Source organism: Nicotiana sylvestris, chromosome 6 (genome assembly GCF_000393655.2).
Source record: "Nicotiana sylvestris chromosome 6, ASM39365v2, whole genome shotgun sequence".
Taxonomy (NCBI): Eukaryota; Viridiplantae; Streptophyta; class Magnoliopsida; order Solanales; family Solanaceae; genus Nicotiana; species Nicotiana sylvestris.
The window spans coordinates 206,605,703-206,677,791 of record NC_091062.1 but is presented as its reverse complement, the minus strand read 5'-3'; the positions used below and the strand labels follow the sequence as shown (position 1 = coordinate 206,677,791).

At 40.8% G+C, this 72,089-nt stretch overlaps 3 protein-coding genes and 1 non-coding gene across 5 annotated transcripts; all 4 read left to right on the top strand.

The window, feature by feature from the left end:
* Positions 1-105: 105 nt before the first annotated feature.
* LOC138871974 (uncharacterized) lies at positions 106-2,781 on the top strand. The gene is made up of 3 exons (XM_070149903.1): positions 106-171; positions 1,303-1,419; positions 2,260-2,781. Exons 1-3 carry the CDS (start codon positions 106-108, stop codon positions 2,779-2,781), a joined length of 705 nt encoding a protein of 234 aa, XP_070006004.1.
* A 38,055-nt stretch (positions 2,782-40,836) lies between these two features.
* LOC138871973 (uncharacterized) lies at positions 40,837-44,398 on the top strand. Its single transcript, XM_070149902.1, has 6 exons — positions 40,837-40,978; positions 41,107-41,643; positions 42,267-42,619; positions 42,689-43,370; positions 43,672-44,204; positions 44,330-44,398. The coding sequence occupies exons 1-6, from the start codon at positions 40,837-40,839 to the stop codon at positions 44,396-44,398; spliced, it is 2,316 nt and encodes a 771-aa protein (XP_070006003.1).
* A 1,875-nt stretch (positions 44,399-46,273) lies between these two features.
* LOC138870140 (5'-3' exoribonuclease 3-like) lies at positions 46,274-54,369 on the top strand. Of its 2 annotated transcripts, XM_070147835.1 has the most exons (16): positions 46,274-46,431; positions 46,550-46,627; positions 46,754-46,840; positions 47,472-47,822; positions 48,031-48,126; positions 49,109-49,204; positions 50,294-50,364; positions 50,726-50,854; positions 50,967-51,043; positions 51,397-51,437; positions 51,514-51,588; positions 51,671-51,828; positions 52,401-52,517; positions 52,623-52,698; positions 53,156-53,235; positions 53,324-54,369. In XM_070147835.1, the coding sequence occupies exons 2-16, from the start codon at positions 46,568-46,570 to the stop codon at positions 54,048-54,050; spliced, it is 2,241 nt and encodes a 746-aa protein (XP_070003936.1). In that variant the 5' UTR covers positions 46,274-46,431; positions 46,550-46,567; the 3' UTR covers positions 54,051-54,369. The 2 variants fall into 2 exon arrangements, with proteins under 2 accessions (XP_070003936.1, XP_070003935.1); XM_070147834.1 differs by lacking the exon at positions 46,274-46,431 and having other exon boundaries at positions 46,489-46,627.
* Positions 54,370-55,244: 875 nt separating this feature from the next.
* On the top strand, positions 55,245-55,326 carry TRNAS-UGA (transfer RNA serine (anticodon UGA)). The gene has a single exon. It is a non-coding gene; the product is annotated as a tRNA-Ser (tRNA).
* The last annotated feature ends 16,763 nt before the right edge of the window (positions 55,327-72,089 follow it).

Here is a 72,089-nt window from a genome sequence, read left to right as displayed (position 1 = left end):
AGTAAATTCGGAGGGTCCAATTTTCTATTGTTACGACGTCTCGAAGGCTCAAAATCACGGTCGAATTTCATCCCTCGAGGGCCATCGACGCTCGACCTCGAAGCGATGCAGACCGACAGTTACAAGGGGGAAAGTGGGGAGTTCCCAAGGCATGAAGCTAGAGCTGACAAAGTTTGTCAGGCTAGTCTAAGCCTGCATCATGGCGTTAACTAGCTGTCCCATCTCCATATCTTTGTAATAAATGTACTCGTATTATGTTGGGATTTCCCCTCATATATAAAGGGGATCCTTGTCATTTTATAAACATCTGGTGCGCAATACTAAAGACACAAGAACATTCTCTCTACTCTCTAAATATTCTCTTGATCTTATTACTTCATTTATTGCTTGTATTTATTGTGTTCTACTTAAAGTTCATCATTTATTGCTTATTATTGTCCATAAAGAGCCGTCATTGATTTATTTATCACTGTTAGTCTCCATCGACCACCCTCGATAGCTCCCAGCCGAGCTCTAGACTCGACCTCGAGTCCTTCGAATATGCAAGCTCGAGGCCCCAATTGACAGCGATTCGGTTTGGTTAATATCTCGTTTTTAAGATCTTATCTCGTTTCTAAGTCTTTCACATAACATCTATTGCCCTAATAACTAGCATAAAAGTAGATCACGTATTTTTAGAACCACTAAATCAAATTTAGTTGTTATTACCATTTTCACGTAAACAGTATTCATTATATTCACTATTTTGTATTTAATGTATGTTATTATTGTATTTCATTGTTTTTATTTACTGTATTTTACTGCTATATTCAATGTATTCACTATTTATATTCTGCTTATTTCAATGTTTGTATTCATTGTATTTCACTATTTGTAATCATTGTTTTCTTATTTTGTTTGACTTTCGTAACATACCTTGATAAATTATTTTCTCTCTTCGATAGTCCTAAGTCTAACGGTAATCTCTACCGACAAATTTCTCTAGCGCCGACACTAGCGTGGACAGGTAAACCAGATCGTGGAGTTGAATATATCCCTTTTCCGGTGAGAAGTTTTGTTGAAGCCACGTCAGTGTTTCGGATCTGGATCTGTCTATGCATGCTCATAAGAAGTTCTGCGTTTATTGATCTATTTGTTTTTTCACACTTTAATTATCAATTTGATTTGATTTAAAGTAGTTGTAACTGCTGCACTGGTATTTTAGGATGAGCTTGTGTTTCAAAAAATTTTTAATGTCTAATTGCTACAACATTAATCAGTCTCAAATGTGTTTCTTTGCAAATTCCTTGATTTCGTTGGTAGGTTTACAGTACTTTTCGAGGTTTTCAAGACATTCCGTTCATTGTATTTTCTGCTGTTCAAATTGATTGCTTTTTAACTCGTTTGTTTGATAATGGTAGTTTGATTATTCCTGTTTCTGTTAGTTTAGCATTGTGTTTGGACATTCCATCTATTTTACAATTTTTGAGTTTGTGATATTTCATCCTTTTTGCGCTCCTTTGCTACGGGTGGGGCCTCCCCAGTGGTAGCGGTGACAACCCCTACCCTTTGTTTGGCTTCGTGGTATTTTGTGTTTATTTCAGGTTAGGGCCTGTGGCTATTAGCGGCGAATGGGACATGCATGTGCAAACATTAAATAACAACTAGGGCAAGTGTCAGCAAAGGGCGGCGGGAGTTGGACGCGAACGTTTTAGGTGGATGCAACATCATCGTATGTATCAAGACAATTTTTAGGTTCTACTCACAGGAGTTGGTACCTCCCATTTCCTGCTTTCCTCTGTTCTGTTAGTTAAATTGTTGCCATCTTACTTCGTATTAGTTTATTCACCGTATTAGTGTGCCTGTAATTGTAACTTGTTTTCTTCCTAGTTTGGTCTGTTGCCTTGTGTATATTAGTGATTCCCCTTAGTCTGTCGTAGGTATAGTGGCTGCAGTCTGGGATGGTCGAGTGAGGTCATGTCCTCGGGGAGAGAGGAGGGTGAGGAGGGAGGTAGGGCAGGGGTTAGGGGATGGGTCGGGAGGTAAGGGAGGTAAAGGGAATAAGGGTGTCTATAGGTTGAGAATTGGGTCATGGAACATAGGTACATTAACGGGTAAGTCTATAGAGTTGGCAAAGATCCTCCAAAAGAGGAGGGTCAATATAACGTGTGTCCAGGAGACGAGGTGGGCAGGATCGAGGGTGATAGACGCGGATGGGTATAAACTTTAGTACTCAGAAGTCCAAAAAGGTAAGACTGGAGTGGGTATTTTGGTCGATAGGAACTTAGAGAGTATGTGGTTGAGGTTAGACGGGTGAATGATAGATTGATGATTATTAAGTTGGTGGTTGGTGAGATTGTGCGCCAGGTTCCGCCTGCTGAGAAGCTATTCATAGGAGGGGATTTCAACAGTCATATTGGGTCGATCATAGGTGGGTATGGCGAGGTGCATGGAGGCTTCGATTTTGGAGAGAGGAACGGAGGAGGTACCTCGCTGTTGGACTTTGCTAAGGCTTTTAGGTTGGTGATTGCGAACTCTAGCTTTCTGAAAAGGGAGGAGCATTTGGTTAATTTTCAAAATGTGGTGGTGAAGACTCAAATTGACTTCCTCCTTGGGAGGTGTGATATACGGTTGTGCAAGGATTGCAAGGTGATTCCGGGTGAGATACTCGCGATGCAGCATAGACTCTTGGTGATGGATGTTGGTGTTAGGTTAAAGAGGAGGAAAAGGTCTGCTCGAGGTAGACCGAAAATTAGGTGGGGAGCCTTAACTAAGTATAAAGCCCAAGAGTTGGAGTGGTGATTCAGCTATGGGAGCTTGGAGGAGTAGTGGGGATGCAAACACTATGTGGTCAGCGACAACAGAATGTATAAGGGAGGTTGCGAGAGAGGTGTTAGGGATCTCGGGTGTATCTGGCGGGCACAAAGGAGACTGGTGGTGGAATAAAGTGGTCCAAGGTAAAGTGGAAGCGAAGAAGGTGATGTACCTGAAGCTAGTGGGGAGCATAGGCGAGGAGGAGAGGCGAGCATGCATGGAGAGGTATAATGTAGCTAGAAAGGAAGCTAAATTGGTAGGGGAGAAGAAGTTATTATGGCTGGCCAAGTTGAGAGAGAGGAAGGCTCGGGATTTGGACCATGTGAGATGCATCAAGGACAAAGATGGTAGAGTACTGATGGAAGATGCCAGATTAAGAAGAGATGATAGACTTACTTTCATAAACTTCTAAATATTGAAGGGGATTGGGATATTGTTCTAGGCGAATTGGAGCATTCCGAGTGTCACCGTGACTTTGGGTATTGCATGCGTATCAAGGTTGAGGAGGTCGTGGGAGCTACACGTAAGATGAGTAGGGGCAGAGCACCGGGCCAGACAAGGTTCCAGTGTAATTTTGGAAGTGTATGGGGAGAGCAGGTTTGGAGGGGTTGACTGGGTTGTTTAATATTATTTTTAAGGCAAAGAGGATGCCGGATGAGTGGAGGTGGAGTGCGGTAGTTCCATTGTATAAGAACAAAGGCGATATACAAAATTGTAACAATAATATGGGTGTCAAATTACTGAGTCATACCATTAATGTGGGAGAGGGTGGTTGAAGCAAGGGTGAAGATGACAGTGTCTGTATTCGACAACCAGTTCGGGTTCATGCCGAGTCGTTCTACTACAGAAGCTATACACCTTGTTAGGAGGTTGGTGGAACTTTACCAAGAGAGGAAGAAGGATCTGCACATGGTATTTATTGACCTAGAGAAAGCATATGACAAGGTTCCTAGAGATGTTCTCTGGAGATGCTTGGAGGAAAAAGGTGTGTCGGGTCCCTACATTATGGCGATTAAGGACATGTATGATGGGGCTAAGACTCGGGTTAGGACAGTAGGAGGCGACTCTAAGCATTTTCCGATTCAAATAGGGTTACACCAAGGTTCTGCGCTCAGTCCATACTTATTCGCCCTGGTAATGGATGCGTTAACAAACCATATTTATGGGGTGGTGCCATGGTGCATGCTATTTGCCGATGACATAGTTCTTATTGATGAATTGCGAGCCGGTATTAACGAGAGGCTATAAGTTTGGAGACAGGCTCTTGAGTCTAAGGGTTTCAAGTTGAGCAGGACAAAAACGGAATACCTGGAGCGTAAGTTCAGCGCTGAGTAGGGGAAGTAGGCATGGATGTGAGTCTTGAATCACAGGTCATCCCAAGTAGAGATAGCTTTAAGTACCTTGGGTCGATTATTCAGTGGGGAGGGGAGATCGACGAGGATGTCACACACCGTATTAGGGTTGGATGGATGAAGTGGAGGTTAGCATTTAGAGTCCTGTGTGACAAGAGAGGCCACTAATACTCAAAGGTAAGTTCTATAAAGCGGTGGTTAAACCGGCCATGATGTTTGGGGCTGAGTGTTGGCCTGTTAAGAACTCACATATCCAAAATATAAAAGTAGCAAAAATGAGGATATTGAGGTGGATGTGCAGACACACTAGGATGGATAAGACTAGGAATGATGATATTCGATAAAAGGTGCATGTGGATCCAATTGATGACAAGATGTAGGAAGCGAGGATCAAATGGTTCAGGCATGTTCAAAGGAGAAGACCAGATGCTTCGGTAAGGAGGTGTGAGCGGCTGGTTATGGAGGGCACAAGAAGAGGTAGAGGGCAGCCTAAGAAGTATTGGGGACAGGTGATTAGGTAGGATATGGAGAGGCTTCAGATTTTCGAGGACATGACACTTGATAGGAAGATGTGGAGGTCGAGTATTACGGTTGTAGGTTAGGAGGTAGTTGAGTCTTGCCTTACTTTGTACCTTTATGAGACTAGTCTGGCAGGGTTTTGTCTAAGATAGCTGGTGACAATGTTGTGTCTTACTATTTTATTTTTCAGTGCAGGACCTATTTACTAACAATCGCTTTTGCTTTGCATCTTTCTTCTGAATTTCATGTTGTTCCTATTTTTCTTATGACTTTTGTGATGAAAATAATGTTGTCTCCTTTTGTCTTTTTTTTTCTTGAGCCGAGGGTCTTCCGGAAATAGCCTCTCTACTCCTTCGGGATAAGGTTAAGGTCTGCTTATACACTACCCTCCCCAAACCCCACTAGTGGGATTTTACTAGGTTGTTGTTGTTGTTGTATTCACTGTTTTGTATTTTAGTTTTTAATGTGTTTATATTTAATGTATTGACAGTATGTAATTACTAATCCACAGCATATTGATATCATAATTTACTACTTGAGAAAGAAAGGCAAATATGACCAAAGTAACACATTCAAATACACCGTTGTCGACTGTATATTTAAGATAAGAATTGCTGAAATTTTTGACAAGTATAATGATACAAGTAATGACGCAAGTGTAGCAAATGAAGGCGATATTGTATGCGAATACATAAGGGGCTATCGGTTGCTAGCTAATGTACCATGGCATACAGTCGACAATATTTTGATACCAGTCAACCTGAAAGAGAAATTTAGAAACTTTATTGGATTTTGGCAGTTGTATCATTTAAGGACAGATGTATCAATGTACATGACTCCTACTGATCAACATGTCATGATGCTTATGTCAGTTATGAGATAGATAAGCTTGCTAATCTTATACCTTTGTGTAGTACCTACCCATCAATGGTTTTTACAGAGACAGGGCATAGATTGGTCCGGAGAACCAACATACAATGACAAGGCACAAATTAAAACTTTTGATGTTGTGTTTGTTTCAAATGTGCCTCAACAATGATTTGGATGCATGTATGCATTCAATCCTTTCTTTATTCTTGTATTATATATATATGCATTGTATTTAACAATTATCAATCTACTTTTTTGCAAGGATTGAGGGTTGTATATCGCAACATATGTAGAGTATTTGAGCATTTGTAGATTGGTTCCACAAACATCAACATAGTCAATGAATTGTACATGACCCCAAACATAATATCTTCGAAAATGGTGCTTCATAACATCTTTGTTGTTTACTTTGATGCTAATCTTTGATGCATTTTGTATAGGGTCTGATAAACAAAATAGAGAGAGAAAAATTTACTTTTCTACTCATATCAGCTAGTATTTTTACTATATTAAGAAAAAATAAAAAATAAGATTCAAGTATACACTTAAAAATATAACTTTTTGACCATTCCCAGCAATACAAAAAGCACATATATATGGAGATGCATAGGTAGAAATAAGCTAATAAAAAAGCGTACATGCATGCAATTTGCTTGGTATCTGAATCGTTTCTACGCACTAAAGATGTAAAGAATCTGATATAGGTGATAAAGATAAAAAATAGAGACAGAGTAAATTCACATAGAAATTTCATCTACGACCCAACAGAGAAATACATCTGAAAATATTCTTCAATGCTAAACAAAGCCCTACATCATAAATACTAAAAATCACCATAAAGAGGAGTTGTACCACTTTCAATTCATAAGATCATTATCCTAGATATCGTTTAGTGAGCCAAATTTGGTAGATTTGAGGTTAGGGATTTTTTAGAAGAGTAATTAATTTTTTTTTTGGGGGGGGGGGAGGGGGAGGGCGGAGTTGGGGAGAGAAAGAACTGGGGGAAGACAGAGTTTTTTATATTTTGAAGGTCACGAAAGGCTCACGTGGGCTAGTTGTTAAAATAAGCTGATTGTGCTTGGTTAAAAGTAGATAGAAACCAAAATTGATAAGTTTTTGAATATTTAAGTACTAGAAATGGTAAGTGCATATTTAAGGGACTACATAAACCTACATTTAAATATAAGGGACGATTTTTGTGATTTTCTCAAACAGTTATTATCATGCTGCTTTAACCAAAATATAAAATAAAATAGATAGTATAATTTTAGAAATGTTGTCCTCTAAGATCCCTACAAGGGCGACTCAACAAAATTAGTGGTTTAAAGTCAAATTTATTAGGATGCCTTGAATTTTAATTTATACAAAAAGTTAATGTCGTCTTTTTTTTACTTTTTATTTATAAGATAATAGTCTTAAAATATATTAAACTTTTAATTTTACATAGTAATATTATTATTATATCAGCAAAGATTAATTTGTATTAATAAGGTATTACCCATGTATTTGCAATATATTACTGTGGATATTATTGTAAATAAATTATTTATTAATATAAATATTTGAGTAGTTTAATTGAAAATTCCAAAATATTTTTATTATTAAAAAGTAGACAAATTTTATTTCTTTTTTAATAAAGATTCCATATTTTTGTTTTTTTAAATATAAATCTCAATCTTATCTCAGCCAAAAAAAATCATACAATTCATTATTAATATTTTCTTGGGGTTCAATTTTGGGGCCTAAAGCAAATGCATTATTAGCCTCTCATTTGATCTACCCCTAGATCCCTATGGATGTACTCTAATATGATTTCAGAGGCTACCTTTTCAATTATTTTTACTTCTCTTAAATTGTGACGACCCGGCCAGTCGTCTCATGAGTTATCGCTCCATTTCCCCCATTTCAGCTTCCTTACGCTTTGTTATCCGTGTTTTATGTGATCGAGTTGATTAGTTCGAGTTCGGAGAGGATTTGGTAAGAAATGAGACACTTAGTCTCTTTTAAGAAGGCTTAAGTTAAAAAAGTCAACCGGGTGTTGACTTATGTGTTAGAAGGCTCGAAAGTGAATTCCGATGGTTCGGTTAGCTTCGGGAGGTGATTTGTGACTTAGGAGCGCGATCGGAATGGGTTTTGGAGTTGTAGAGAAGATTTAGGCTTGAATTGGCGAAATTGATATTTTGGCAATTCCAGTTGATAGGCGAGATTTTGATATAGGGTCAGAATGGAATTCCGAGAGTTGCAGTAGCTTCATTGTGTCATTTGGGATGTGTGTGCAAAATTTCAGGTCATTCGGACGAGATTTGATAGACCTTTTGATCGGAAGCATAATTTAAGAGTTCTTGGAGTTCTTAGGCTTGAATCCTATGTTAAATTGGTGATTTGATGTTGTTGTGAGCGTTCTCAAGTTTTGAGCAAGTTTGAACGATGTCATGAGATGTGTTGGTACAATTGGTTTGAAGTTCCGGGAGTTCCAGGTAGGTTCCGGGATATTTTAGTGCAAAAATCATAGCTGTAGCAGGTCTACAGGGGTTGCAGGCCCCATAACTCACCCATACGGTCCGCACAAAAATGAGTGCGCCCGCGGTGATTGTTGTGCGGCCCGCAAAAAGTGGGGTGCGGCCGCGGTAGGCGTCGCGCGTACCGCACAAAGTGGGCCGCGGCCACTTTGAAGGACCCTCCCGCTAGTCCTACTTCGGAAGCTCATATCTTTTGATCTACAAGGAATATTAAGGTGATTCAAAAACAAAAGTTGTAGCCCTTCGTGTCTAGTTTCAAGAAAGGTACAAATATTGCAATTTGGACATCTGTAGAAAAAGTTATGGCTAAAATACCAAAGCCTGTCACTGCAGAGGGAGGCCTGTGCGGCCGCACGTTGCCTTTGTGCGGACCGCACTGGCTTGCGCGGACCGCGTGAGATTTGGTGCGGCCCGCACTAGCTGAAATCTGGGGGGGTACCTATAAATACGAGGTTTTGGGTTTTATTTAATATTTTGACCTAGAGGGCTCGGATTTTGGCGATTTTTCGAAGGTTTTTCAAGAAATTCATCGGGGTAAGTGATTTTAACTCAGATTTGGCTAGAACACATGAATCTATCACTGAATTAATCATTTAATTCGTGATTTGAGATGGAATTTGGGAAGAAAATTGTGAAACCTTTCAAAAGAGTAAAATAATGATTTGAAGGACCAAATGGTATCGAAATTGGATAATTTTGGTATGGTTAGACTTGTGAGGGTACGAGGATTCTGAAAATGTAAATTTTACCCGATTTTGAGATGTGGGCCCGGGGCTCGGGTTTTGCTAATTTCGAGATTTTTGATATTTTTCGAATGTTTTCGCTTGGGCTTTGTTCCCTTAGCATATTGTGACGTATTCGTTCTGATTTTGGATAGATTCGATGCGCGTGGAGGCCAATTCGAGGGACAAAGGCGTCGCGAGCTAGAGAATTAGCCAGTTTGAGGTGAGTAATTGTTATAAATGATGTTCTGAGGGTTTGAAACCCCAGATTTGCACAACGTGGTGCTATGTAAGATGAGACACACGCTGTATGATGAGCGTCGGGTCTGTTACTAGTGGGGATTTGGCCTCAGTCCATCCCGTTTGATGATTCTACTGTACTTTTGACTGAGACTTAATTAATATCATTACATTATGGACTAGTTGCCATGTTTGGGGCCTTGTGCCGATCTGTAGAACCCTTAGGGGGCATTTGTATTGGTTGACCTCACTTTTCTTGTCGAAATCATACCCTCAGTCATGTTCTTAACTGATAAACATAATATGAACCGGCTTTAGAAATTGTTAAATCCTAATGAGAGTAACGTGTGGGTTGGGTACCTCGTTTTATCTTAGTGTGCCCGAGGGGCCAAGTCTATATTGACTGAGAGGGGTCGAGAACCCCATTGTGAGGATATTTGATATTATATGGGTCGGACTGCATGCCGCAGTAGTATATTATGTTGATCGGACTGCACGCCGCAATAGTATATTATATGGATCGGACTGCACGCCGCACTAGTATATTATATGGATCGGACTGCATGCCGCAGTAGTTAATTATATGGATCGGGCTGCACGCCACAGTAGTATAGCGCTTGAGCTGAAGGAGCCCCTCCAGAGTCTGCACACCCCCAGTGAGCGCAGTCGACTATTCTTGGATCGGACTGCACGCCGCAGCAGTTTATATATATATATATATATGGATCGGGCTGCGCGCCGCAGCAGTATACTATATGGATCGGGTTGCACGCCGCAGCAGTACAAATATGAATTCGGTTATCGTGAGGAGTAAATGAAATGAATACTAGCTTAAAGGACTTTTAACTAACTTTCTTCATTCAGTTGTTGTTTTTTTTTTAAATGAATATAGAACTGCGTAGTGTTTTTTACGAGTTTTCTTTCCGTCAGTCATTATTTATTGCTATTACTCACTGAGTTGGAGTACTCACTTTACTCCCTGCACCATGTGTGTAGATACAGGTATCCCGGAGGCATAGTTCGAGCTTTCTGCTGCTTTTCAGCTTATTCTGGAGTCATCGAGGTAGCTGCATGGCGTCCGCAGGACCCGATTTCTCCCTTTATCCTCTTTATTTTCCGCATTCTAGACAACTCTATGTATAGGTTGCTACTCAGACTTGTATTAGAGGCTCTCGGCTCGTGACACCAGATCAGTGGGATTTATATGGATTTTCCGTACTGTTTATTTATTACTACATAGTATTAATCATGTTAATTTGGCATTAAATCCTATTAATTGGTAATGGATTCTACATAAGGGATTGTGAGTGATGAATTAGTCGGGCTTGCCTAGCATCGTGTTGGGCGCCATCACGACCGGGGTTTGGGGTCGTGTAAGTTGGTATCAGAGCCTAGGTTACTAGGCCTTGCGAGTCTTGAGCCGGTTTAGTAGAGTCTCGCGGATCGGTACGGAGATGTCTGTACTTATCCTCGGGAGGCTGCAGAACCTGTTAGGAAAATTCCACGTCCTTGAAATTCTTGTCGTGCGAACTTGTTGATCCTAATGCTAAATTTCTCTTTATTCCTTTCTCTCATAGATGGTGAGGACTCGAGCTACCGGACGTGTCGGACGACCACTAGTACCACCTACTGAGGCTACTAGAGGCCGTGGATGCGGTCGTGGTCGTAGTAGAGGCAGAGCAGCAGGGGCAGCACCTGTGGATCCTTTAGTTGCCCCAGCTCAGGAGCAGACTCCAGCAGCACCAGTGCAGGCATCAGCTGTGCCCATTGTGATACCGGGTCTCCAGGAGACATTGGCCCAGATATTGACCGTTTGTACGGGCCTGGCTCAGGCAGTTTCAGCCACTACAACAGCAGCTACTTCGCAGGCCAGGGGAGGCAATCAGACCCCCGCTGCTCGCACCCCTTAGTAGGTAGTGCAGGGATTACAGACTCTAGAGGCACCTCTAGCTCAGCCAGTGGTACCCGTTCAGGAGTACATGGTTCTAGTTATGCCAGACGATGAGCAGCGTCGTCTCGAGAGGTTCAGTAGACTTCGGCCTCCTTCTTTCAGTGGTGCTCAGGGTGAGGATGCCCAGGGTTTTCTTGACAAGTGTCAACATATACTTCGGACAGCAGGGATTCTTGAGTCCAGCGGTGTGGCTTTTACTACATTTCAGTTTACTGGAGCGGCCTTCACTTGGTGGGAGGCGTATGAGCGGCGTAGGCCAGCAGGTGCAGCACCCTTGACTTGGCAGGAGTTCTCCACTCTCTTCTTGGAGAAGTGGATACCACAGTCTCAGAGGGAGGAGTTGCGTAGACAGTTTGAGTGGCTTCGCCAGGGAGATATGACTGTGTCTCAGTATGAGGCAAGGTTTTCTGAGTTGGCTTGTTATGCCTCATGGATAGTTCCGACTGATCGGGAAAGGATTAAGAGGTTCGTGGATGGTCTTAGTTATCACTTTCATATTCTGATGACTCGAGAGAGAGTTCTGGGTATTTCCTTCGAGGATGCAGTTGATATTGCTCGTGATATTGAGATGGCTCGCCGTCAGGAGAGAGAAGAGAGGGAGGCCAAGAGGCCTCGAGGTTCTGGTAGTTTCAGTGGCGCCCCTTCGAAGGGCCAGTTCTAGCAGGGTCGAGGTCGTTCTTTTAGGCCCGCTCAGTGCTCGACCTGAGTACCGAGGTGGATCCTCTAGTCGTGGTTATCAGGGTTCTCAGCAGAGTTAGCCATCTCTCAGCACTCTTCCAGCACAGAGTTTGTCTCGTGCCCCATCTGTTCAGGGTTCTTCCAGGCCGAGTGCACCAGCTAGCCACTCTGGCACGAGGGGTTCCCTTCAGTCCCAGTTCCTAGCACTCGGGAGTTGTTACGAGTGTGGAGAGTTCGGGCATATGCGGAGGGAGTGTCCTCGCCATGTTGCTAGCTCATCTCAGCAGAGGGGTCAGCCCTCATCTTCTGACCCAGTTTCTTCAGCACCCCGCCCCGCCAGCTAGGGGTGAGGGTCAGGCAGCTAGGGGTCGCCCCAGAGGGGGAGGTCGATCAGGGGGCGTTCAGGCCCGTTTCTATGCACTTCCTGGCAGGCTAGATGCTATTGCTTCGGATTCTATTATCACAGGTATTATTTTAGTCTGCCACAGGGATGCCTCAGTTTTATTTGATCCCGGTTCCACCTATTCCTATGTGTCTTCATATTTTGCTCATCATTTGGGTACGACCTGAGGATGTCTTGCCTTACCTGTTCATGTATCTACCCCGGTGGGTGATACTGTTGTTGTAGACCATGTATACCGGTCGTGTTTGGTGACTATTGGGGGTCTGGAGACCCGAGTTGATTTATTGCTATTGAACATGGTGGACTTTGATGTTATTCTGGCCATGCATTGGCTATCTCCATGTCATGCTATTCTTGACTGTCATGCTAAGACAGTCACTTTGGCTATACCGGGTGTTTCAAGGATCGAGTGGCGTGGCGTGACTGACTATGTGCCTAGCAGGGTGATTTCTTTTCTAAAGGCCCAACGTATGATTGGGAAAGGTTGTCTATCATATTTGGCTCTTGTGAGGAATGTTGGAGCTGAGACTCCTAGCATTGATTCGGTTCCCGTTGTGAAGGAGTTTCCCGATGTGTTTTCTGCAGACTTGTCGGGCATGCCACCGGACAAGGATATTGATTTTGGTATTGACCTGGTGCCGGGCACTCAGCCCATTTCTATTCCGCTTTATCGTATTGCACCAGCAGAGTTGAAGGAATTGAAAGAATAGCTTCAGGAACTCCTAGATAAGAGGTTCATTCGGCCTAGTGTGTCCCCTTGGGGTGCACCGGTTTTGTTTGTGAAGAAGAAGGATGGCATGATACGAATGTGCATTGATTATAGGCAATTGAACAAAGTAACAATCAAGAACAAGTATCCTTTGCCTCGCATTGATGATTTATTTGATCAGCTTCAGAGAGCGAGGGTGTTCTCCAAGATTGATCTCCGTTCGTGTTATCACCAGTTGAAGATCAGGGATTCAGATATTCTTAAGACTGCTTTCAGGACTAGGTATGGGCACTATGAGTTTCTTGTTATGTCCTTTGGGCTGACTAATGCCCCAGCCGCGTTCATGCATTTGATGAACAATGTATTTCAGCCATATCTGGATTCGTTCGTGATTGTTTTTATTGATGATATATTAGTGTACTTACGTAGCCAAGAGGAGCACGCACAACATTTGCGAGTGGTATTACAGAGATTGAAGGAGAAGAAGCTTTATGCAAAATTCTCCAAGTGTAAGTTTTGGCTCATTTCAGTGGCTTTCTTGGGGCACGTGGTGTCCAGCGAGGGTATACAGGTTGACCCAAAGAAGATAGAAGCAGTTCAGAGTTGGCCCAGACCGTCCTCAGCCACAGAGATTCGTAGCTTTCTTGGGTTGGCAAGGTATTATCGCCGGTTTGTTCAGGGATTTTCATCCATTGCATCGCCCTTGACCAAGTTGACTCAGAAGGGAGCTCCATTCGTATGGTTGAACGAGTGTGAGGAGAGCTTTCAGAAGCTCAAGACAGCCTTGACCACAGCTCTAGTGTTGGTTTTGCCATCAGCTTCAGGTTCATATACTGTGTATTGTGATGCTTCAAGAGTTGGGATTGGTTGTGTGTTGATGCAGGAGGGTAGAGTTATTGCTTATTCTTCTCGGCAGTTGAAGCCCCATGAGAAGAACTACCCCGTTCATGATTTGGAGTTGGCTGCCATAGTTCACGCATTGAAGATTTGGAGGCATTACTTGTATGGCGTATCTTGTGAGGTATTCACCGACCATCGCAGTCTTCAACATTTGTTCAAGCAAAATGACCTTAATTTGAGACAGCGGAGGTGGCTTGAGTTGCTCAAGGATTATGATATTACCATTTTGTATCACCCCGGGAAGGCCAATGTGGTGGCCGATGCGTTAAGCCGGAAGGCGATTAGCATGGGGAGTTTGGCATACATTCCAGTTGGGGAGAGGCCCTTTGCAGTTGATGTTCAGGCTTTGGCCAATAGGATGGTGAGATTAGACATTTCAGAGCCTAGTCGGGTGTTGGCTTGTGTGGTTTCTTGGTCTTCCTTGTATGACCGCATCAGAGAGCGCCAGTATGATGATCCATATTTGCTTGTCCTTAAGGACAGGGTTCAGCATGATGATGCTAGGAATGTGACCATTGTGTGATGGCGTGTTGAGGATGCAGGGCCGGATTTGCGTGCCCAATGTGGATGGGCTTCGGGAGTTGATATTGGAGGAGGCCCACAGCTCGCGGTATTTCATTCATCCGGGTGCCGCGAAGATGTATCAAGATTTGAGGCAGCACTATTGGTGGAGAAGGATGAAGAAAGATATTGTGGGATTTGTAGCTCGGTGTCTCAACTGCCAGCAGGTGAAATATGAGCATCAGAGACCGGGTGGTTTGCTTCAGCAGATGGTTATTCCCGAGTGGAAGTGTGAGAGAATCACTATGGACTTCGTGGTTGGACTTCCTCGGACTTTGAAGAAGTTCGATGCTATTTGGGTGATTGTGGATCGGCTGACCAAGTCTGCGCACTTCATTCCGGTATGTACTACCTATTCTTTAGAGCGGTTGGCAGGGATTTATATCCGGGAGATTGTTCGGTTGCATGGTGTACCGGTTTCCATTATCTCGGATAGAGGTACTCAGTTTACTTCGCAGTTTTGGAGAGCTGTGCAGAGAGAGTTGGGTACTCAGGTAGAGTTGAGCACAACGTTTAATCCTTAGACGGACGGACCGTCCGAGCGTACTATTCAAATATTGGAGGACCTGTTGCATGCTTGTGTTATTGACTTTGGAGATTCATGGGATAAGTTTCTACCACTTGCAGAGTTTGCTTACAACAACAGCTACCAGTCGAGTATTCAGATGGCTCCATATGAGGCTTTGTACGTGAGGCGGTCTAGATCTCCAGTTGGTTGGTTCGAGCCCGGCGAGGCTAGACTATTGGGGACAGATTTGGTTCAGGATGCCTTAGTGAAGGTGAAGGCGATTCAGGAGAGGCTTCGTACAACGCAGTCATGTCAGAAGAGTTATGCAGACCGGAAGGTTCGAGATGTATCCTACATGGTCGGTGAGAAGGTCTTGCTGAAGGTTTCGCCCATGAAGTGTGTTATGAGATTTGGGAAGAAAGGCAAGTTGAGTCCTCGATTCATTGGGCCTTTTGAGGTGCTTCGGAAGATTGGGGAGGTGGCTTATGAGCTTGCTTTGCCACCCAGCCTGTCGAGTGTGCATCCGGTATTTCATGTTTCTATGCTCCGAAAGTATATTGGGGATCCGTCTCATGTTTCGGACTTCAGCACGGTTCAGTTGGATGATGATTTGACCTTTGATGTGGAGCCAGTAGCTATTTTGGGTCGCCATGTCCGGAAGTTGAGGTCAAAGGATATAGCTTCAGTGAAGGTGCAGTGGAGAGGTCGGCCCGTGGAGGAGGCTACCTGGGAGACCGAGCGGGAGATACGGAGCAGATATCCTCATCCGTTTAAGGCTTCAGGTATGTTTCTTGACTCGTTCGAGGACGAACGTTTGTTTAAGTTGGGGAGGATGTGACGACCCGGCCAGTCGTCTCATGAGTTACCGCTCCATTTCCCCCATTTCAGCTTCCTTACGCTTTGTTATCCGTATTTTATGTGATCGAGTTGATTAGTACGAGTTCGAAGAGGATTTGGTAAGAAATGAGACACTTAGTCTCTTTTAGGAAGACTTAAGTTGGAAAAGTCAACCGGGTATTGACTTATGTGTTAGAAGGCTTGGAAGTGAGTTCTGATGGTTCGGTTAGCTTCGGAAGGTGATTTATGACTTAGGAGCGCGATCGGAATGGGTTTTGAAGTTGTAGAGAAGATTTAGGCTTGAATTGGCGAAATTGATATTTTGGCAATTCCGGTTGATAGGTGAGATTTTGATATAGGGGTCGGAATGGAATTCCGAAAGTTGCAGTAGCTTCATTGTGTCATTTGGGATGTGTGTGCAAAATTTCAGGTCATTCGGACAAGATTTGATAGACCTTTTGATCGGAAGCATAATTTAAGAGTTCTTGGAGTTCTTAGGCTTGAATCCTATGTTAAATTGGTGATTTGATGTTGTTGTGAGCATTCCGAAGTTTTGAGCAAGTTTGAACGATGTCATGAGATGTGTTGGTACAATTGGTTTGAAGTTCCGGGTAGGTTCCGCGATGTTTTAGTGCAAAAATCATAGCTGTAGCAGGTCTACAGGGGTTGCAGGCCCCAGAACGCACCCATGCGGTCCGCACAAAAATGAGTGCACCCGCGGTGAGTGCTGTGTGGCCCGCACAAAGTGTGGCGCGGCCGCGGTAGGCATCGCGCGGACCGCACAAAGTGGGGCGCGGTCGCGGTGAAGGACCCTCCCAATGGTCCTACTTCGGAAGCTCATATCTTTTGATCTACAAGGAATTTGGAGTTGATTCAAAAACAAAAGTTGTAGCCCTTCGTGTCTAGTTTCCTGAAAGGTGAAGATATCGCAATTTGGACATCTATAGAAAAAGTTATGGCCAAAATACCAAAGCCTGTCACTGCATAGGGAGGCCTGTGCGGCCGCACGTTGCCTTTGCGCGGACCGCACTGGCTTGCGCGGACCGCGTGAGTTTTGATGCAGCCCGCACTAGCTGAAATCTGGGGGGTACCTATAAATACGAGGTTTTTGGGTTTTATTTAATATTTTGACCTAGAGAGCTCGGATTTTGGCGATTTTTCGAAGGTTTTTCAAGAAATTCATCGAGGTAAGTGATTTTAACTCAGATTTGGCTAGAACATATGAATCTATCACTGAATTAATCATTTAATTCGTGATTTGAGATGGAATTTGGGAAGAAAATTATGAAACCTTTCAAAAGTGTAAAATAATGATTTGAAGGACCAAATGGTATCGGAATTGGATAATTTTGGTATGGTTAGACTCGTGAGGGTACGAGGATTCTGAAAATGTAAATTTTACCCGTTTTCGAGATGTGGGCCCGGGGCTCCGGTTTTGCTAATTTCGAGATTTTTGATATTTTTCGAATGTTTTCGCTTGGGCTTTGTTCCCTTAGCATATTGTGACGTATTTGTTCTGATTTTGGATAGATTCGACGCGCGTTGAGGCCAATTCGAGGGGCAAAGGTGTCGCGAGTTAGAGAATTAGCCAGTTCGTGGTGAGTAATTATTATAAATAATGTTCTGAGGGTTTGAAACCCCGGATTTGCACAACGTGGTGCTATGTTGAGATGAGACACACGCTGTATGATGAGTGTGGGGTCTGTTACTAGTGGGGATTTGGCCTCGGTCCATCCCGTTTGATGATTCTACTGTACTTTTGACTGAAACTTAATTAATATCATTACATTATGGACTAGTTGCCATGTTTGGGGCCTTGTGCCGATCTGTAGAACCCTTAGGGGGCATTTGTATTGGTTGACCTCACTTTTCTTGTCGAAATCATACCCTCAGTCATGTTCTTAACTGATAAACATAATATGAACCGGCTTTAGAAATTGTTAAATCCTAATGAGAGTAATGTGTGGGTTGGGAACCCCATTTTATCTTAGTGTGCCCGAGGGGCCAAGTCTATATTGACTGAGAGGGGTCGAGAACCCCATTGTGAGGGTATTTAATATTATATGGGTCGGACTGCACGCCGCAGTAGTTTATTATATGGATCGGACTGCACGCCGCAATAGTATATTATATGGATCGGACTGCACGCTGCAGTAGTTTATTATATGGATCGGACTGCACGCCTCAGTAGTATAGCGCTTGGGCTGAAGGAGCCCCTCCGGACTCTGCACACCCCCAGTGAGTGCAGTCGACTATTCTTGGATCGGGCTGCACGCCGCAGTAGTTTATATATATATATATATATATATGGATCGGGTTGCGCGCCGCAGCAGTATACTATATGGATCGGGCTGCACGCCGCAGCAGTACAAATATGAATTCGGTTATCGTGAGGAGTAAATGAAATAAATACTGGCTTAAAGGACTTTTAACTGTCTTTCTTCATTCAATTGTTGTTTTTTTTTAGATTTTCACTGTTTTAATATAGAACTGCGTAGTGTTTTACGAGTTTTCTTTCTGTCAGTCATTATTTATTGCTATTACTCACTGAGTTGGAGTACTCACTTTACTCCCTGCACCATGTATGCAGATACAGGTATCCCGGAGGCATAGTTCGAGCTTTCTGCTGCTTTTCAGCTTATTCTGGAGTCATCGAGGTAGCTGCATGGCGTCCGCAGGACCCGATTTCTCCCCTTATCCTCTTTATTTTCCGCATTCTAGACAACTCTATGTATAGGTTGCTACTCAGACTTGTATTAGAGGCTCTCGGCTCGTGACACCAGATCAGTGGGATTTATATGGATTTTCCGTACTGTTTATTTATTACTACATAGTATTAATCATGTTAATTTGGCATTAAATACTATTAATTGGTAATGGATTCTACATAAGGGATTGTGAGTGACAAATTAGTCGGGCTTGCCTAGCATCGTGTTGGGCGCCATCACGACCGGGGTTTGGGGTCGTGACATAAATATTAATTAATTTATACTTCATATTAAAATTTTGGAAAATAGCTATATTTATTGATATATGGAAATATTATAGTACTTATAATATAACATAAAAATAAAAAATTTAACATTATTACAAATGATCAAGAACTCTCAAATATGATTTAGGTTAAAGGAAAAAAATATAGAAATTGTCACGACCCTGGTTCGCCCTCCGTGAATCATCTTGATGGCACCTAGTCTCTATGACTAGGTAAGCCTAAATTGCAGAAGAAAACCAAAATTTGCGGAAGTAAAACATTTTAAAACAATAATAAAGTAATAACGGTGTTTAAATGTGCCGCTCGGCATACACCATGTTTAACTCTCACTATCCAATACATAGATCCAAGACCCGAAAACCCACAAATCATAAGCTAAGATCAATACTACATAGCTCTAACTCCAGAATGTCTAATAAGAACAGAAAAATACAAAAGGGCTAAATACTAAAAGCAGGAATAGAAAGGGACTTCTCAGTCTGCGGACGCGGAGGATGTACCTCAAAGTCTCTAGAGCAGTCGCCTCCTCAAAGATGATAGGCCTGAGTAGCGGTACATGTATCTACACATGAAAAACATGCACAGAAGAGGCATGAGTACACCACAGCGGTACTCAGTAAGTGCCAAGCCTAACCTCGGTTGGGGAGTGACGAGGAAAGGTTAGGGCCCTACTGAGGTTAAATAAATATAAAGATGATAAGGTAAGCAGTACAATTGAAAATCTACAGTAAGGATCTACATAGGTTAATAAGAGTACAATAACAGAAACAAAAATAAAGGCAAACACCAGGAAATACCACTCATAACCAGGATGATAGCTGGGGATCTCTTGGTATCCCGAGGATCTCTTGGTATCCTAAATTATATGCTAGGGATCTCTTAGTATCCCGAGGATCTCTTGGTATCCTCAATATATGCTAGGGATCTCTTGGTATCCCGAGGATCTCTTGGTATCCTCAATATATGTGCCAGGGATCTCTTGATACCCCGAGGATCTCTTGGTATCCTCAATTATATGCTAGGGATCTCTTAGTATCCCGAGGATCTCTTGGTATCCTCAATATACGTGCCAGGGATCTCTTGGTATCCCGCACCCCAGTTCATATCATAAATACGTACCGGAGATCTCCCGGGATGCTGTCACGTAGTCCCAAAGTAAAAAACACACAGTAGCAACACAAGAATACCCAATTAAGCTAAATTCCGTACCAAGTAAACAGTTAATTCTAGCTAACATGCTTCACGTAATGCAATTAAGGCAGTTTAGGCAAATAGGCAATTAAGTCAACTAAACATACTTTCCTAAACTAGCAACATGCTAAATACGCAAGTAGAATAAAATAGGAAAAAGAACTCAATTGAAATACTTAAGGAAAAATCGGATTTTCAACAATTAGCTCAAGTACGCGCTCGTCACCTCACGTACAAGGCGTTTCAATTATCAAATATATCATATCCTAAGGGAAGGTCCCCCACACAAGGTTAGACAAGCCACTTACCTCGAACCAGCTCAAAATCAACCCGACACCATGCTCTTGCCACGAGTACTCGACTCCAAATGACCCAAATCTATTCAATTCAATCGCATTATGTAAATAACACTTCAAGTAACTAATTCTACAATTAAATTCTAAGCTAATACGCGAAATTAGGTCAAAAAACCTAAATGCGCCCTCGGGTCCATGTCTCGGAATCAGATAAAATTTATAGTTTCAGAATCCTAAAACTCTCACGAGTCTAACCATACCAAAATTATCCAAATTCGATGTCAAACCCCCAATCAAAACTCAATTTCTTGGTCTAAAAACTTTTCCCAATTTTCATACAAATTTCGAAATTAAAGGATGAATTCATGTTTAGATTAATGGGTTACAAGCAAAAAGGATTCTAGAATCGTTACCCAATCGATATCTCTGAAAATCCCTCAAAATCTCGCTCAAATCCGAGCTCCCAAGCTTAAGTTTTGATAAAAATGGCTAAACCCTCGATTTTGAAATCTTATATCTGCCCAGGTAATTCCTTCTTCGCGAACGCGGTCAAACACTCGCGTTCGCGAAGCACAAAATGATTTTGGCCATTTTGCTCTTACGCGATCGTGGCCAATACCTCACGAACGCGATGTTTTGCACAGACAGGCCTTCGCGATCGCGTTCCACCTATCGCGAACGCGATGCATTAAATCTACTGAAACGCAACCGCTCATTTTCTTCTATTCAAACGCAACACCACCCATGTGAACGCGATGTACAAACTCTTAGCCCTTCGCGAACGCGGTGCCTTCCTCGCAAACGCGAAGGCTTAATTTTTACCTTCCTCAACTGACTCTTCGCGAACGCGAGGGCCCACTCGCGAACACGAAGAGTAAAATTCCTTTGCAACGCTGAACAAAATCTGCAATTTTTTTACAACTTAAATGATCCGTTGAGCATCCGAAACTCACTCAAGGCCCCCGATACCTCAACCAAACCTGCCAACCAACCCTAAAACATCATTCAAACTTGTTCCAACCTTCAGAACGCTCAAAACAATATCAAAACACCTATTTTTCATCGGATTCAAGCCTAAGAATTTCAAAAACTCTAAAAATACGCTTTTGATCAAAAAGTCTATCAAACCTCGTCTGAATGTCCTGAAATTTTGTACAAACGTCACATTCAACACTATGGAGCTATTCCAACTTCCAGAATTCCATTCCGACCCTCAGATCAAAATCTCACTATCGAACCGGAAACTTCAAAAATTCAACTTCCGGCATTTCAAGTCTAAATTAGCTATGAATCTCCAAAACACAATCCGAATACACTCCTAACCCCGAAATCACTCAACGGAGCTAACGAAACCATCGGATTTCCATTCCGAGACCATCTTCACACTGTTTCGACTACGGCCGAATTTCCAAACTTAAGCTCTTATTTAGGGACTAAGTGTCCCAAAACTCTCCGAAACTCAAAATCGAACATCTCGACAAATCAAAATAGTAGAAACAAACTTGGGGAAAGAAGTTAATAGGGGATCGGGGCGTAAATTCTTAAGACAACCGACCGAGTCGTCACATTCTCCTACACTTAAATATTCGTTTGTCCTCTAACAAACATAGAGACATACCTGAAGTAGTGAAAAGATGAGGTTAACGGCTGCACATATCCTGCTTGGTCTCCCGGCTTGCCTCCTCGACCGGCTGGCCCCGCCACTGAACCTTTACCGAAGCAATGTTCTTTGACCTCAACTTTCTAACATGCCTGTCCAATATTACCATTGGCTCCTCAACATAAGATAGATCCTTGTCCAACTAGACTGAACTGAAATCCAACACGTGCGACGGATCACCGTGATACCTCCGGAGCATCAAAACATGGAATACCAAATGAACTCCGGCCAAGCTGGGAGGTAAGGCAAGCTCATAAGCAACCTCCCCAACACGCCTCAATATCTCAAAAGGGCCAATAAACCTCGGACTCAACTTCACTTTCTTCCCAAATCTTATAACACCCTTCATAGGCGATACCCGAAGCAGAACCTGCTCTCTAACCATATAGGATACATCACGAACCTTCCAGTCCGCGAAACTCTTCTGTCTGGACTGGGCTATGCGGAGTCTATCCTGAATCACCTTAACCTTCTCCAAAGCATCCTGAACTAAGCCTGTGCCCAATAATCTGGCCTTACCCGGCTCAAACCAACCCATCGGGGATCTACACCGTCGCCCATATAAAGCCTCGTACGGTGCCATCTGAATGCTGGACTGATAGTTGTTGTTATAAGCAAACTCTGCCAATGGAAAGAACTGATCCCAAGACCCTCCAAACTCAATCACACACGCACGCAGCATATCCTCAAGAATTTGAATAGTGTGCTCGGACTATCCGTCCGTCTGAGGGTGAAATGCTATACTCAACTCTACCCGAGTACCAAACTCATACTGAATGGCCCTCCAAAACCGTGATGTGAACTGAGTACCTCTATCTAAAATGATGAAAATCGGAATACCATACAGACGAACAATCTCCCGGATATAGATCTCTGCCAACCGCTCCAAGGAATAAGTAGTACATACAGGAATAAAGTGAACGGACTTGGTCAGTCGATCCACAATCACCCAAATAGCATCGAACTTTCTCAAAGTTCGTGGGAGCCCAACTACAAAGTCCATGGTGATCCGCTCCCATTTCCACTCCGGAATATCTATCTGTAGACACTCTTGAGCCATGTTCGTCTCCCTAGGCTTACCATTATTTCATTTCATTCTATTGATTGGTTCTAGCTCCAAAGCGTGACGTGATCGACTGTTAGGACGATGGGGACGATAGAGAGTCCTCTAGCCCGGTCCTGTCCTTGCGTCCTTGTATTCTGATTGTTCACCCCCAGCCCGTAAATAGAGAACCAAGCCCCTTTTTGATCCATTCATTTCATGTCTTTCTTGCTCGGTGATCAGTCAATGAAGTCATTCTAGAAATTGAATGAGGTCATTAACATTGAATCATCATAAGGAAGTCCAAAAAAGGAGGCTGTTATAACCCTTGAATTTCAAGGAATTCAAGTAAGCTTAGCCCCTGTACAGGATGGGGGGTGCGCTGGTGAATGGAAGCCCCCCCTATCAAGTCGTTGCGAGCCGGAAAGCGTACCGGCTATTTGAGTCACGAAAGGAACAAGTTATTCAGTCTCATGGAACTAAACTCTTAGATGCAGCATGCAACCACCTCCAAACTTAACCTTCAAGGTCAGATAGTGCTACAATGAACATCAATCCACTATCTAGCTCAAAATTAGCCTCACTAATAACCCACCCGGTCTCTAGTGCTCATACTTCACCTACTGACAGTTGAGGCACCGAGCTACAAATCCAACTATATCCTTCTTTATCCGCCGCCACCAATAGTGTTGTCTCAAATTCTGATACATCTTCGTGGCACCCGGATGGATGGAATACCGCGAACTATGGGCCTCCTCAAAAATCAACTCTCGAAGCCCATCAACATTGGGTACACAAATCCGACCCTGCATCCTCAATACCCCATCATCACCAATAGTCACATCTCTGCCATCACTGTGCTAAAAACGAGGGTCATCATATTGTCACTCCCTGATACGATCAAATAAGGAAGACCGAGAAACCACGCAAGTTAGAACTCGACTGGGCTCCGAAAGATCCAATATCGCAAACTGGCTGGCTAAGGCCTGAACATCCATCACCAAAGGCCTCTCCGATGCTGGTAAATAAGCTAAACTTCCCAAACTCTCTGCCCGACGACTCAAATCATCGGCCACCACATTGGACTTGCTCGGGTGATACAAAATAGTGATATCATAGTCCTTCAGTAACTCTAACCACCTCCTCTGGCGCAAATTTAGATCCTTTTGCTTGAACAAGTGCTGCAAGCTCCGATGCTCAGTATAAATCTCACAGGGAACCCCGTATAAATAATGGCGCCAAATCTTCAGGGCGTGAACAATGGCAGCTAACTCAAGGTCGTGAACAGGGTAGTTCTTCTCATGTATCTTCAACTGTCTGGATGCGTAGGCAATCACCCTACTGTCCTGCATCAACACCGCTCCGAGGCCAATCCTCGAGGCATCACAATAGACCGTATATGGACCCGAACCTGAAGGCAATATCAAAACTGGACCTGTGGTCAAAGATGTCTTGAGCTTTCGAAAGCTCGCCTCATACTCCTCCGTCCAATGGAACGGAGCACCCTTCTGGGTCAGTCTGGTCATAGGGGCTGCAATCGATGAAAAGCCCTCAACAAAACAACAGTAGTTGTAAGCACGTGATTTTTGCCCTATGTGAGATTTACTCCCAAAAATTCAACATAAAACAATTTTCCTTTTGTGTGCAATTTTGAGAATTTCGTGGCATTTTTGGATAATTATTTGTATTTGTCCATGCATGTTTATTTGTTAAATTAATAAAAAATACAAAAATATGTCGCATTTGCATTTAGGATTTAATTCTACAATTAGGAGCAATTAAGTTTGTTTTACAAGAACAAAAAATCATAAAAATAATGTACGTTGCATTTTTAGCATTTAATGTCCAAATTGTGTGATTTTATCGTAATTGCTATTTAATTGTGTGTTAATTGTTATTAAGAGTTAATTAGCACTTTTATAAATTAATTTAGTTCTATAGGATAATTTAGGATTTTTAGAATTTAGTTTTAGTTTAATAAAAAATAAAAGAAGAAAAAAAGAAGCAATGGAAATAAGAAAAAAATCGGAATGGGCCACCTTTTAATTTAAACCAACCAGGCCCAAACCAAATAAACCCCTACCGGGTCAACCCGACCCGGTCCGCCCCATAACCAAACGAGTTACCCCCCCCCCTTCCCATTTTTCACTCTTCATTTCCTCAAACCCTAAAACACCCGCCCCTTCCTCCTGCATCAGCTCCAAACGACCTCACCTCCATAGCAGCACCATCGCCATCCATGGCTGCCCTCCCCGTCGTCCCCATCATCCCTCACATGGCTGCCCCGTCTTCATCTTCTTCGTCAAGCTCAACCAGTCCGTCGACCTCCAGCCATGAACGACCACGTCGCCTCAAACAACCCCACTGCCATCTTCAAGCTTCGTCGTCGTCAAAACCAACAGCCCAGCGACGTGAGGCAGTCCGACGACCCCCTCGTCAACCACTCTTCAATGAGCACTGCCATCGTCGTCGACCAGCAGCTCGTCGACCAGCGGCCCGTCTTCAACACCCAGCGAACCCCCCCGCCACCCTCTTCGTCGACCTCTACTATCATGCCGACAACCCCAACTCCCTCACGTTCAGCTGACCACCATCAGCCCAGCCTCCCGTCTTCACCTTTTTCGTCGAGCTCCAGCTCCACTTCTATGCCACTGCCTCCCCTCGTCAGCCACTGCTGCTGTTGCTCCACGACCTCACATCAAACGACCCTTCATCTTTTAAAGTGGTTACAAGTGGAGATTTTCCAAACGACCTTGGCGTATACATTCACAACTTCAGATGTTCGGAGGGAAAGAAAACTCGCAAGTCAAAGAATGCAGAGGTCCACCTCGCTTATTCCTTCTAGACAAGTTCGATGTTGCTGGAGCTGAAGCATGTCTGAAACGTTACACTGACCCAGCAGCTCAGTCATACGTCGAGGTAGTACGTCGAGGTTCCGTTCGAGTCTGGGTTTGTTAGTCAAGCGTCGAAATAGTGTTGCGAACGAAGTTGTGTTTCATCGGAAGTTCAACATTGTTCGGCGTCGGTTTGTTAGCATAAAGGTCAGCCGTAGCTCGTTCACGGATTTTTGTTGTTTTTTCTTTGGTTTCATTTTAATATGTGGTTTCATTTTTGATAGAGTTTTTGCATGATATCCCTACTGCATATTCATTGAAATTATGTGTGTGTGCGTTTTGACGATTTTCCTACTAGTTTGAGTTCAACTGATGTTGAGTTTAGTGATTTTAATCTACTTGTTTATCCTGTTAAGTTTTTGATATGAATCTGACTCTGTTGTTAATTCATGAATGTTGTCGATTAGGAGTTTGTTTGGCGAGTTTGTTTATTCAAAGTTTGTTTGTTAATTGGATCGTTGATTTGGTGAATTGGTTATAGCTGATATGGTTTTGGTACAGATTGAAAGGGATGGGGGTAGAATGGTAAATTGCAGTATTTTCAAGGGCATTTTCGGGATTTTGAGTTTTAAAAAATGATTAATTTGAGTGCTCCATCCACTAGACACTAATAATATTAAAATAATACGTAGTGGGGGACAAAACATAATGGTGGGAATTAATACATTATTTAGTGCATAATGGGGGACAAGACAAGTGGTAGTGGGAACTGATATATTTGTTTAATATAGTGGGGGACAAAACATTAAGTAGTGAGATTCAAAAGAGGGATGAGGAGAAGATGGTGGGATTAATTTAAGTGCTTCAAGTTTGGCTATAAATAAAAGGACATTCTAAGGGGGAGAGGAGGAGATTCTGGAAATCTGGAGAGGGGTTGAACATTTTTTCTGAAAAATCTTAAGAGAGTGTTGGAGAGTTTAAAAAGAGAAAACAAAAACAAAGTAGCCTACGAGTTTAGTTTTGGGTTTAATACACGCGTGGTTGAGTCTGTTTGTGGGGATGTTGGTTGTTGCTGTTTAGTCTTTCCCAAACTTTTGGGGCTGTTCTATCGAGCTTGTTTGGTTTTCTTCAAATCTTTCTGAGCCTCGAATCTGGTTGAATTGTTGTTGTTGGGTTGCTGTTGTCTTGTCGTGTTATTACTGTTGCTGACCGCTCCTTCATCTTCTTGTATTTCCGTTATCCAGGTACACTTTCAAATCAATACTGATGTGGCTGTGAGATGTGAAAGTGAAATGAAATGCTAGGGTGTTTGATGAATTAGTGTTGTATCTATAGTTTAATAAGATATGTGACAAGTATTTATATAGTTTAGTTTTATAACTCAACTGGAATGCATGACGTAGTCTTGTATTTAACCGGAACTGTTTGGTTTTCAAACTATAGTTTGTAGTTGTCAATTACAGACTCCATGTAGTTAAATATGTAATTTGTAGAATGAACAAATAAGTTAAGGGATTAGTTGCCATATTTCATCTCTAGCTTTCTTTTGTATTTGAGGCAGATTTTAAATAGGCAGTGTTCGATTCCGTTAGGCAGCATATAGGCCAATATTCGAATCCGTGTTGATAACATTTCCTAGCCGTTAATTCCAATAGTTTAAATCAATTTTAGGAATGTTAGTTTAAATCAATTTGGAGAATGGTTAGTTTGTTTTGAATATCTTGACAATTTTGTATGCATTTTGTAATTTCAGCTTTAGTAGTTCACTTATAGAATAAAGGCACGAAACATTTCTCCATTTTTACGAGTTCGAGTGTAAATTACCATTATCATCTACTGTAATCCAATAACAACTCATAAGCATGTAAATAAATTAGGACATTTTCTCTTTCATTTTTAGAGACAAATTTAATAGTAAAAATGTAGGCACTTTAGGATTATCCTTTTAAAATAAACGAGATGAGCCTCGCCCAATAAAACGCACAAATTGCGGGGCCCTCAATAATTGGTTAATAATTGTATAGACTTCGGGATCGGCCGATTTAGCAAATTTCACGGCCTTACCCAAAATAATGATACGCTAGTCGCTTTAGGCGCGCCTTTAACAATTTACTTTCTTAAACTCGGGTGCATATTTATGTGACCCAAATGCACGATTTAATAATAATACATTCTTAAACACGGGTGCGCATTTATGCGACCCAAATCCAAATCCTAAAACATTGAATAAAAATACGTTCCGGATCGCGGGTGCATTTTATGTGACGCAATCCAAAGACATATTTTTAAACGATGTTCACATTCTTGTAAAAATAATAATAACAATTATGAAAGCGGTAAAAAGATAAAATTTGCACATAAGTTCATATTTGTATAAAATCAGATAATCAAGCCGAATATAACAGTTGAGCGACCGTGCTAGAACCACGGAACTCGGGAATGCCTAACACCTTCTCCCGGGTTAACAGAATTCCTTATCCGGATTTCTGGTGCGCAGACTGTTAAACAGAGTCATTCTTTTCCTCGATTCGGGATTCAACCGGTGACTTGGGACACCATAAATCTCCCAAGTGGCGGCTCTGAATTAAATAAATAAATCCCGTTTTGATTGTCCTTTAATTGGAAAAACTCCCTTCTACGCCCCTTTGCGGCGGCGCGAGTGAAAAAGGAGGTGTGACAGCTCTGGCGACTCCACTGGGGACACTACCCAGAATCTCTAGTTCAGGGTTAGAAATTCGAGCTTAAAATAATTTTTGTATTTGGCTTTATCGTATGATTGAGTTTAAATGTGCAAAATGATGCTTTTTTACCGCTTTGATATTATTTGAACTGTACATATAAACTGTGCCGAAACCTTCTCTTCTCACCTCCGGGGAAGTGCTTACTGGTTGAGACTCCCTATTCTATTAGTGTCATACCCTGAAATAAAAGAGGCTCGGAAAGTTTCTAAGACGGCTGACCTTTTGGTTCCCGGAAAGGAGCTCCTTCCTCAACTCGAGTTGTCCGCTCGGGTACACTGTCTAGAACATATACCTAGGTTGAACCTAGAATAACTTGACTTCATGTTGGATCCCTAGTAGGAACATTTATTTGCATCATGTTGCATTTGACTTAAGGGACTCAACACAGGGGTTGAGTCCGTCTAGGACAAGCAACCTGAAATGAAAAAAGACCATCCTGCTGCATCCTGTTTGTTTTGCACATTTATTTGCTTGGTAGCCAGACCTCAAATCAATCTTTGAAAATACCTTGGCACCCTGAAGCTGATCAAACAAATCATCATTCCTCAGCAATGGATACTTGTTCTTGATGGTGACTTTGTTCAATTACTAATAATCTATGCACATCCTCATCGATCCATCCTTCTTCTTAACAAACAACATCGGCGCACCCCAAGGCGAGACACTAGGTCTAATAAATCCCTTATCAAGCAAGCCTTGCAAATGTTCTTTCAATTCCTTCAAATCTGGAGGGGCCATACGATATGTCGGAATAGAAATAGGCTGAGTGCCCGGAGCCAAATCAATGCAAAAGTCAATATCCCTGTTGGGTGAAATCAAACTCACGAACAACTGGCACACAATCTATAGAAGGAACCTCAGCACTAGAATCACGAACATATGCCAAATAAGCCAAACACCCCTTATCGACCATACGTCGAGCCTTCATATAAGAGATAACCCTACTGGTAGAATGGTCAGGAGTCCCTCTCCAACTCCAAACGAGGTAACCCCGACAATGCTAAGTTTATGGTCTTTGCCTGCTGTGAGCACGTGATTTTTGCCCTATATGAATTACTCCCATAAATTCAAAACAAAATAATTTCTTTTAGTGTTTGCAATTTTGTGGATTTTCGTGGCATTTTCTGTTAATTGTCTACATTTTGTTGTGCATTTTATTTAGTGAAAAATACAAAAAAAAAAATATATTGCATTTGCATTTAGGATTTAATTCTACATTTTAGGATTAATTAACAAATTAGTTGTTTAATAAAAATGGGAAAAATCACAAAAAAATAGTTTATTTTGCGCTTTTTAATTTAAATCTCGATTTTCGGTAATTTTTTCCTTAAATTTGGTTTTTAATTAGTTGCAGTAATTATTATTTAGAGTTAGTTAATTTAGTTTGATATGATAATTCGGTTTGGGATTTAGTTTAGGTTTTATATTTATATTTTTTTAATTTTGAAAAACAAAAGAAGAAGAAGAAGAAAATTTGAAATTAAAAAAAAAAGAGAAAAGGGTTATGAATTGGGCTTATCAATTGAATTCCCCCCCCCCAGGCCCAAACATTTCTCCTGAAACCCGGCCCAAAACCTTCTCATAATGCCCGCCCCTCCCCCCCCCCCAAACCTAAACGACGTCGTTCCGTGAAAGAAAGATCTGGGTCGTCGGGTTGTTCAAATCCAACGACGGGGAAGTGGGGAGGGCTTAATATTTAAGTGTTCTAATCTCACTACCCCCCCCCAAACCCCGTCTCTTATCTCCCTCACTCCTCTCACAGACCACCCTAAGAAACCCTAGCGCTGCCCTCATATTCCCGCCGCTTTACGGCGGCGCCACCTCTGTCCACTGCTAGAATAACACCCCATGACCACCAAACCCCCCTCATTCCAAATCCCTGATTGGTTTCCCTCAAATCGTAGCCCAGCTCGTCGAATCTTGAATCTAGTTCAAGCCCTAAAATTCCAAACCAAATCAAGTTCAAGATCTCAGTGGGATTTGGGTCTAGTTTGACGTTATTCATGTGTTCTTGACAAAAACACATGATTAATGTCAAACTTGACCGGGAAATTCTGAAGATTCGAAGTTCTCGCATTTCTTACGGGCCAGATTATTTGTTTTCAACTTTTGAGTTTGATTTTCATGTGAGTTGTTTACCATCTTCCTATGTTCCTTTTGTGCATGTTTTGATTTTTATTTCTCTTTTCTTCTTTGTTTCTCCGATATTCCAATTCTTTTGCATGTTTTTCATCTTAAGTTAATTAGTGTTTCTGAACTTGAAGATTAGTTTAATTGGTTTGCCCGTGCTACTTGGGCCTCTGAAGTTTTTAGGACAAAGAGTCTGTGACTCAGTTTAGTCCCTTTTCCCCCTTGTATTGTTTTTTTTCTCTCTTTCTTCGAGTTCTTGTATGAAACCTCGAGTTAAATTGGGCTCAAAAGAAAAGGTCTAGCCCATGATTGGTAGACTCAGACCCACTAAATAAACCTGGGTCAACTTGGCCCATGTTTTGGCCAGGTTGTCTAAAGTAAAAACAGGATGCTTAGGGGGTAAATTGGGGAATATAGGTAGGGTAATCTTATATAACTGAACTAGGAAGCTTCCTAGAAGCTGGGGTGGGGGCTATTTTGAAATTCTGAGGCTTACACTAGGGATTTCTAAGCTAAAATGAAAATTTCAGAAGGTTTTAAGTGCAACTTTGAACTCTTTGAGGCTGCCCTAGTGCCTTACCTATAAAGGCATCCTAACTTGACTCTCAAAAAAAATATAGATAGAAAAATACAGAAAATCAGAGTCGGTTGAAAATCAAAGAAAACATTGTTCCATTGAATTCCCAGTTTTGGTCTTTGAAATTTTTCAAATACTGAAACATTTTCTGACTCTCTGAGATAAAAATGGTTTAAATCTGGTTTTTGAAAGTTCTGGGTTGAGTTCTGTTGCCTGGTTACTGTTCCATTGGATTGTTAATCAATTTTTCTGGTTTCATTTGCTGAAATTGGGCTGTGTTGTTGCTACTGTCGATTTCTGCTGTTTCTGTTCTGATTTCAACTCAGTTTCTCCTTTTGTTTTGCTGCTTGTTACCAGGTATCTTCCAAACCATTGTCAACAAGTGATTAGGAACATGTACTTCGAGCTGAAGCTTGACTAAATACAAGTTGTTAAATTTCCTTTCATTGGCTTCTTCTATGTCTTTAAATGTTCTATAATAGACTATGTATTATGCATGGTAGCTCGATTATCTTATGCCATTGGTATGCTGTAAAAATGAACCTGTGCTCTTTAAGAGTTTGGGGTGTTGATTTTTCTTCTTCTTTTGATTCAAGTGAATGGTGCTAATTTCCTAGATTTCGTTATTGTCAATATTAAGAAAGAGTTAAGTGAGTTTAAGTTCAAGTTTGTTCGCGAATTTAGCTTAGAATTGAATTCAAACATGAATATTTGGGTAGCTGAAGTCGAGCATGTGTTTTTAGTAGCCTTTGAAACTGCTTTGTGTCCCAATTACTGTGTAGGGATGAGGGTTAACAGGTTTATTGTTGTTGCAAATGGTAGTTTGTTGATTGGAATAGACTCGATATCGAATCTTGATCTTCAGCCTTGATTTTACAAGGTTTGAGTTCACTAAGCCTTGGATTCTGGGCTATGTGCAAAGAAGAACAGTGTGCCAATGCTATCTGGGCTTATGTTTTGAGCCCAGCAACGTGTTTAATTGTTGTTGCTGGATTCACTTTTCCACAGCAGATTTGGCCTAAATTGTGACAAATTAGCGTCCAAAATTCTGTCTAATCAGTTCATGTCCATATAGTTAAATCCAAGAGTAAGAAAAAATGTTACTTCAAGCTTTGTTTCAGATAGTTTTAATTGATTTGGGATTAATTAACTTTTGTACCAAATTGTTTGATCCCCATGATTGGGCCTAACGTTAGCCTAATTGAATGAAAGGTTCCAAGTAACTTAGACTGCCCTTCTCGCCGGTCTATTCTCTAGGGCGGGATTCGATCTGTGAGCCCGATTTTCTTCATAGTGGCATTTGTGCAAACCAAGGTTCCGACTTATATTTTGTTGAACTTAATTAAGCTTTCCTTGATTTGAGGCGCGCCATATTAGATAATGTAAATAGTTTATGGCCCTCATGAATTAGTTTAGAAACCTTTTGGGGCTAGAATAAATCGGGGTGTGCCATGCCAAACAAAATCTCAAAATGTGTGGCCCTCGCTTAATTAACTTTAATCCTCTAAAAATCGAGGCATGCCATTTAGCAAACTTTTCATGGCCTTCGCAAAGTTGCAAACGCGTAGTCGCTTTAGGCGCGTTATTCTAATAATTACTTTCCTAAACTCGGGTGCACATTTATGTAACCCAAATCCAAATCTTAAAACGTTGACTAAAATGTGTTTAGGATTGCGGGTGCATTTCATGTGGCGCGATCCAAAGGCACGTTTTAAACGACGTTCAATCTTCTTTAAAATTAATTAAAAGTGGTTAAAAGTTAAAATTTGCACATAGGTTCATAATTGTTTAAAATCAAATAGTTAATCCAAATATGACAGTTGAGTGACCGTGCTAGAACCACGAAACTCGGGAATGCCTAACACCTTCTCCCGGGTTAACAGAATTCCTTACCCAAATTTTTGGTTTGTGAACTGTATTACAGAGTCAACCTTTCCTCGATTCGGGATTTTAAACCGGTGAATTGGGACACCATAAATCTCCCAAGTGGCGACTCTGAATCTTTTAATAATATGATCCCACTTCGATTGTCCTTTAATTAGAAAAACTCCTTTACACCCTTCGGGGGGTGTAGGTAAAAAGGAGGTGTGACACGTGATAATCTAATATGGCATGATAGGGGGACATCCAATCCATCCCTAAAATGACATCGAAATCCACTATATAGAGGACTAGGAGATATACACTAGTCTCAAGACCCCCAATAACAACTACGCATGAACGATAGAAACGATCTACCACAATAGAATCACCTACCAGTGTAGACACATATACAGGAGCACTCAAAGAATCACGAGGCACAACCAAATACGCAGCAAAATAAGATGACACATATGAGTATGTAGACCCTGGATCAAATAGAACTAAAGCGTCTCTACTACAAACTGAAACCATACCTGTGATAGCTGCGTCGGAGGACTCAGCCTCAAGCCTGGCTAAAAAATCATAATATTGGTGGAACACCCGATGCCGTGGGACGGCTCAAGCCCCACCACTCTAAACTACATCCCTGGGACGACCTCCTGCTGGCTTGTCTCTACCTCTAGCGGCTTGACCTCCACCTCGACCCTTACCTCTAGCTGGATGAGTGGGCGGTGGAACACCCGATGCCGGAACCATGGCATGAGAACCCTAATGCTGAGAACTGCTTAAGGCTCGAGGGCAAAATCTAGCAATGTTCTTCGGATCACCACAAGTATAACAAGACTTTGGTTGCTGAGACTACTGACCCTGGAACTGACCCTGACAGCCTGAGTAACCACCTTGAAAACTTTGGAATAGAGGTGCATTGATAGGAGCTGGTGGTGCACTATAGGGTAGATGATCATAATACTGCATATGAGAACCACGACCACCTGGAGCACCATGAGAAGCCTGAAGTGCTGAATGAAATGGCCTGGGAAGATGGCTTCTACCAAAATAATCCCTGCCTCCAGACGAGGCACCACTGAATTTGCCGAAATGACGAGGCCTCTTTTCAGACCCCTGACCGCTCCCCTGATCTTGAACCATCTTAACCCAGCTGGCCACATTGGTCACATCCTGAAAAGAAATCTCGTTCTCGGTCTCCTTAGCCATCTACAATCTAATAGGATGAGTGAGTCCCTCAATAAACCTCGTCATCCTCTGTCTCTCGGTGGGGAGTATTAGAAGAGCATGATGAGCCAAATCAATACACCTCGTGTCGTACTGGGTAACAGTCATAAAACCCTACTGAAGGCGCTCGAACTACCTGCGGTACTCCTCTCTCTGAGTGACGAGAAGGAACTTCTCGAGAAATAGCTATGAGAACTGGTCCCAAGTGAGAGCTGGTGATCCAGCAGGTCTGGCCAAACAATAATCTCTCCACCATTTCTTGGCCGAACCTAACAGACAAAAAGCACCAAAGTCAACCCCATTGGTATCCACTATCCCTATGTTCCGAAGAACATCATGACAGCTGTCCAAATAATCCTAGGGATACTTTAAAGATGTACCGCCATAGGTAGTAGTAAAGAGCTTGGTGAACCTATCCAATCTCCACAAAGCATTTGAAGACATAGCTGATCCATCACTGGTCTGAGCTACAACACCTGGTGGGTCTACCCCAACTAGCTGAGCTGTTGGAGTCTGAAACAAGGGAACCATTTGCTCCGGGGTGCCAGTAGTGGAAGTTTGTGCTCCTCCCCCAGCCTGAGAGACGGCTAGTACTACAGGAAGTATGCCTGCCTGAGTGACACTCTCCATAAGGCCCACTAGATAGAGCAGGGCATCCTGGAGTACTGGGGGAGCGATGAACCCCTCTAGAACCAGAGTTGGACCCGCTGGAACTGTCTGGGCTGGAACCTTATCATCAAACTCTACCTGAGGCTCTGCTGTTGGTACTGCAACTCTGGGTTGAGCTCTGCCCCTGCCTTGGCCTTTAGCATGACCTCGACCTTATTCTCTACCGCTCGTAGGAGCTGCCGCTGGGGGCTCGGGCTGTTGATCAGTTGATGATGCGGTACACGTTCTCGCCATCTGCGAAAGAACAAAGTAGAAGTTCAATTAGCATTGAGAAATCAAACCGCACGACAGAGATGAATAGAAGTGAAATTGTTCCTAACTCCGCAGCCTCTGGGGATAAGTATAGACATCTCCATACCAATCCCTCACACTATACTAAGCTTGTCCGTGAATTGTGAGACCTAAGCAACCTAGAGAACTGATACCAACTTATCATGACCTGAATTTCCAACCATCGGGACTGTGATGGCGCCTAACATTGTACCCGCTAGGCAATCCAACGTTACTGATTATTTTACCTTTTTCCTTTATCTTTTAACAATTTATATGTTAATATAAGAAAATTAGTGGAATAAATGCGGAAAAACAGAATTTAACACGGTCTGACACCGAGATCTGCACAGAAAGTGTAGAGTGTAGTATCAGTACAACCGACCCCATGTACTGGTAAGTTTCGATCCTAACCTTGGCAAGTAGTGATGAGGCTAGGACACGACAAACATCATAAACCTGCAGTTAATCAATATAATAACATAGTAACAAGTAATAAAAACTAAGCAGAAATATATGCGGGAAGGGGCAACATGCTATGGGGTTTCAACATAAAGAATTACCGAAGTAAAGAATTTAAGCAGTTACAATACTTGAACTGATAACAGCAAATGAACACAGCAAGCACAAAAATGCGCACGTCATCACCCTTCGTTCTTTTACTCTCGATCCTCACCATGCAATCAATAATACAAATGTGCACGGCATCACCCTTCGTGCTTTATCACTCTTCCTCACCATATGAATAATAATAACGTGCGCGGCATCACCCTTCGTGCTTTATCACTCTTCCTCACCGTATGTATCAATAGAAATGTAAATCTACACGGCATCACCCTTCGTGCTTTATCACTTTTTCCTCACCATATATATAAGTATGAATGTGCACGGCATCACCTTCGTGCTTTATCACTATTTCCTCACGCAAGCAATATGAACAATAACATCTCGGCAAGGGAATCAACAATAGAAACAGTTACATCCCGGCAAGGGAATCAGCTATAACCAATCTCGTCCCAACAGTTAACTTCACAGAATAAATCTCAACGTGAGCCAATACTCAACAATGGTCAATTACCAAGAAATTGTCATTAGTCTTGTTCAACATGGATAATCATCAATTCAGGCATGAATAGTACATAATAAGAATCACAACGGTCGTAGTATAAGTCTCACGTGCATGCTTGACACCAACGTATAGATACTTGTCACCACACCTATACGTCGTACTCAACACTAATACGTAGAAAATAAGACAACAACACCTATTCCCTCAAGCTAAGGTCAAACACTTGCCTTGATTGCACGGCCAAACTCAAGCCTCAAATATCGCTTTCCCCTTAGATTTCACCTTCAGTTCATTTTTATCTAGCCTTAATTAACTTAATAACATCAATAAATACTAAAGAACTCAAACCCAATGCTTAATAATGCGTTTCCCAACATTTTTCCTAAAAAGTCAAAAATCGACCTCGGGCCCGCTTGGTCAAAACCCAAAGTTCGAACCGAAACCCAATTACCCATTCACCCGCGAGCTCGGATATGCAATTGGTTTTGGAATCCAACGTCAATTTGAGGTCTAAATTCCCAAATTTCAAAATTCCAAAATTTCACCCAAAGATATTATGAAATGGGAATGGGTGGTACGCCTACCACAAGATATTATGAAATGGGAGCATGGGGTACGCCTACCACAAGATATGAGAAATGGGATCGGGTTGCACGCCTGCAACAAGATGGAAACTAAAAGTGAAAGTTGTCTTTACTTTTCCTTATTTGTGTTAGAAGTTATATTGTCAGCTTCCTTATTTATTCCTTGCTATTTTGCTTTATCAGCTATCCCCGAAGCATGTTCGCCTTCCCCAGTTTTAATTGCTTATTATCTGTTTACTTTTCTGCCATATACTATAGAACTGCACAGGTTTATCTGGAGCCTGGTCCTAGCCTCGTCACTACCTCGTCGGGGTTAGGCCAGGCACTTACCAGCACATGGGGTAGGTTGTACTGATACTATACTCTGCACTGTGTGCAGATCCCGGAGCATCTTTCGGACAGTAGTTGGAGGGCTTCCTTCAGTTCATTTAGAGACCCAAGGTAGACCTGTAGGCGTCCGCAGGCCCTAGCGTCTTCCTCTATCTCTATTTCCTGTTTCATTTCCTTTGTTCAGAAACAATGTATTGTTAAAAGGAAGTAATTTGGTAAGGAATTAGATAGTTAAGGGTTGACTTGCCTAGCTCTCATTAGTAGGCGCCATCACGACTCCCGAGGGTGGGAAATCTGGGTCGTGATAACAAATAATGCATGACATCACCCTTCGTGCCTTAACTCTCTTCCTCACCCAAACAATAATCACAAACAATAGGGCAAGAAAATAAATGAAATTTGCAATAAGAATCCCGGCAAGGGAACAACAATTCAATAATTAAGTCCCGGCAAGGGAGCAACATCAATAATATCAACATCCCGGCAAGGGAGATAACCAATAAAGCAATAATATCCCTGTAAGGGAACAATTTAATAACCTCTTTCTCTTATTCACTTTTGCTTCACAACTCACTTTACCACTTGAGTCAATGCTCCAAAGGGTTCAATTTTTTATTTTATTTTATTCAATAACTCACATTATTTAATATTTTTCGTATTTTTAAAAAATCGTATATTCATTGATATAGGGTACACGCGCAAAGCACGTACCCTAATACTAGTTAAATTATAAACATGACATGCACACCTAACATGAAAAATTTCATCAAGAGGTGGTTTCAAATGCGATTTTAATATTGAAATTGCGGCATTATTGTTAGAAGCATTATCAAAAGACATACACAATACTTTTTGCTTGAGATTATAAAATTCAACAACTTCACAAATAGTACTACTTATAAACGCAGCGGTATGACTCTGATCTTCATCATATTTAAAAGCGATAATACGTTTGCATACAAGTAGTATCATCTATCCAATGACATGTAATTGTCAAATAATCATTTCCATTAACAGCATGGCCAATATCAGAAGTTAGAGAAACTCTACAAGGAATGTGGCTAAACAAATAACGTATGTATATTTGATATTGTCCATGAAGTCTAAAGATATCAGATCTACAAGTACTTCTAGGGATACATTTAAATAAAGGATTGTAAATCCTTTGAATATACATAATAAGATATGATGAAGAAGCAAAAGAAAAAGATAGACAACCCAAAGCAATCATTTTTGCTAACTCCTCACGATCCTTCATTTTATCATATTTCACAAGACCTCTAGTAGTAGGGTTTAGAGTTGATTGATTTCTATCTCCATTAGATCCCCATTCTATAGGATGCTCAATTCTCATATGTCTACTAAGTGTCCCAGTCCCCCCTAATTGTCCTCCAGTCTTATGTTTAAAAGTATCATTACAAAGTTTGCATTTAACTCTATCACTATTCGGTATGTCTTCAAAAAAAATTCCAAACCTTACTTCTTTTTCTACGATTACTAGTCGGGGCCACAGGTGGTCTACTAGTAGCACCACGACCACCACCCTGCTAGCAGCTCCAACACTACTAGGTGTAAGTGGTATCTCATCTTCCATTTCTAATTCCATATCTTCTATACCAAAATCTTCCTGGAATTGTTCATAATCTATATTATTATCAGGTAATATTTCAGGAATATTGGGAGAGGTATTTAAATTACTACCAGATGTTGAAGCTGAAGTACTACCTCTTTTTTTATTTCCCCAATTAGTAACCTTGTTACAAACTCTTTTTGCAACATTAAACATATTGTAAAAATTTAACTACTAGCAACAAATAAATATGCAAATAAAATAGTAAATAAGAGAAAGAGTTGGAGGGAGTGCACCGAATTCGGCAATAAATTGAGCACTTGATGATTTCGCAACTCCAATGTTACCACGAAAAAACGTCAATTGTTCCAATTTTAAAGTTCAATTGTTCAAACTTCAAATAATAAATACTACGATAAATTAAATTCCAAAAAAAATAGCCAAATAGTTGATTGCACTTTAATAGGTAAAGAATGAAGATTGAAGAATGAGAGAATATGAGAATTGAGAGATGAGTGAAGAAATGAGGAAGATGGGGGGTATTTATAGCTTTTCAAAGGGGGTTAATTTAAAAAAAAAACAAAATTGGGCTATTTGTGCAATTCAGCCGTTGGGCAACGACCATATTCTGAAATGGACCGTTGCCAACGGTTAGAAATCTGGGCCCAGTTTTAAAAAAAAATACCGTTAAATCGGTCCGGGCCGGTTAACCGGTTGAAGAAAACGGTTCAATGACCGGGTTTGACCAGTTCGGGTATCCGGTAGTTCGAAGGTAAACGATGCAAACCGCCCTACACCCTTAACCCAGCCCAACCCAGCCCCTTTCTACCGGTCTGGGCCGGTTTCGATTTTAACCGGTCCGGAACCAGGCTGACCTGGCCCGTTTAACACCCTTAGATGAAACTGTCAACCAACAACTGCTCCCTGGAAATGCTCCAGCAGTTTAGTACATTCCTAGTTTTTAGTTGTCTGATCTTATCTTATTATGTGGTTCTATAAATATGTAATTAGTACTAGTTATTTAGGCATGTTCTATCAGAAGTAAAAGTACTTTATTTGGAGCCTTGTCCACTCCATACAGACAACTTTATAGGTGTAATTATGTTTAAGATTCTTGCGCAAACTATTGCCAATAATATTAACTTCTTTATTCTATTTCTTTTATTATCTACTTCTGGTTACTATCAGTTTGGTATCAGAGCAAATCGATCCAAAATGGTCAATATCAGATCTTCTAATTCTCAAGAAGACGTTCCCAATGTTGAATCCCTTGCCCAACAATTATCTATCATAGCATCAAAACTAAATTCAATTGATTCACCGGCAGCAGAAGTTGCTACATTGAAAGCCCAGACTAGTCGCACCCAACAAGAGGAAACCAGTTACCGAACCCGTCAGGGAGGAAAGTTCGCTTGGCAAGAAGAGGAAGAAGATATCGATAGTCCAAGGTGGCCAAAAAATCCTTCACGGAGGCCACACACGAAGATGGAATTCCCTAGATTTGAAGGAGGTGATCCTAGAGGATGGATTTTGAAAGCAGAAAAATATTTCTGCTACTATCAAATTCTAGAAGAACACAAAGTTGACATTGCAACAATGTATCTGGAAGGCAAACTCTTGATCTCTTCTCTTGGATTAATTGTGAGCAGACGTTGTTTTACTGGGAAGAGCTTGTGGAACCGTTGCAAGAAAATTATGGTCCTGCGGAGTTCCAAAACCCGGACGAGCATCTCTGTAGCATCCAGCAAATAGGTTCTGTACAGGAGTACCGTCAAGAATTTGCAAAACGTTCTTCTAGAGTCACAAACAGGCCAGATCATTGTTTGTTAGGCGTATTCTTAAATAGGATAAAGGAAGAACTTAAATCTGATGTTAGAATTCACAAACCCAGAACAGTTTACAGAGCAATGAGTTTGGCACTTGAATTTGAAAACAAATTAAGCTCAATTCGCAGCAATAGAGGCCCTAATTGGACCCCAACCAGTAGACCCACTACACAAAACCCATTGCACTCTATTAAAAATGCTCTGAATAATGTTGCTTCTTCCTCTGCACATCAAAATTCACCAAATAGTGTTTCTACCAACCCAGCAGCCTCCCAACCACTTCAAACACGAACATCGGATATCGAGAGGAGAAATCTCATGGCACAGGGACTGTTATCGTTGCCACGAGAAATTTGCACTAGGTCATAGATGCAAATCTACGAAACTGTCTCTCATGGAACTTACAGGAGGAGATCAATTAGATGATGTTGATGACATCAACGCCACCAACGATGACCCTCAAGAAACTGACATTGCTGAAATTTCTTTTCATGCCATTTTGGGACACTCAGTTGGTACTACAATGAAGCTTCAAGGTGCAATCAACCAGAGATAGGTTATAATACTTCTGGATAGTGGTTCCACGCATAACTTTGTGGCTGAATCCATTGTAGAAGAGCATAAACTTCCAGTAGAAATGTTCCAACATTTGGTGTGCAAATAGGGAATGGGGGCATCATACGTTGCAATAAAGTTTGTCGGAATCTTCAAATTCAGTTGCCAGGCTTAACCATCACTCAGGATCACTACCCTTTTGTAGTTGGAGGGGTTGATTTGGTATTTGGTATCAAATGGTTAGCTTCTCTTAACACTATTCAAGCTAACTGGAAGGATATGTTCATAATTTTCAATTGGCAAGGGAAACGCTACAAACTACAAGGGGTGAGATCGGCGAATTTCACTGTGGCTTCCCTCCAATCTTTTAACAAGTTATCAGAGAATCCGGGTAATCCAATTCAGACACTTTTAGATGAGTTTCAGTCTGTGTTTTCTAAATCGACCTCTCTTCCACCATTTAGAACATATTCCCATGCTATTCCTCTGTTACCAGATTCTAAACCTCCAAACATAAGACCTTATCGTTACCCACATAGCCAAAAAACTGAAATTGAGAACCAAGTTGTTGCTTTATTAGATTCCGGTTTCATTCGTCTTAGCTCAATATCTTTTACTAGCCCAGTTCTGTTAGTGAAAAGGAAAGGTGACTCTTGGAGGTTTTGTGTGGATTACCGTAGCCTTAACAAAATCACTGTACCAGACAAATATCGCATACCCAATATTAATTACTGGATGAGTTACATGGAGCTACTATTTTTTCAAAAATTGATCTACGTTTAGGATACCATCAAATCCGAGTCTAACCTGATGATGTCCATAAAACTGCCTTCTGCACTCATTCAGGCCATTACAAATTTCTTGTAATGCCTTTTGGGCTTACCAATGCACCATCCACGTTCCAAGCTTCCATGAACGATCTTTTCAGACCATATCTTAGAAAATTCGTCCTGGTTTCCTTTGATGATATTCTAATATATAGTCATGACCCTCAAACACACCAACACCACCTGCAAACAGTCCTTCATCTTCTCTCCATTAATTTATTTTTTGCTAATCCAAAAAAATGTCTATTTGGACAACCCCAAGTTGGATTTTTGGGCCATGTGATTTCCCGAGATGGAGTAGCCGTGGATTCGGACAAAATATCCTCTGTTTTGGAATGGCTTGTGCCAAAAAATATCAAGGAACTTCACGGTTTTTTAGGTCTCACAGGGCATTACAGGCGGTTTGTTAAGAACTATGGGATCATTGCTCGTCCTTTAACAGAATTGACCAAGAAAGATGCTTTTCACTGGAATGCAAAGGTAGAAGAGGTTTTTCAACATCTTAAGAGGATCTTGACATCAGTTCCAGCGCTTCATCTTCCCGACTTTACTCAACAATTTATAGTTGAGTGTGATGCTTCATCTGATGGAGTATGGGCTATTCTACTGCAACAGTACCACCACATTGCATATTTTAGTAAGGGATTCTCCTTTTCTAATCGCATTAAATCTACTTATGATCGCGAGTTATTAGCTTTGGTCCTTGCATTGCAAAAATGGAAGCACTATCTTCTGGGTCGGCATTTTATTATCACCACTGACCATTACAACCTCAAATACCTCTTGAATCAGCAGGTGACTACTACTCAACAATAGCGGTTGTTGCTTAAATTGTTGTCTTTTGATTTCACTATTGTCTATAAGTCTGAAAGTGAAAACAAAGGAGCTGATGCCTTATCCCTTCGCCCTCAACATGCTGATTTTTTTACTTTGGTGATGCCTATTCCATTAAACTTCAGTGATTTGAGAGAAGAAATTGAAGCTGATCCATATACTAAGCAGATTCGAGATCAACTTTCTTCTGATCCTTCAACTCATCCAGATTTTTTGTTGTCTGCTAACCATCTTTATTACAAATCTCGGCTGGTTATTCCCGATTATCCTGAGCTCAAAGCCAAGATTTTAGCAGAGGCGCATGATTCTCCAACAGGAGGGCATGTAAGATACTTGAAAACTCTCAAAAGAGTATCTGCAAATTTTTTCTGGCCTTGTTTGAAGCATGATGTTAAGTTGTTTGTCCAGAATTGTTTGATATGCCAGCAACATAAATATGAAACATTAGCTCCAGCTGGTCTCTTACAACCTCTGCCTATTCCTAACAGAGTCTGGGAGGATATCTCCTTAGACTTCATTGTTGGACTTCCTCCTTCTAATGGCTTTGATACTATTCTTGTCGTGGTGGACAGGTTTAGCAAATACAACCATTTTCTGGCTTTATATCATCCCTTTACTGCCAAAACAGTGGCTGGTGTTTTGTGTAAAGAAATTGTCAGATTGCATGGTTTACCTCGCTCCATTCTTTCGGATCGTGATGTTGTTTTCTCAAGTATATTTTGGCAGGAACTTTTTCGCCTTAGTCGCACGCGCTCCGTATGGGTACTTCATATCATCCCCAATTTGACGGTCAAAGGGAGGTAGTCAATTGATGCCTTGAAATGTATTTGCGTTGTTTTGCACACGACAAGCCAAAACCATGGATTTAATATCTACCTTGGGCTGAATACTCTTTCAATACTGGTTACCACTCTTTAACCAATATAACCCCTTTCCAGATTGTGTATGGAAGAGAGCCACCGCCCTTGCATTCTTTTGTTCATGGCGAAACTAAAATTGTTGACCTTGAACAGCAGCTCGTGGAGCGAGATCAGATGTTTTGGCCCGTACAAAATTCCAATCTCTTGAAGGCACAATCCAGGATGAAATCTCAATTGATTCCAAGCGGCGTGACTTATCTTTTAATGTGGGTGATGCTGTCTTCCTTCGTCTGCAACCTTATCGGCAGAAGAGTTTAGCCAAACGTCCTAATGAGAAGCTTTCTCGATATTTTGGCCCGTACAAAATTGTGCGCAAAGTTGGTCCTGTTTCTTATGAAGTGCAGCTGCCTCAAACATCCAAGGTTCATCCCATTTTTCATGTTTCGTTGCTTCGCCCTACTCTTGGTTGTTCTGATGTTACCTCTCCCCCACCCTTACCACTTTTGGGCGAATTGGAACTCATGTTGGAATCTGAAAAAGTTTTATCGCATCGTTGGGTGAAAGAATCCAGAGTGTCAACTCTGGAACTGCTTATTCAATGGCGTCATCGTTCTATTGAAGAGGCTAGTTGGGAAGACTATGACCTGCTTGCTGTTCAATTTCCTTCTTTCTGGCTTGAGGACAAGGCATCTTTTCGGGGGGCGGGAGGGGTGGCACTGATAGAGTCCCATTTCTAAAGACTTATTCTAGAAGAAAGTATCAGCAAAAGGATAAAGAATTGAATAACCTTGATGAAGTACAACTGCTGCAGCTTTTGAAATGCATATCTGATGAAACTGTCAACCAACAACTGCTCCTTGGAACTGCTCCAGCAGTTTAGTATATTCCTAGTTTTTAGTTATCTGATCTTATCTTACTATGTGGTTCTATAAATATGTAATTAGTACTAGTTATTTAGACATGTTCTATCAGAAGTAAAAGTACTTTATTTGGAGCCTTGTCCTCTCCATACGGACAACTTTATAGGTGTAATTGTGCTTAAGATTCTTGCACAAACTATTGCCATTAATAATACCTTTTGTATTCTATTTCTTCTATTATCTACTTCTGGTTACTATCATCGGCCCTTCAATTTTTGATGCACAGAAAGGTCATGTATCGGGCAGAACCATAGGAAAAATTCTGGATTATTGAACCTTGATGCAATATATGGGTGTTAGGATAAATACGTCACACCAATGTAGTTCTTGAGCTCCCTTGGTTTGTAATCCATTGTGAAAGGATTAGGGATGAACTTAGTGACCCAATCTTTTGATGAAATACGACAACAACAACAACAACGACCCAGTAAAATCTCACTAGTGGGGTTTGGGGAGGGTTGTGTGTACGCAAACCTTACCCCTACTCCGAGGGGGTAGAGAGGTTGTTTCCGAGAGACCCTCGACTCAAGAAGGCGAAAAGAGACAATATCAATACCACCAGCAGATACATAAGAATAACAACAACATCATAAAGACCAAAAAATAGATGAAAAGCAAAAGCGATAGCTAGTAAAAAGACCCAATACTATGAAAAACGAAAGAGTAGTAAGACACAACATAACCACTAGTAGTCTAAGACAAAAATTAGCCTCACAAAGGTACGAAATAGAAAAAGACTCAACTACCTCCTAACCTACAACCCTAATACTCGACGTCCACAACTTCCTATCAAGGGTCATGTCCTCGGAAATGTGAAGCCTCACCATGTCCTGCCTGGTCACCTCTCCCTAATACTTCTTAGGCCGACCTCTACCTCTTCTCGTACCTTCCAAAGCTAGCCGCTCACACCTCTTTATTAGAGCATCTGGGCTTCTCCTCTATACGTGCCCGAACCATCTGAGCCTCGCTTTTCGCATCTTGTCATCATGGGAGCCACACCCACCTTCTCCTGAATATCATCATTCCTAATCTTATCCATCCTAGTGTGCCCACACATCCACCTCAACATCTCCATTTCTGCTACTTTCATCTTCTGGATATGTGAGTTCTTAACAGGCCAATACTCAGCCCCATACATCATCGCCAGCCTAACCATCGCTCTGTAAAACCTACCTTTGAGTATCAGTGACACTCTCTTGTCACACAAGACTCCAGATGCTAACCTCCACTTCATCCATCCCACTCCAATGCGGTGTGTGACATCCTCGTCGATCTCCCCTACCCCCTAGATAACCGACCCAAGGTATTTGAAACTGCCTCTACTTGGGATGACCCGTGATTCGAGCCTCACATCCACGCCCGCTTCCCTCGGCTCGACGCTGAACTTGCACTCCAAGTATTCCGTCTTAGTCGTGCTCAGCTTGAAACCCTTTGACTCAAGGGCCTGTCTCCATACCTCCAACCTCTTGTTAACACCGGCTCGCGTCTCATCAATCAGAACTATGTTGTCAACGAATAACATACACCATGACACCTCCCCTTGAATATGGTGTGTGAGTGCGTCCATCATCAGGGAAAATAAGAACGGGCTGAGCGCAGAACCTTGGTGTAATCCCATGACAACCTGAAAATGCTCTGAGTCGCCTCCTACTGACCTAACCCGTGTCTTAGCTCCATCATATATGTCTTTAATCGCCCTAATGTAGGCAACCAACAAACCTTTTGCTTCCAAACATCTCCAGAGAACCACTCTAGGAACCTTGTCATACGCTTTCTCCAACCACTTTAGGAACCTTGTCATACGCTTTCTCCAGGTCAATCAACATCATGTGCAGATCCTTCTTCCTCTCCCTATGTTGTTCCACCAACCTCTCTAGGAACCTTGTCATACGATTTGATGAAATACAACATGCTTCAAAAACGTAGGATGAACGGATGAGTGTTTTTTCTTGAAGTTTGATTTTTGGAGAACGTGTATTATGTTTATGAACGAGTGAGATTGTTTTTTGCTCTAAGAAACCTCAACATTGTTCTTCAAGTTTCTTTGGCAAACCAGTTGTAGGATACTCATCATAATAATCATCTTCCTTCTTTGTCCTCTTCCTTATCAGGGCGCAATAAACTTGTTGATGGCTGTTTATAAGAAGGAGTTTAGGTCTTTGGGAGGGTATCTGAGTGATGCAAGCCAGGTATTTGGTTACTCCTTTGATCGGTGACCCTTTAATCTAGATATGTGCCTGTTATAGCCTGTCTACCTAGTTATTCTTGCAAATTGTACTTAACCTTTTGATTTGCCTCTTTTGCTTCTTTTTCAGCCAAACCTTGGCAGGGTAGAATCTTTTATTCAGGCGGTAGGATCATATGAAGATAAGATATTCCAAAAGAGATCTCGCTTACATCAGGTCTGCTCTTGTCTGACCATTTACTGCTTTTTCACCTCCCTTTGAAAAAAATTAAAGGACATTGTAGCTTTACTGTTTTCTATTTTTGGTTTTAAGTGGCATGTTTCTCTGATAGTAGAGATGACTAGTATCTTAAACATAGAAGGTTTTTATCAATGCTCTTTGCAGTCCTCATCCATCAAAAGCAAATGAAGAACAGGGAAAAGAAAAAAGGAGGATAGTGCTAGTGAATTTTGTTGTCCTCTTTTTGGGGAAAAGGTTCACGTGAAGAATCCTAGTAGCAGTTTTTGTGGCACTATGATCAATTTTCAATTGTATATCATTAAAATAGAGATGAATTAATAATTTACTTTTACTGTATATTACTTGATTTTATAGCTATAAATACAAAGCATCAATGTTCTATGATTTATTCTGCAGTTAACCATTCTATTTTAATTGAAATTATTTTGTAACTGGCAATTGTATCATTTATTACTCTTTTTTTGGATAAAGGTCATTATTTATTCTTATTGCGCCTTTCTTTCACAGGGGAAAAAGTGTTTTTCTTCTTTCTAGGACGCAATACCTCTAGTTCTTGATCCCTTGCATATAAAATGATCTTCACTCTACTATTTTATGGTGTATTCAGAGACAATCTGAAAGAATCAAGCGTGATAAGGCGCAGGCAAAAAGAGGAGATGACTCTACACCTCAAGCTGAACCGAACTCTCTTGTTCCAGTAGCTCGATTCCATGGTTCTCGTCTAGCTGCGGGTCCTTCACCTTCTCCCTATCAACAAGGAGGAGCTTCAAAATCTTGTAGACCTGATCAGCTTGGGCAGGCCACCTCTGGTCTTTCCATCCTTGACATTAAGAATGAGCAGTCTGAGACTTCTGATGCTAAAAGGACTGTTGTCCGTGCGCAAAAATTATCACGTTTGAGTTCCGAGGCCACGATAGGATCTGCAATAGCTGAAGCTGAGAATAGCCTTGAAATTGAAGTATGTTTTCCTGCTTCAGGAGAGACATTTTAATGTATTCCTACTCCAGCCAGTTTTAGGGCTAGGTTGTATCTCATGAACTTAAATTGTCTAGGTTTGCTGATAGGTGTTGATAGTTTTCTTTAACTTTGTTATTCACATACAGCATGTATTTCTTATTAGTTTTAAACAAATTCGATTATCTTCTAATTTTTTCTATGCCATTCAGGTTTCTGAAAACAAGGAAGAACTGAAAACAAAGCTAAACAAGTTGCTCCGTGACAAGAATGATATTTTCAATTCAGAGAATCCTGAAGAAGACAAGGTCTGAAAATTAACATCACTTTTCACTCCTTGGAAGTTGTGCGCGTGATTGTCTTGGAAACCAATGTGGCATTTAAAATTATCATAGATCAATCAGATTGGTGAATTTGAATATTTAAACTAGTGATTTACATAGGGTATTAAGTTCAGGTTGCTTGTATTGGAGGGATGAAAATAATCTGAGTATTTGGTGGAAAAGTTGTGCTGAATTGCATAGTGTGATTTATTTGCTTCCATTGGAAAATGATAAATTTTGTTCGACTTAGTCGTTAAGAAAGTCAAAGCAATAGAAACCTTGAACACAAAGTTTTAATCAATTTTTATTATCAATTTAGAATTGATAAATTATATGAAATTTTTCTTTCTTAGATTTGATCATGTTTATTTTACTTACAAAAGGATAATCTATAATCTTTATTTTAATCGAATTGTCACAGTCAGTGCTTGACTAAAAATTTGTCAAACCATGGGCTGCTGCGCTAATTTATTCAAGTTTGGGACTGAGATCGTATAGGAGCGTGTTCAATTAGAGCTATGAGTTAAGCCCTGTTAGTGGTTTACCATGAAATCAGTAATTGTCTCTTTTATTCATCAAACAAGAAATAACAAAAAAGTGAGTCGCATCAGTCGAGTTTCTCTTGATGACTGCAATTTAGACGAATTACTACCTTGAAATTTCCTGAGAAAGCGATGCATTTCTAGAGTAATGGAACTACATGTGGTCTACTTTGACTAAACTACCTGAGATCATGATGCAGACTGGCTTAGGTGACCTTTTCTAGTGGGTTTTAAAATGTAGTAGCCCCACTGGTAAACAGCCTGAGGGCTGGATGTTGCTATTTTTTTGTTTGAGATCTTTGGCAGCTTCTGGTATTTAACTTTAACAAATAGTCACAATATAATCATGCTCCTCTTGAATCTTTTATAGTAGCTAATGTCAAAATATTCATTCTGCAAATTTGTTATCTGATTTGTCTTTGTAGGTCAAACTGGGAGCACCGGGATGGAAAGAGAGATATTATGAAGAAAAATTTTCTGCAAAAACACCCGAGGAAATGGAAGCAATACGCAAAGACGTTGTAAGTTATCTGGTCTTGGGTAGCATCTTTACTGGTTAAGGTGAAATATTGAGGCGGTCGAAAATTTAGAACTTGACATCTGTTGATTAACTATTCTTGGTGATTCTGCACCAAGATATAGTTGTTCGAGTACAGAACTCTTTTCTGCTATGTTTACTATCTTCTATATTTGAGAATGATGTATCTGAACCTTATTTGTTTGGGATATTTTCTTATTGTATATGGTAATGTTTTTTAAAAGTTCTTTCTAGAAAAAAAATTGTATATCCAGCTGCTTTTCCAAAATTGTGTTTAGAAAATAGTTGATAGTTCTTTGCTAAAGCAGGAAGTAAAACATTTACTTATTACTTGATAAAACAATCTGTTCCCCCCCCCCACCCACCCACATATTATTAATTCTGTCTCCATTATGTAAATGTTTTAATAATACCTCTTAAGCAACATGCATTGGATTAACACGATAAGTTATACCCCAGCTATATAAGGAACTTTTTTTGAAAAGAAATTAATACTAGATTTTACATTTGAAAAAATGTGTAAGATGAGAAAAGTTACGAATATTTTTGAATCCAATAATAGGGAGAGTAAAATGGGTAAAAAATAAATAAGAATAACTTAGAAGAAAAGGGAGGGTCAAAGTGATACATTTAAAAGTGTGTGGTCCATTAAGGAAGTAACTCTGGTTTGTTTTTAGTCTTATTCAGAAAAGGTTTTGAGAAATTAGTCCAACAACAAATTTGGTTGCCTACATCACACTCCCTTGAGGTGCCACACTTCCCCCTAGACTCTGCATGAAAGCGGGATGTTTCATGCACTAGGCTACCCTTTTTAGCCCAACGACAAATTCTTTTCAGAAGATTTACAAAATCATTTCTAAGAAATTTTTCCAAATTGCATTCTTGAATAACTATCCAAATAAAGCTTAGGAGATCTGAATGACTACAAACTTCAGCCTTTTAGGCCACAAATGCAAATGCTGCTTATTTGTAGGTGTGGTTTGGGCTTTTACTGCCATTATGTAAGGCTTTTAGGGTGTTTTATGAATCAATTGAAACTTTGGACCTTACAACAAATTTGTTTTGCCTGTAGGTGATAAAATATACAGAAGGGCTATGCTGGGTTATGCACTATTATTATGAAGGTGTTTGTTCCTGGCAGTGGTAAATCTTCCTTCTGAATACAGGAGGTTATTTTTGCTTATATTTCCTTTTCTAGCCCTCTTTAATGTGTGGACATATTGCCCTTAGTATATAGTATACACTGTCTTGCATGTGTATAATGTACTTGGGACCAAGAACCACATGACTGATGCACCTCACTGTCAAATTTTGTCTGCATTTCACATGATCATACACATCCATCACGTTTATTTATACTTGAAATTTTGTTCTTTCAATTTATGTGTTATTTTCGTGCTGCATTTTTCTATGGAACGACCTTCTTCTAATTCTGCTTCTAGTTTTAGACACTGCTTATCATCGTGGCGCTTTGGCTTTCATTGCATACGTTGTTCCTCTGCAGGTTTTATCCCTATCATTACGCACCATTTGCTTCTGATCTTAAGGATCTTGGCCAGTTGAATATCACATTTGAACTAGGTTCACCTTTCAAGCCGTTCAATCCGCTGTTGGGGGTCTTCCCTGCTACCAGGTTTAATCCTCTTTTTTTGCAGTCCTTAAACAACTTGTCTCTCCTGTCATTTAAAAAAGAAAAAGAAAAAAAGCTAGTTTTCACGCTTGGGAATGTTGACTATTTATTGCAGTGCTCATGCTCTTCCGGAGCAGTATAGGAGGTTGATGACAGACCCAACTTCGCTCATTATTGATTTTTATCCTGCCGGTATGATCTCCTTTTTTCGTTTTGATAGTTGACATTTTGTCAATAAATTATACTCCCTCCATTTCAACTTGTTTGAACCTATTTGATTGGGTTCGGAGTTTAAGAAAAAAGAGAATAGTCCATATATATTTGTGTGGCTATGAATCAATTTATTAAGGGTAAAAGGAGAATTTTAAAGTTAAATTATTTCCAAATTAAGAAAGGGTTCATTCTTTTTGAAACTGACTAAAAAGGAAATAGGTGCATTCTTTTTGAAACGGAGGGAGTACATGGTACAAGATACCTTCTCCGCTTGTATTAGTTTTGTTGTAGTGCTTCTTCTCAATTTTAGTTATATCATGCTTTGTGTGCAGATTTTGAGGTGGACATGAATGGAAAACGCTTTTCTTGGCAGGTACTTACTAAGCACTTGTAGTTTTCTTTAAGAACTGGATTCTCATATTTTGTGTTGACTTCTTTCTGTATTGAAGGGTATTGCAAAATTGCCTTTCATTGAAGAAGCGCGGCTCCTAGCAGAGGTTGCAAAAATTGAACATTCTTTGACGGTATGATAGTTTTTGTTTCTGAATCAGTAAGTTGACTCTCTTCGCAGGATTTTTATTTGCTAATTTAGTTATTTTCATACAGGAAGAAGAAACACGAAGAAACAGTGTGATGTGTGATATGCTTTTTGTGTCATTATCTCATCCTTTGTCTCCATGCATTTTCTCTCTTGATGATCGCTGTAAGAAGCTTACAGACAACGAACGTTTCAAAGTCAAGGAGCAGTTGGACCCAATAGCTAGGTTTGTTTGCAACTATAGCTATCTGTGCTAATGAATAGCTTATTAATTTGGACTTTCATTTTGTTTGTGTATTTGTTTGTTTTCGATTGGTTCTTGTTTATTTGGACGTTGAAGGACTTTTAGCCAAAATGAGAAAATTGATCAAGTCAGGGAGCATTTCTCATGACTAGCTGTTAATTGGTGCTATTGGTTGTGTTGGGTGGATGAAATTGTCTTTCAGTTTTCTGGTCAGCTCCAATGACACTTGTCTCAGTTCATCTTCTAACCTGGTTGAGTTCTGTACTGCAAAACTTGTGCTGTTGAGTACCTTTTTTAAGTTATTTCTGTGTTTGTCTTTGTGATCCGAGTCTCCACTCGTGACTCAGCCTAGAGCCTCTTGCTAATTTCTTTTTATTCGTTATCTGCTCTTTCTCTGAGTTGGATCATGTTTCTTCATCATGTGTGAAATTAGTATGTTTAAATCTTCTTCTCCATCACTTTGTTCTGTATCTTCAATATTGTCTATTGTGAGTAAATCATTGCTCCAACCGCAATATTTGAAGTCCTATCTGGACTCTTCTCATTCTCTCTAGGTCTTCTTGCAGCGGTGGTATGAACGGATACCTATCCCTTTGCATGGGAGATCCTTGTCCTCCAATTTTTAGATCACCTATTGAAGGGATGGAGGATATTAAGCAAAATCAAGTCATGTAAGAACCCAGCTTTTGGCAGCAGCATCTGTATCAACTGACATTGCTGACCAACGTAGAACTTTTATGTTTTGCTCATCAGCTTTTCCTGTTCTTGCATTTCAGATGTGCAATATACAGACTTCCCGATACTCGTAAACATATCGCTCGGCCAATGGAAGGGGTTATTTTCCCAAAGAAGGTACATAATGCTGAACAACTTACTCCAACCGATCTTTTACCATGAATCTATTTGTTTCTGATGTCTTAGGTTTTGGTGAAAACAACAGATTCACCTTTCCTTCTTCCAGGGGTGTTGGGTGGGGGTGGGGGGGGATGCCTTATTTTTTACTAGAATGCTATTCTTAGATTTCCTCTGTGAGTACATGAAAAAAGATTTCCCTCGAAGCAGTGTTTGGTGCAGATATTGATGAGGGTTCTCTAATTATACCTATTTGGTTGTTGCCTTCACATGACCTATATAGAATGAGAAACCAGCTGTGGTTATGTTCCCAGCTAAGGTTAACACATCATCATATGCGTGTTTCATTCATGTCTCATTACCCTTTACAAGTTTGTGCACCTTTTTGAACTTTTCAGAATCTTCATTCTTGCACACATTTATCTTTTTCTCTCAGCAATGTACTGTTTCTATACAGATGGTCACATTAGGTGATATGAAACCTGATCCTGTACTAAGGCATGAGGATAATAGGAAGAAACCTTGGGAAAATGGACGGTATGTTGCACCATATAATTGATGCAGTGTAGTCAGTACGCCAATCTTGTCTATTTAGGTTATACTTAGCTTGTGTGCATCGTTGCAGGAACCACCACCCTGGTGCAATTTCTGGTCGTCAGCTTGGAGAAGCTGCGCATCGGTTGGTGGTTAATAGTATGCAGAAGAAAGAAGATAGGGGTGGACGTAGTGATTACAGGCGTGCATATAATGGTCAGGGGCATGATGACTATACGCATGCCAGACCAGCGTCCTATCCTGCTGCACGTGGTCCTCCCTTTCAAACCCATAGATACAATGTTCATGAGAACACACGGCCTAGTTTCAGCCATTCTGCTCGAGATGCTGGACGTCAACCCAGATCTTCAGGTTCCTCGACTGTACGGCATCACTACGACCATAGCTATAGCGAGTCTTATGTCCCTGCTGCTGTGGCTTCTTACAGTAGGTCTCACCCTCACCACGAGAGTGGTGGGCGACCTGTCACCCACAGCAGAGATTATCGTACTCGTGGACATCATACTGATGGAATGCAGCAAAATGGTGGATACAGTTATTCCTCGCATGCCAGTCATCCTCAGCATGTGGACCAAGTACCAGTTCCACCAACTGCTAATTTCCACCAGCAGAGTGGATATAGCACTTCTACGAGCTATGAACCTTACGGGGATGGAAACTATAACCAACGTGGTGGTGGATGGGCCCCTCAAACCAACCAAAATGTTAGAGGATATCATCATCCACATCCTTCAGGAAATCAGTTCTCAGCTTTAGGGAGGGGAGGAAGTAGAAGGCCCACCTTCTTCAGGGCATAGTCGGTAGCGGGTTGTTTTTAGCCTGGACAATCTAGGCTAAGCTCGTTTGCTGCCATAGGATGCGACGGATCTTGCAAACGACTTCCTTACTTTCGGAAGCAGGTAGAAGAAAATAGTTGTTGCTTGTCAATGATAATTATCTGCAGGCCACTTTCTGGTTCTTGTCATAACGGTAATGTGGTAATAGTAGTTCTTTAGATCTGTTTTTTTTCATACTTTATTGTAACACAGATGTCATTGAGCTTCATATATTAGAGCAAACACATTGTATTATTTGAAAGATCAATCTTGGATGTATAAAGATGAAATCTCTCATCAAGTAGACTGCTTAATCAGTGTTCCGATCAGTGCTTTATTCAGGAAAACATTTTCTCCCTACCTCCCGCTTACTCTCACTCTCACTCTCACGGTCACAACCACAACTACTGCAGGTGTTTTCCTCCAGTGAAAGTACTGCATATTTTAGAACAAATTATGCGAGTAAGTCCTATTAATATTTACTTGTCATAGCCGACTTAGTCCCCTTTTCTCAAGCAAAAACTCAAAGGTCATGTGCCTACCATATTCACCAAGAGCTGCTCGATTGCTGTGTTAACTGTCATATGCCTAGATGGTTCATGTTCTTCCGTCGTTCTAACTTGTATGTATGCAAATAAGATTGCAGAGATGCAATCAAATGGAAAAACTTTTCTTAGATAACTACTGGAAAACCAGGTAATCAAAATGTATTCTATCTTTCTGTAACTAGTGAAATGACTATCAACCATCAATTTAACTTTTCTTCCGCCACAATTAAAATAACACACATGTTAGGTTAAACATCTTAAAACTCTTTTATCCAATCAAACACGTTAGCTACATAAAATGAAAAAGCGGAAGTAATATTATTAACCATATTGGAAAAGGTACTGACTAAGAGGCCGAATGAGAGAAGCAACCTCTAAGCACACTAATTAATTTGTTACATTTACAAGTGGTTTCAAGCATTTTCAAGATGACGTCTTTCTCATCCCTCAATCCTATGCCTATTACACGAATCAAAGCTGCTTTACCTTGGAATGTCTTACCCCCTCTTCTTAAATTAATTACACAGAGACAAGGAGCGAAGACTTTTGGGAGTGTGGCTATAAGGTCTCATGTGATCTCGTTATTAGAACTTATAATTAAATCTTAACTAAATAAATCAACAATAAGGTCGATATGTCCGAGTGGTTAAGGAGACACACTTGAAATCTGTTGGGCTTCGCCCGCGCAGGTTCGAACCCTGCTGTCGACGAATTAGTTTTTGACAATTTCTTTTATTCCTAATTTCTTGGTAAGAACTGTGTCCTCCTTTCTTAAGAACTTAGTGTAATCTTATAGTCTGTTTATGTTCATTATTAGAAAGCAAGAATAAGTAATGCTATTGGGTTATCGGTATCGGGTTATTGGGTAAATAGTTCGATAAAGGTTTAATGTTATTTGACTAGTGGGTTATCGGTTTGGGTCTCGGTTTGCCCAATTTTATTAACGGTTTTACCGATATCCCAATAAGCTTTATCAAAATTATAATTTTATCCACTAAGTATATAAAGTCACCTTACGGCTTCATTCTCTCAATTCTCTCGGTAGTTACTCTTCATCTTCTAATCTTAATCCTAAGAGTAAGTTTTAAACTTTTCTGAATTTCTCATATTAATTTTTCAATTAAGATTTTTTAGTTTTAAAATTTAGAGAATTAATTGTTCGTATTTTTAGTTTTTCTATTTGTTTCTTTTGTTGCACTGATTCTTTAGTATTTACAAGATTAGGATTTTATTATTTTCCTGTGAATTATGTCAGCCCGCAGTGAGATACTTAGTAAGATTAGATTGTTGAATGTCTTATCACTTACTCCTATTAACATATAACTTTGAAAATTGAGATCATTCATTGGGATTTTCAAATGCAAAGAAAGTTTTATTTTCTAAGTTGAAATTTAATCCCTCTTCTTTTAAGAGCAAAAATTCAATTCCTTTCTCTTAATAGTATGGTCGCGATTTCTATAATAAAAATATAAATTTTTTGGATAATTTTTATTCTTATCGGGTAAACCGATAATCGAACCGATAAGTATTGATAACCGACTAACCGACACCCGATAACCGATATCTTATCGATTCGGTTATTGGTTTAGTATATTTATAAACCGATAACCAATATGAAGAACCGATAATATTCACAACCGAACCGAACCGACCGATGCCCATCCCTAGTAATCACCACCACCTGCAAAGGACATTATCCCTAAACAAGAAACTACTGTGTGATGAACCAATAAGAGCTTGAACAACAAAATTAAGGAAAATCACAAGAGGGAAATTCATGTGACAAAATGGCCAGTATAACCATCATTTGAAGGTATGAGGAAGTATGAATCAGGGGTGTCAAATGAGCGGGTTGAGAACTTGCTCACGATCTTGCACAACTTGCTCACGTTCTTGCTATGCCAAGTCAGCCTTACTACACTCAAGATCGCTAAGAGAATGGAAGAATACAAGAGAATTGCCAAAGGAAGCTTTTGTATTATAGAGAACTTTATTATTTTGCTTGGTGAATTACAAATGAGTGGCTTCCTTTATATACTAGTCTCCTAGGGGCTAGTGTGTAAATATTAATTGTTACACAAGTCCTTAGTATTTACAAGATAAGGGATTTCTCTAGAACCCTCTCCAAACCTAGAAGATTCCGTGGACTTTCCTATAGGGATCTAGGATCTTCCTAAGGAAATGCCCATACTTCTCTAGAATCTTCTCACAAAGGCTAACCTTCCTCCTATGTAATCTTCCACATAGCATTAATATATGCCAAATGGAGCCTATGTAGCATGATGACATGGCGGGTCATCACACTCTCCCCCACCCAATATTGCGATGACTGCGGCGCAATGCTGCTGCATAAACTCTAGGATCTTATCTTTAAATTGCCACAAGTCTTTATATCGTTCCCACGCGGCCTCCTCCGGTGATTGCCCTTTCCAATGGACGAGGAACATAGCGACGGCTTTTTGCCCTTATTTTTGCCTGACCTAGTAATCTATGATAGCCTCAATCTCCCGATCATGCAAGGCGGTGATAGTCATTGGCGCTCGACTTAATTGGCCCCTACTCGGATCGTCCTTATCTTCATAATATGGCTTAAGCATGCTGGCATGGAAGATAGGGTAGATCTTAAGATACGATGGCATGTCAAGCTTGTATGAGATCTTGCTTACCTTGGCGACGATCTTAAATGGCCCCTCGCACTTGCGAATCAGATTCTGATGCATGCCCCGTAGTGCCTTGAACTGTCTTGGGTTAAACTTTACCATGACCATGTCCCCAACTCTTTTTTCTATGGGAAAATTTGGGGGAAAGACAAGTACTGATCATATATGAGGCAACAAGTGCAGAACATCTTGTGGGAAAACAAAAGAGAAAGATGCTGCAAAATGCATAACTGTCCCTGAAGAATGTACTGTCGTAGTACTCATATATATAATGCCCCAGGTGAAAAGATGAGAACTGTAGATGTTTGCTTCCTGTGAGATCAAAATTATTTTCTTATCTGACATGTATGTAACTGGTTTTACCGAAGGAAGTTGTGTTAACTTTTTGAGTTTGATGAAAAGCAAGCAGTGAGTACTGCTCGTGTTATTGAGTGTACTTAATGGCGTTGCATGCATATAGAGTGGAAAATGATGGTGCTTTTGCACTCCCTGTCTAGTGAAGGTGTGTCTGATTGAGAGATACATAACAACGGAATGGTGTGGAATGGAGCTTCCAATTTTGTGAATGGCAAAAATAAATTAGCTCGCTGATAAAGTATTTCGGGTGCAATGTTATGTTATGACATGCGACCTGCAATTTTTTGTTCCTTCTTTCAAGTAGGAAACTTGAGTTTTGTTGGATAATGGCTTTTGGAGATTTGCATCTAAAAAAGGATAGCACATAGTCATAGCAAGCAAAATACAGTTTTTTTTTCTTTTTTCATAAGGTAGCAAGGAAAATACAGTTTTTTGAGGAAACAACTTGGTGTTTCCCGGGCACTCTCCATGTTGCATGGTGTTAGCCTATGGAAAACTTTTCAAGAGACTATCTTGAAAGTGGGCAATGGAGGAAACAACAGGATTTGGATGGATTGGTTGATTGGCCACATTCCTTTGGGTGATGAAGGATTCATGGAGCTGTTTGATATTTGGTTTTTCTTATCTGGAATAAGCAACTGAACATGACATTGTTTATATCAATTGCATCATGTGTTAGATTTGAGATTTCAGAGAAATACAATGGTTGGATGATGGAAAGATTCAATTTTCTCTTGAGAGTGTTCAGTGGGACTGTTAATTTACGAAAATCATAATACGTCGGAATTACGCTGAACTTGGCAGTATTTATACGGTGCACACCTGAACTATCTTTTGTGCTGATTACCCCCCTGAACTTAGTAGTTTGATACTCTTGATCCCCTTAGACGCTAACGTGGCAAAGAGTATAAATACACACTCTGTTAGACGTGTGGAGGTGAACCAAAAAAAAATCAGCTTCTAAGTATGGTATATTTCAACTGCTAATTTCCACGCAGTCATATACAATGATTTATTTGTTCCAAATTTGTATTTCGTCTTGCTTCTTCTTAATATACAATGCATGTTTACCCCAACTTTGTATTTCCTTTTATTTCTTCTTTAGAGGCAATGGTTATTTGTTCCTCCAACTGTGTATTTCTTCTTTTTTGAGCCAAAATGTCACGACCCAAACTGGAGGGCCATGACTAGCACCTGACCACACTTGCCGAGCACCAACGTACATTTCATCTAACCTTCATTATTATCTTTTAGGGCTGACGAGATCAATATAAATGGTAGATCTGGATCATGGACAACCAGCAATAAAATATGACGGCATGAACATACATAGCAGGGGATGACCAGACAATCAAGAAACTACATATAAGGTATGAGCTACCACGCTACTATGAAAGACTATACAATAAAAACTAGCCGACAAGGCATACCAAACTATACATGAGTCGACACCTGTCTATGAGCCTTTAAAGGAACGTAAGTGCTGCAACATAGCCGGAACAGGGCCCCGACATACCCATAATGTCTATAACAAAAATGCATACCAAGACCAAGGCAAGTCCGGAGAAGGGATCTCGCCAATCACCTCTGAACTGGACAGCCTACTGTGGTGGAGGAGCTGCACCTGCCTGTCTATCAGGACCTGCAGCACGACATGCAGTGTCCATAAATAAAAGGACGTCAGTACAAATAAAGTACTGAGTATGTAAGGCAGGGAACCATAAATACGATCAGTAATATAAGCAAGGATAGAGAATATACAACCTATAACATCTTAGTACCTCTGAGGGCTACTTACATGAAATGCATGATACATATGTATAAATACATAAACCTTTAAAACATTCTCCTCTGTGGGCATCATCATCATCATATCGTACCCGACCATAATAGGCTCGGTAAAAAAAACGTACCCGACCATCATAAGGCTCGGTAGAATCGTACCTGGCCACGTGGAGCTCGGTAAAACCTAACTGATCAGTTGTTGCACAATAGGTGTCGTACCCGGCCAACTATAGCGTGGCTCGGTAGAGTAATATATATATATATATATATATATATATATATATAATGCATGCTCGACTCATGGAATCACATTCTAAACCTTTCGGAGTGACGTAAGGTCGGTATCCTCTGTACACGTTATTAGGACTAACTCTTCACTATGAACCTTATAAGAATCAGGAAGTACCAACAATATTGATAACATAAGAATAAGAGAAGCAACATTAACATCAATCGTTCCATAAGAGGGAAAACAATGTAAGTACTGCTAGCTTCTAAGAGTAGAGTATCTTGGAAGCTCGTTCATTACATTATGTACAATCGGAGTCGTGCAAAAGAAGGAAAGGGATAGCCTCACATACCTTGTATATACTGCCCCAATCTCAAGCTATGCAATTGTCAAAACTCCTTAGTCTACAATAAGAGAAACGATACTATCGTTATCATTTAAGCGTCATAACTATTATGTATCGACCACAACCTATTTTACGATGAAACGGACAACACCTCCCCTATATATATGACCTCACACCATTCAAAACAGTCACCAAACAGCCCAAACAACATCAATAATAAACATATTGAGCCTCCCAAAATAGTCCACACACAGCCTAATCACTCCATACATACGACGACCACCGTAGTCGTGTCAAACAACCTGGAAATGTTACGAATAACTATCAGCCCATAACCCTACATATATATGGTGTTCTCCACACCCTTCCTCCTCCAAAACTCCACAAAACAGTAGTAAAATACGCAGCCCAACAGCAACGCAAAACAGTCCACAAAACAATAACATTACTACCAAGCCTTTCGATATATATTTCACAAGTTCTAGCTTCAATGGCTTAGCCGCAACTTGGATAATCTTAAATACATATAGAGTTAAGAGGTTCCTTACCTTTATACAGAAATAAAAACTCCAATTTGACCTTAAATTTCCATGAAATATCCCTCCAATGCTGCCACAACAACAAAAAAGCGAAACTAGCGATCAATTAGTGTTTTTCGGCACTAGAATCACTTTAGAAGGCTTGAAATCACCTAGGATTGATATTAAGAACATGAGGTAGTATTTACAGAACATAAACCCTTTAAAACAACCTCCCACACGAGCTGGAACGACACAAAAATGAGCAACAACAAGAAGAACAAGAGACTTACTAGCGCCACGGAATTCCCGACACTTGATTTGTGTTGTTTGCCCTTTTTTGGGTCTTGAATCTTGAGAGAACCTTGAGAGGATGTTCCTAGGGTTCTAAGGTCTGAAAATAGTGAAAATAAATGACTTAAAACGGGTTGGAGGCATCCTATATAGGTCCAAATATCTTAAACCGACTTAGTGGGCCCCATAGAGAGGTGCTTGGCGCAGTCTCGCGAAAACGCGAATATCTCTCTACTCCGAGATCGTATCGATGAACGGTTTAATGCGTTGGAAACTAGACTCATAGATATTTAATTTGGTGGGTAGATCACCCCGTAATTCCTTGTAAATTAGGAGAAAAGATTAGAAACATTTGACCTAATGTTTAAGTAAAATTATGAACTTAAGTTGCGACAACTTTTGTCGACTTTTGTTTCATAACTCGTTTGACTTCAAGACTTATGATACGGATATTATATGATTAAAATACCTTAATAAATGACCTCTTGAGTGTATTAAGCACCGCTAGATTACCTGAAAATACGAGTTACAACATCCTTGATTCGTTTAACTTCTAATATTGGTTAATCACCCTTATACACTCTTGTATCACTTAAGACCAATAGGATTGACTTCTTATCATCTCAAAGATAATTCCTTCTTGGATTTATGTTAACTAATATATGGCATGAACTAACACATGTGGATATGGGTTGTAACACCCTCCCCCCCTTAGGAACATTCGTCCTCGAATGTAAGGGTTTATGGGGAGTTTAAATCATCGTGGATTCCAATGGAAATTTCCGATCAATTTTCCCCTATAAAATGGTCACTAGCAAAACTTGCAAGTAATTAAGCCCAACATATGGCTTCACAAGGCTACACAAAGCATTATGCGTATTTACATTATCTACATATCACCATTTTGTATTAAGGAGGAGTATTCTCAAATTATTGCTTACCTCATAGAGCCGTTTCACCTTCCAATGTATCCTGTCTTCCACCAGCATCCTTGTTATCTTCATTCTGGAATAAGTAAGGGTATTTAGACTTCATCTCCTCTTCTGCTTCCCATGTCATTTCTTCCATATTTTTGTTCCTCCACAATACTTTGACGGAAGCTACATCTTTTGTTCTCAGCTTGCGGACTTGCCGATCTAATATCGCCACTGGCACTTCTTCATATGATAGGTCCTCTGTAACTTGTACATCTTTGATAGGGACGACTCGAGAAGGGTCTCCAATACATTTTCTCAACATAGATACATGGAATACCGGGTGGACAAATTCCAATTCGGATGGCAATTCTAACTCATAAGCAACCTGTCCAATTCGTCGAAGAATTTTATACGGCCCGATATACCTTGGACTCAGCTTACCTTTCTTCCCAAAACGCATAATACCCTTCATTGGTGAGATCCTCAGGAAAACCCAATCACCAACCTCAAACTCTAGATCACGACGTCGGACATCAGAATAAGATTTTTGCCTGCTTTGTGCCGTCCTCAATCGCTCCTGTATCACTTTCACCTTCTCAATAGCTTGGTGAATCAAATCTGGCCCATATAATTCTGTTTCACCGACTTCGAACCATCCAACTGGTGATCTACATCTCCTCCCGTATAGTGCCTCATATGGGGCCATTTTAATACTGGAATGGTAGCTATTGTTATAGGCGAATTCTATGAGTGGAAGATGATCATCCCAATTCCCCTTAAAATCTAGAACACATGCTCGTAGCATATCTTCCAGTGTCTGAATGGTACGTTCAGCCTGTCCGTCAGTCTGCGGATGAAATGCAGTGCTGAGATTTACTTGTGTGCCTAAACCCTTCTGGAAAGACCTCCAAAAGTTAGCCGTAAATTGAGCTCCTCGGTCTGATATAATAGATACGGGCACACCATGAAGCCTAACAATCTCCTTGATATACAACTTCGCATAATCTTCAGCCGTGTAAGTTGTCTTCACTGGCAGAAAATGGGCACATTTTGTAAGTCGATCAATTATCACCCAGATGGAGTCAAACTTATGATAAGAGCGAGGTAATCCAATAATGAAGTCCATATTAATCACCTCCCACTTCCAGGTCGGAATCTCTATATTTTGAAGCAATCCACCGGGTTTCTGATGTTCTATCTTTACTTGTTGACAATTGGGACACTGGGCTACAAATTCTGCAATAGACTTCTTCATATTATCCCACCAATACTGCTCCTTGACATCATGATACATCTTTGTCGAGCCGGGATGGATGGAATATCGGGATTGATGAATCTCATTCATAATCTTCTCTCGCAACCCTGCCACATTAGGCACACACAATCGGCTCTGGTATCTCAGTGCCCCGTCTTTTCCGATCCCAAAAGCCATACTTTTACACTGTTGAATGCTTTCTCTTAATCGTACTAAGATAGGATCTTCATATTGTCGTGCTTTTACCTCGGCTACCAAAGATGATTCTGATGTATTCTGTACAGTAACACCTCCGTCATCAGAGTCTAACAATCTGATTCTCATATTGGCTAGCTGATGAAGCTCTTTAATCAACCCCCATCTACCTGCCTCAATATGTACTAAGCTTCCCATTGATTTACGGCTGAGAGCGTCTGCCACAACATTGGCTTTACCGGGATGATACAATATCTCGACGTCGTAGTCTTTCAATAATTCAAGCCACCTACGCTGCCTCAAATTCAACTCTTTCTGCTTGAAGATGTATTGTAAACTCTTGTGATCTGTGTAGATGTCAACATGGACGCCGTATAAGTAGTGCCGCCATATCTTCAAAGCATATATTACTGCAGCCAATTCCAAATCATGGGTTGGATAATTCTTTTCATGCTTCTTCAATTGTCTTGATGCATAAGCAATCACATTCCCACGCTGCATCAATACGCACCCCAAACCTATACCTGAGGCATCACAATATACCACATAACCTTCTGTTCCTTCAGGAAGAGTGAGCACTGGTGCAGATGTCAATCGATTCTTCAACTCCTGAAAACTACGTTCACAAGTGTCAGACCACTGGAATTTGGTAGCTTTTTGTGTTAACTTAGTCAATGGTGATGATATAGAGGAAAATCCTTCTACAAACCGCCTATAATATCCTGCTAGCCCTAGGAAGCTGCGGACTTCTGATGGTGTTGTAGGTCTCGGCCAATTCTTTACTGCATCGATCTTCTGAGTGTCGACACTAATACCCTCATCAGATATCACATGGCCAAGGAATGCTACTGAGTTCAGCCAGAATTCACATTTGGAGAGCTTAGCATATAACTTACGATCCTGAAGCGTCTGTAATACTATCCGCAAGTGGCCCGCATGTTCCGCCTCCGAACGAGAATACACTAGAATGTCATCAATGAATACAATCACGAACACATCAAGATAGGGCCTGAATATAGTATTCATGAGATCCATAAAAGCTGCTGGGGCATTTGTTAGCCCGAACGACATCACCAAGAACTCAAAGTGCCCATATCTTGTCCGGAAGGCCGTCTTTGGAATATCCTTCTCCTTAACCCTCACCTGATGATACCCTGAACGTAAATCAATCTTGGAGAAATACTTGGCACCCTGGAGTTGGTCAAATAGGTCATCAATTCTTGGAAGTGGATACTTGTTCTTTATAGTAGACTTATTCAACTGTCGATAGTCGATACACATCCGTAACGACCCATCTTTCTTCCGCACGAATAGGACTGGTGCACCCCAAGGTGAAGTGCTAGGCCTAATAAAGCCCTTATCCAGCAAGTCCTTCAACTGCACCTTCAACTCTCGCAACTCTGTCGGGGCCATTCTATATGGAGGAATAGAGATTGGTTGAGTGTCAGGCAACACATCAATGCTAAAATCAATCTCCCTTTTAGGAGGAAGGCCTGGGAGTTCATCTGGGAAAACATCTGGGAATTCGTTGACCACAGGGATTGATTGTAAAGTAGGCGGTTTCGCCTCCGCATCCCTAACGCGAACGAGATGATAAATGTAACCTTTTGAGATCATTTTCCTTGCCTTAAGATAGGAAATAAACCTACCTTTCGGTGTAGCAATGTTCCCTTTCCATTCAATGACGGGTTCACCCGGAAATTGGAACCTAACCATCTTCGTACGACAGTCAACATTTGCATAGCATGAGGCCAACCAGTCCATTCCCATTATCACATCAAAATCAACCATTTCTAACTCAAATAAATTTGCCGAGGTTTGACGACTACAAATCATCACAGTGCAACCTCTATATACCCTTCTAGCAATCACAGAATCTCCTATCGGAGTAGATACCGCGAGGGGTTTACTTATCAATTCAGGTTCAATGCCAAACTTATTAGCCACAAAGGGTGTAACATATGATAATGTAGATCCCGGATCAATCAACGCATATACATCATAAGAAAACACAGATATAATACCTGTAACAACATCTGGAGACGACTCGAGATCCTGTCGACCTACTAGAGCATAGGTTCGATTTTGAGCACCACTCGAACTCGGCACTGCACCTCTACCCCTACCACGACCTGTCGACTGCTGAAAACCCCGTGCTGGAGGTCGAACTGATGAGGAAGAACCAGACACAGATCCAGTCGGCTGAGCCATACCATCACCTCCTCTATTAGGACAATCCCGCATCATATGGCCAGGCTGCCCGCACGAATAGCATGCATCAGAACCTCGACGACACAGTCCAAAGTGGGCCTTGCCGCACTGATCACAATGTGGTGTTGGGGGTCTCATCTGACTAGTATCCCTGTGATGTTGCGAGCCAGATGCCCGCGAACTCTGACCTGGACCAGAATAGGATCGATCATATCGAGGCCTCTGAAACTGTGGAGGAGCACTAGCTACAGGTGGCGCCGAACTCCTCGAAAACTGTGGCCTGATGCGGCCTCTGAAGTCATCAGAATACCCTGCAAATCTCGCCCTCTTATGCTGGCCCCTATCCTGCTCCCTAACTGCCCTCTGCTGGCGCTTACGATCCTCTAGGGTCTGGGCATAAGCTTGAATACGGGAAATATCCATGCCCTCCACCAAGGAGGCTGTCGTACACTCATTTATCAGATGTGGTCCCAACCCATTCACGAACATATGCACCCTATCACTCATCTCGGCCACCATATGGGGAGCATACCTTGCCAAAGAATCAAACTGCATACTGTACTCTCGCACACTCATATTACCTTGTCTAAGGTTCAAGAACTTATCAGCTCTAGCTCGTCGTATCTCAACTGGCAAGTAGTGACGAAGAAAGGCCTCAGAAAATTCCTTCCACACAGCTGGAGGAGGGTTCGGACCCCTGGATCTCTCCCAACTATCATACCAGAGAACCGCTAAATCCCGTAGCCGATAAGAAGCCAACTCTACTGCCTCTGTATCACTAACATGCATAACCCGAAGTGTACGATGAACCTGGTCAATAAAAGTCTGTGGGTCCTCCTTGGGGTCTGATCCGGTAAACACTGGAGGGTCTAAATTAATAAAATCACGAACTCTTGTACTAACTGGTTTCTCAGCAGCACCTGTATTCTGCCTCTGAGCCTGAGCAGCTACCAAGCTAGTCAATAACTGCAAAGCACTCCGCATATCCTGGTCTGGAGTGCCAGACGGAGGAACTGGAGGCGCTGGGTGCCTTCTAATATCCTCTGGAGGAGATGGAGTAGATGAGGTATGAGAGGGCATCTCACTCTGAGCCTCACTTTGTCCTGCTCTGACTAGGGGCACCTGACTGGTACCCTCTCCCGCTGCTGTATCAAGCCGTCTACTAATCGTTTGCTTCCTAGTCGAAGGCATCACTAAAAAAACAAGGTGAATATTAGAGACGAACACTTACGACTCAACTCTACGCACGATCTAGATTAAGGAAGAAGGTAACAACCCTAGATGTCATGTAGCCTCCTATTATAAATGTGGCGCGCTACACATCCATAATCAAGAATCTACTAGACACGGCTCATAGACAACCCCTAGGACAGACTTGCTCTGATACCAAGTTTGTCACGACCCAAACTGGAGGGCCATGACTAGCACCCGACCACACTTGCCGAGCACCAACGTACATTTCATCTAACCTTCATTATTATCTTTTAGGGCTGACGAGATCAATATAAATGGTAGACCTGGATCATGGACAACCAACAATAAAATATGACGGCATGAACATACATAGCAGGGGATGACCAGACAATCAAGAAACTACATATAAGGTATGAGCTACCACGCTACTATGAAAGACTATACAACAAAAACTAGCCGATAAGGCATACCAAACTATACATGAGTCGACACCTGTCTATGAGCCTCTAAAGGAACGTAAGTGCTGCAACATAGCCGGAACAGGGCCCCGACATACCCATAATTTCTATAACAAAAATGCATACCAAGACCAAGGCAAGTCCGGAGAAGGGATCTCGCCAATCACCATTGAACTGGACAGCCTACTGTGGTGGGGGAGCTGCACCTGCCTGTCTATCAGGACCTGCAGCACGACATGCAGTGTCCACAAATAAAAGGACGTCAGTACGAATAAAGTACTGAGTATGTAAGGCAGGGAACCATAAATACGATCAGTAATATAAGCAAGGATAGAGAATATACAACCTGTAACATCTTAGTACATCTGAGGGCTACTTACATGAAATGCATGATACATATGTATAAATACATAAACCTTTAAAACATTCTTATCTGTGGGCATCATCATCATCATATCGTACCCGGCCATAATAGGCTCGGTAAAAAACGTACCCGGCCATCATAAGGCTCGGTAGAATCGTACCCGTCCACGTGGAGCTCGGTAAAACCCAACTGATTAGTGGTTGCACAATAGGTGCCGTACCCGGCCAACTATAGTGTGGCTCGGTAGAGTAAAATAGATACATATATATAATGCATGCTTGACTCATGGAATCACATTCTAAACCTTTCGGAGTGACGTAAGGTCGGTATCCTCTGTACACGTTATTAGGACTAACTCTTCACTATGAACCTTATAAGAATCAGGAAGTACCAACAACATTGATAACATAAGAATAAGAGAAGTAACATTAACATCAATCGTTCCATAAGAGGGAAAACAATGTAAGTACTGCTAGCTTCTAAGAGTAGAGTATCTTGGAAGCTCGTTCATTACATTATGTACAATCGGAGTCGTGCAAAAGAAGGAAAGGGATAGCCTCACATACCTTGTATATACTGCCCCAATCTCAAGCTATGCAATTGTCAAAACTCCTTAGTCTACAATAAGAGAAACAATACTATCGTTATCATTTAAGCGTCATAACTATTATGTATCGACCATAACCTATTTTACGATGAAACGGACAGCACCTCCCCTATATATATGACCTCACACCATTCAAAACAGTCACCAAACAGCCCAAACAACATCAATAATAAACATATTGCGCCTCCCAAAATAGTCCACACACAGCCTAATCACTCCATACATACGACGACCACCGTAGTCGTGTCAAACAACCTGGAAATGTTACGAATAACTATCAGCCCATAACCCTACATATATATGGTGTTTCTCCACACCCTTCCTCCTCCAAAACTCCACAAGATAGTAGTAAAATACGCAGCCCAACAACAACGCAAAACAGTCCACAAAACAATAACATTACTACCAAGCCTTTCGATATATATCTCACAAGTTCTAGCTTCAATGGCTTAGCCGCAACTTGGATAATCTTAAATACATATAGAGTAAGAGGTTCCTTACCTTTATACAGAAAGAAAAACTCCAATTTGACCTTAAATTTCCATGAAATATCCCTCCAATGCTGCCACAACAACAAAAAAGCGAAACTAGCGATCAATTAGTGTTTTTCGGCACTAGAATCACTTTAGAAGGCTTGAAATCACCTAGGATTGATATTAAGAACATGAGGGAGTATTTACAGAACATAAACCCTTTAAAACAACCTCCCACACGAGCTGGAACGACACAAAAATGAGCAACAACAAGAAGAACAAGAGACTTACTAGCGCCACGGAATTCCCGACACTTGATTTGTGTTGTTTGCCCTTTTTTGGGTCTTGAATCTTGAGAGAACCTTGAGAGGATGTTACTAGGGTTCTAAAGTCTGAAAATAGTGAGAATAAATGACTTAAAACGGGTTGGAGGCATCCTATATAGGTCCAAACATCTTAAACCGCCTTAGTGGGCCCCATAGAGAGGTGTTTGGCGCAGTCTCGCGAAAACGCGAATATATCTCTACTCCGAGATCATATCGATGAACGGTTTAATGTGTTGCAAACCAGACTCATAGATATTTAATTTGGTTAGTAGATCACCCCGTAATTCCTTGTAAATTAGGAGAAAAGATTAGAAACATTTGACCTAATGTTTAAGTAAAATTATGAACCTAAGTTGCGACAACTTTTGTCGACTTTTGTTTCATAACTCGTTTGACTTCAAGACTTATGATACGGATATTATATGATTAAAATACCTTAATACATGACCTCTTGAGTGTATTAAGCACCGCTAGATTTACCTGAAAATACGAGTTACAACATCCTTGATTCATTTAACTTCTAATACTTGTTAATCACCCTTATACACTCTTGTATCACTTAAGACCAATATGATTGACTTCTTATCATCTCAAAGATAATTCCTTCTTGGATTTATGTTAACTAATATATGGCATGAACTAACACATGTGGATATGGGTTGTACCACAAAACTGTAAAAATTTGGCTGGAACTCTATTATTTTTAGCCAAATAAAAAATTCTTTAGGCAAATAAATGGAGCTCCAACGGTGTATTTCTTTTTATTCTTCATTAGATGCAATGACTATTTTTCCAATGTGTATGCTTTTTTTCCTTCTTTAGATGCAATGACAATTTGTTCAATTGTGCATCTTCTCTTTTGGGTCGAATTTGTAAAATAATTTGATCGAAACGCCATTATGTTTAGCTAAATAATTCTTTTTAGCTCAAATAATGGAGTTTCAGTTAAAAAAAACTTACTGGCCTGCAAAAGATAAGAAGTTAACAAATTTTAGAAGGTAATAAATATATTTTATTTTAAAACAATGCTCACTGGCTTCTGAAGTCGGGAATTTTTGAAAAATTGTGAAAAAGATAAAAAGAAAAATAGCAGTGTAGGGAGATAACTACTTATTTTTAGAAAAATAAAACCAATGTCCAAGTAATGTCAAAACCCTGCCAAAATTTTGAAAAATGAAAAAAAAAAAATATCTTTTTTTTAGTTTGATTTATTTGAAAAACAAAAGAAAGGAGTCTTGTTTACAAGTTTAGTTTATGTTACCCGAACTACGCGGGTCTGATTCTCACCGGATGTGAGATACGTAGGCAAACCACTTCGGTTCCGGCCCACCATATTCAAAAAATCCAAAAATATTTTCTATTACTCGCTTCTTTAGAAAGTCTTTCTTTTAGACCTCAATTTTAAAAAAAAACAATAATACAAAAATATTTCCTTTTAATCTCTCTCAAAATCCAAAAATATTTGTTTAAAAATTCAAAAGAAAATTCATGATTCAAAAATATTTTTTTTTCTTTTCTTTTGTAGTATTTCTTTCATAAATTCAGAGTAATAGTCCAAAAATATTTCCTTTTTTCTTTAGAAGTTTTTCTTTCGAAATTTCCAAAAAAAAAGAAAGAAAAAGAAAAAGAAGTTAAAATTCAAAAAAAATATTTCTTTAGACGTCTTTCTCTTCAAAAGTTTTTTTTTTTAAAAAAAAAAGAAAAAAAAACAAACAAACAAATCGAAATCCAAAAATATTTTCTTTCTTCTTTGTAAGTATTTTATTCGGAAAAAAAAGAGTTAGTTTATTTCCTTTATTCTTGATCGACCCGAACTACGCCGGTTTGATTCTCACCGGATGTGAGATACGTAGGCAACCCTCATCGGGTCCAACCTCCCCTTTTGCAAAAATAGCCAAAAAATGTCAAAAATTTTAATTTTTCGTCATAGAGTTGGGTGATGCTGTTTTTGTCAGAAATAGCCGAATGTTCCCAAAAAGGACGCCGGAAGGCTGACTTTGCATAAACGGCCACCTTTGGTCATGTTTTTAGGATTTTGGTCGGTTAGCTAACACAGCCTTAAAATCTTCGTCCCCGAGGTGCTGAAAGGCCGCGTTGGCAAAACCTGGTCTTTTATTTTAATTTGAAAAATAATAAGAAAAAGAGTTAGTGGTCAAGAATACCGTTTAGATTTTTTTTTAAGCCGAGCCAGCTTCGGCGGTGTCTTAAACTGTTCTAGCCGAGATAGCCTTAGAGTATCTTTCAGTTGTCAAAAGGCTATTTTCGTAAAAGAACGGACAAGTTTGTGAAGTGTCATAAAATAATCTTCCCGGCCTCAAAATTCATGTGAAATTAAGAAGGGGCCACATTTGCAAAAACAGTCGTTTGGTTAAAATCGGCATACAGGGGAAGGAATCTGTCATTTTATTTTTCTTGAGTTTGTATTTCTTTTGATTAGAGTATGTGGACCGTTTGACTTTCGAGTTTGTTGTTCGTCTTTAAGTGATTCCAAAAATGTTTTATTGTTGTTTATCTTTTATGTGGCAGAACTACGCCCGGTCTGATTCATGCGGGGACATGATATGTAAGCAATCCACATAAGATTCGACCACCACTAAAAAGAAAAAAAAAAAGAAAAAAAGAGGAAAAAAAGGGAGCACAATTACAAGAAGCCGGATATTTGCACATAACTGAAGCAAATGCATGATAGAAAGGGTTAATTGCCTAGTTGCATTGCATCCTTAATGTGTGTTTTCTTATCTGTTGAAAACCCTAACGCTAACAGGTTGCTTCCATTTTGTCCTCTTTCAATAATTAGAAAGGTGGTTGGTTGAGATTCTAAAGTAACGTTTCCCTGCAACACAAAGACAAAAGACAATGGCAGAGAGCAACAGAACTGAGCGGGTTGGTACCGATGCCCGAAAGCAGTTGGTTGAACAGGAATACGGGTTGGTAGAAGAGGTAAGAATGTTGAGACAACATGTGGCAGACATGTATCGGGCATGGATGACTGGGAAAGCACCACCCCCGCCACCGCCTAGCTTCCCGAACTCTGTCCTTACCCAAGCGCCTAACACAATAACGGATGATCCCCCATACTCTCCATACCTGCCCGCTTATAACAGCTTTCCTAGCCACCCGAGTAGCTCCATCACTCGTCATCCAACTGTATTCTCCCAAAGCTACTCCCATCTCCAACGCTACTTCTCTCCACGGGACTCCCAAAAACATGCTTCACTTTCCCAGTGCCCAGCTCCACAAAATGCCTATCTACCCTCACAAGCCTACCGAAAGCCCTCTAGATC

Excerpts from the sequence above, each read along its gene's own strand:
- LOC138871974 (XM_070149903.1), top strand. The coding sequence starts at position 106 with ATGCAGACCGACAGTTACAAGGGGGAAAGTGGGGAGTTCCCAAGGCAT. Across the intron at positions 172-1,302 it reads ATGAAGCTAGAGCTGACAAA|GTTTACAGTACTTTTCGAGG; the intron begins GTTTGTCAGGCT and ends TTTCGTTGGTAG. Across the intron at positions 1,420-2,259 it reads GTTTGATTATTCCTGTTTCT|GAACTTAGAGAGTATGTGGT; the intron begins GTTAGTTTAGCA and ends TTTGGTCGATAG.
- LOC138871973 (XM_070149902.1), top strand. The coding sequence starts at position 40,837 with ATGGAACTTACAGGAGGAGATCAATTAGATGATGTTGATGACATCAAC. Across the intron at positions 42,620-42,688 it reads AATACCTCTTGAATCAGCAG|TCTGAAAGTGAAAACAAAGG; the intron begins GTGACTACTACT and ends ATTGTCTATAAG. Across the intron at positions 43,371-43,671 it reads TCGTGATGTTGTTTTCTCAA|CAGCTCGTGGAGCGAGATCA; the intron begins GTATATTTTGGC and ends GACCTTGAACAG.
- LOC138870140 (XM_070147835.1), top strand. The coding sequence starts at position 46,568 with ATGGCTGTTTATAAGAAGGAGTTTAGGTCTTTGGGAGGGTATCTGAGT. Across the intron at positions 49,205-50,293 it reads AAGCAATACGCAAAGACGTT|GTGATAAAATATACAGAAGG; the intron begins GTAAGTTATCTG and ends TTTTGCCTGTAG. Across the intron at positions 51,589-51,670 it reads AAATTGAACATTCTTTGACG|GAAGAAGAAACACGAAGAAA; the intron begins GTATGATAGTTT and ends ATTTTCATACAG.